Raw genomic sequence first — 72,089 nt, 5'->3', positions numbered from 1 at the left:
CTACAATGGATATATTTGTCTTCCATGCAACTTTATCAAAAGAAGGGAAAGTGTTATGCACATAAAAAAATATACATACAAGTATTGAACCAAACTTGCACTGTGCACTCTTGGTTTTCCTTATGGCTCCCAAGTTTTCTAATAACTGTTGTAACTGCAACTCGGCAAGGTCATAAGAATGGTCCTTCTTGACTATCGTGTGGCCTACGTCAACAGTAATGCAAGCTACACTTCAATCTATTGGATTGAAAGAATTAACGTGCAATTATCCTTACTGCAAAAGCAATTAGGGGATTTGTGATGGTGTCAATTGGCATTCCACTCTTATTCCACACTGCCCCTGTGTATTTCTCAATAACGTCTTTTGCTTCACTTCTCATGGTCTTAGGTTTGTCTAGGGTTGGATACCCTATTACCCTCTGCACAAACCTCTTGGTGATTTTTATAAGGCCATCCTCCAACCAAACAGAATTGTCATGAATTCTACTAAGAACAATCTTAATCCATTCTGTTTTGAACAAGTTTGGAAAATATACGGGACAAGTTAACCCTTTTCTCTCTATGACCTTGAATTTGTCTTTCAATACATCATTCTCACACAATTTTTCATAAGCATCTCTTATCTCCATGTCATCTTTGCTACCCACATTACATGTGTAACAACATCTTACATCTTGAATCATTAAAACTTGTGGTGGTATCATGGATAATGCATTAGACGAGTCTTGTTTGTATGATATGTAAGGAGCTTTAAAATCCGATTGTCTGATCTCATTGTTGATCAACTGAACATTCAAAACTTCCTTTCCCTCTTTAACCTTAGAAGCATAAGAACTAGATGCCATATTTGATACCTAGGGTTTGCAAAAATTCAAATAGCGTAGCTCGACATGCAATAAATACCTTCTCAAATCTGATGAATGGTGTCAAACTGTGGTTGAATTCAATCTGCAAACACTTGGAACAATCTCTCCAATTCGCCTTAAGCTCGTCGTGCTCTTGCCAATCTCTAATAATTGTAAATGAATCGAAAAAATTGACCATATAGCCCTCAAAACTTCACAATTTATGCTTAGTGCTTACATAGCTGTAAGCTCGCCTATAGTAGTAATTTTGACTCACTCGGCTTCCATGTAGTTTTCTTCACACTCAGCATCCACTATGAACTCAACCAATGCTATCACTTACGATAGCTCGGCATCAACTACATTTCACTTAGCAACTTAGGTGAAACTTTTCATGCTCAGCAACAACATGAAAACTAACAATACTTAAAGATAGGCTCTAAACAATACTTTTCATCTTTCTCCATACATATATAATCTTTTCAAAACTAAATCCTTCAAATTGATGCATGATATATCATTTCAATATCAGTCCCACACATACCTCTTCATTGCCTAATTGGGGATAGTGTGATCACCTGATCTATTGGATGAAGTGATCTCATCTAAACTTGATGTACTGCAATCTTCCTTTTTCTTTCATATTTTGTTCATCTGTATTTTGACTTCTTCAACATCTGTCTTTCATTTGCCTTTATTGAATTCACTACTTGGTGCCTTTGACTTTGTTAGACAATGTCTGCTTATGTGACTAGTCTTTAAACAACTAAAACATGTAGTCTGACTTAACCATCTACTTTAATCACTTCTAAAACGTGTTCTAATGCAATTTTCAACAACATGTCCATACTTTTGACAATAATGACAACTATACATAGTATTATAATTTCAATTATAACACTTGCCATTGTGCTTTACATTTGTCTACTTGTTTGATGACCACTTGGGCTTGGCTCTACACTCATATGCTCTATGCCCATACTTCTAACACTTATAGCAATATCCTTCAAATCTTTGTGTGCTTATGGTCTTTGTTTTGCATTCATGTGCCCAATGTCCTTGCTTGTTGCACTTGTGGCAATGACCCATCAATTTCTACTTAGGATTCTGATTTGCAGTCTTGATTATGCAAGCATTAGCAGTATGTCCTAATTTTCCACAATTATGACAAGTAAGTTTGGAGTTCTTACTATTAACATTCATTTGTTCACCTCTTTTAGATGATTCTCCTTCTTCAATATTGGTGTAACCTAATCTAGTAGTATCAATGTTGGGTGTAGGAGATCTCGTTAATTGCTCAAAATACTTGATGGCTTCATTAGGTCTATTGAAACTTTCAGCAAATTGTTTTTCTCTTTTTAGACCATTTCTCAGTTGTTCATTCTGCAACTTCAATGTTGTGATTTCAATATCTTTTCTATTCAATTCATGAATTGTAATCATCATTTGATTCAATGTTTCCAGTTGCATGTGAGCAATCCTATTCACCTCTGGTGTCTTCTTCTCCAGTCTATTGTCAGTATCCTTTTGTCATCTTCAATCGTGACTTTGTCTTATTCAACTTTCTTTCTTTGTCGGTCACCTCACAGCAATATTGATTGGACTTCTTGTTCTATCTTGAGATTTCTGACCTCTTCAATTAGGGCTCCATTCTTTTCCATCAGACCTGCAACTACTGCATCAAATTCACTTGTGTTTCCATCTGCAAATAATCCAATAATGTCAATCTCTTGGTAATGTGTGTCATTCTCTTCAATAGCTATCTCTTTCCTTCTCGTCAATGATCGCTTCAACTCATCTCTTACTTCATTCAACTGATGTAAAGCAAGTTGTATTTCAATCTTCCGGTTCTCAATAGTCTTTCCCAACTTGTGCACTTCCATCTCCAAGATCTTACCTCAAAGCTACAAAACTTTCCTTTCCAAAGAACTACGCTCTAATACCAATTGTTGGAAATACAATAGGAACGTAAACTCTAAGGGGGGGTGTGAATCAATCCTTCAAAACTTTAACCATAAATTCATTCACCACATCCATCTCACAATTTTTATATAAACTGAAATAGCTAGCTAATCATATTCATCCATAGTATGAAAGCAAATAACATTCAACATATGTATGACACGAGATATTTGGTTACCCAAAAACCCTCAAAGAAGAAGGTAAAACTAGGGTGGGGATGAAACCCACAAATCTTCACTGCTGCAGTAATAAAGTGTATCCAATGAAGGTTACAATGTTTGATCATAAACTATGATCTACCCTAGGAAAGGTCTGTTATGTTAAAGGCTTACAAGATTGTTATATCTTACCCTATTAAGGATTTCAACACCCAATCAGAAGTGTGCCTAATAAAAGGACTTTAACTTACAATGAAGTAAGCACCTTGTTAAAGGATTTACAATAGCCTATTAAAACTACTCTATTAAGAGATTCAACCGATTCACATGTTAGAATGTCTCAACAATGATCTTGTGGTTAGCACTCTATTGCTAGATAACAAATCACCTCTTTATATATATCCTTGATCCTCCTTTGATCAAATGTATCTCTTTTGTCCTCTAACCTCTTTTCTCTGGTCTCTTCTAACCTCAACTTGAGCTCAACTTGCGCATTCGAGGTCTTTCACCCACTTCTGACCCTGTTGTTGTTGGGCATGCCTTTCTCTTTGAGCAACTTGGCATCTCGGACATCACCTTGGATAGATGTTGGTTTGGTACGGGGAACATCTTTTTTATCAAATTCTTCTCTTTTTCGGATAGGCTTTGTGCCCTTAGAGCGAAGAGAAAGTTGTTATCTCTCCCCTCTAAAATTTATCTGGATAAAGATCTTACTAAGGCACAAGTTGCAGAACTTAAACAGGCTCGGGGTATTGTGGCAGAGGCTAGACGTGTTGGAAAATGAGCTATTATTCGGAATCTTAAGGCAATGGTCTGTGATTCTCCTCCTACTGGTTGGGTAGAAAGGACAACCTCCAAATCGGCGTGACGATTCCGATAGCAGACTGACAAGAAGAGATCTTATTCTCTTCTTGTCAACTGCTAGAATAGTAATGGCTATTTATGGTCATTACCTGGTCTTTTTCAGGATGTGGTAGGGTCTTCAGATATTTTGGCCGTTATTGAGACTCACGAGAGCCCTATGCGTCCTCTTCCAAGTTATCATGGTTATCAGTGGTTGTCAGTGTGTAGGGATGAGGTTCGGACGTCTAGTGGGGTTCGTGGGTCTCGAGGTGTTGCTTGTTTGGTTCGAGATGATATTTTCAGGGTTACGTCTGTTGTTCACTCTGATGCCTTTGCTAGATTTATGTGGGTCCGAATTGTTCGGCGGAAATATAAATAGAGAGATTTTTATTGTTGTTTGTTATTTTCCTTCGACATCTTCTTCCTATGCTAGTCATGACCCGGAGGATGGCGATCCCTATTTCGACCTTCAGGAGAGTATTTCGCAGTTTGAGGCTTTAGGAGATATTGTTATTCTTAGTTATTTCAATGTTCATACCAAGGATCATCAGATCCCTTTACATGATCGTGGCTCTGATTCGAACTGCATTTCTGAGTTAGATCCGACTAATATGGGCTTGCAGCGCACTTCGAAGGATGTTCTTGGGTCGTTCTCTATTTATGGTCGCCACCTCCTCCAGCTTTGTGAGTCTTTTGGGTTGTTGATCCTGAATGGTTTATCCTTCCTTCCTGGATCGGACCTCTTTCCCTGTTGGTCGTACTGTGGTGGTGTGGGTGGTGCGAGTGATGTTGACTATGTCATTTCCTCTCCTTTCATTTCTTCCATTCGCAGTTTCACCATTTCGCATCTTCCACTAGTCGATCATGCTCTTTTTAGCATTTCTATTTGCGTTTCACCCCATCCTTCCCCGCCCTTGCTCTGCCTGACTAGTACCGTCTCCCTTCCTACTTGCTTCCATTAACCTAAGAGTGATGGTGAGCTCTTTACTTATCACCTTAGGCTTCTTTTGTCACCCGCTAGTTTTGATGAATTGCTGGCTGCCTCAAACATATTTGATTTGCTTGCCTCTGCCATATGGGATTCTGCTCCCCTTTCTATTCCCCACCGTTTCCCTCTCTCTTTCACAGCTAATCGTCAGAATACTTGTCCTATGAATAAATGGTTTGATGCCGATCGCAAAGCTTTCCATCGCTCTGTTCGTGTCACCTTTGAGGCTGAGTCTCCTACCTTTACCCATCTGCATGTTTCTTATCTGCATTTTTTTCGTCATAAGAAACGTTTGTTTGCTTCTTTTCAGTGTAGAACCCTTTGCTCCATGCTTATCCAGAATCCCCAGATCTTCTGGCATACCCTTTTCCCTCGTTGCTCCCCCCCATCCTCCACTCTCGACTATCGTTCTCTGACCTCCCATGTCAAGACGCTTTATGACATTCCTGGGTAGCCTCCTCTCTACTCCACTCCACCTCCCCATTGCTATTTGTTCACCTATTCTAGCATTATGGAGGCCATCAGATCTTTGAGATGCAGTAGAGCAGCTGATGAAGAGGGTTTTCAGGTAGAACTTTTCAAACTTGGTGCTTCAGTTCTTGGATCTTACCTTCCTACACTCTTTAATAGAGTGGTTTGCACTGAGTTTCCTGATTCCTGGTCTAGACATGTTGTTTACTCTATCCACAAGTCTAGGCCTATTTTTGATCCAGGAAATTACAGAACTATTATGATTGGTCATACTTTTGCTAAACTTTATGCCACTACTCTAAACACCATGTTATCCAGTGAGCTTGATAGACGGGGATGTAGGGCGAGAGGTCAGGCTAGCTTTCGGGCAAACTACCAAACTATGGATCATGTTTTTACACTGCGAGCTATCATTGAGGAGGCTAGACACCGCTCTCAGAAGGTCTACTGTTGTTTTGTGGACTTTCGTAAGGCTTTTGATTATGTTCCTAGGTTGGCTTTATTTCAGCAGCTTTAGAAGATTGGGATTTCAGATATGTTACAGACTGCTATTTTGAGACTTTATGAGAAGGTTACTGGTAGGCTCAGAACTCCGGAGGGCTTTTCTAATCCGATTCAGAGCACCATTGGCATGAAGCAAGGTTGTCCTCTTTCCCCTACACTGTTTGACTTGTATATTGATGAGTTGGAAGATTTCCTTATGAAATCCTCTCAACCAGGAGATGGGTGTTATTTACATCAGATTTTGATCTCTATTCTCCTCTTTGTTGATGATGTCGTTCTCTTGGCCTCTTCTCCCGATAGCTTACAGAGACTCCTTGATAGTCTTGCTGCTTGCTGTACTTAGCGACAGCTTGTGGTCAATTTATCCAAGACACAGGTTATGGTCTTTAACTGTTTAAAGACCTTCATCTCCATTTCTTCTTCCAGGGGAAGGAGGTTGAGATTACTCCCTCTTACATGTATCTTGGTGTGAAGTTCTCAGGACCGCCTCTCAGTTTGAGACCTGCTATTTAGTCCAGAGCCAGTAAGGGTATGGGTTCCCTAGCTTTGTTGGAGAGACAATGCTTCAAGCATCATTTTCAAGATATTTCGTCCAAATTGTTCCTTTTTGACTCCTTGGTTTGTCCAACAGTCCTCTATGGTTTTGTGGTTTTGGGACCTTCTCTTATTACTCCCGATTGGGCTTCTATTGAGCGGGTCCAGACGTTGTTGTGCCGTATCATTAGATGTCACAGATTCACCCCTCACAGCATTGTTTTAGCGGAGTTTGGTGCTCATCCTCTCAAACTTGCCATTATTTTTTACTTGATTTGGTTTCTTCATTAGCTTCATGGTTTTATGGAGACTGGTGTTGACCGACATAGATACTCTTTTTTGGCATATTGTTCTTCGGTGGAGATTATGAGATCTGACACTTCTGCTAGATCAAGATGTTGGTACGCTCAGGCCACCTCTTTGTTGGGTTCGATCGAGATTGAGATTGATCATCTTCCTCCCTATCAATTTTCGTTGGATGCCCCAGCTCATCTTCTTCCCTCTCGTCAGGAGTTGAATGAGCATGTCAGACAAGATATCTATAAGCAGTACATTACCACTACTTGGTGTCATCCCCTGGGTGGTTTGTGACCTAAGATGGCCTTCTATGCTGAACATTTTCTTGTTATTCAGGATGGTATTGTTGTTCGCCCTACATATCTTTACCAGCGTTAGAATCATGCATTGCGGTTCTCTTTGGGCTCTTTTAGGGTTGGTTCTCATCGTCTCGAGGCTTGGACTGATCACCATATGGATCAGGCTAATCAATTATGCCAATTATGCACTCTGATGGAGGTTGAGACCAAGACTCACTTCATATTTTGTTGTCCTCATTACTATGAGATCAGAGGGAGATTCTATTGCCTTTTCAGAGACTGTTCTTCTCTCTCGATGTTCTTCAATTATATTGATCAGCGATGTTTAGCACTTTATCTTCAGGAGGCCACCCATCTTTGAGAGAATACCCTGCAGTCCTTTCATCAGAGACGAACTTCTGATCAACTCATTACTACCTTTTTCTTTCCCTTGTCTCCTCTGCGAGGTTTGAAAAGGCCTTCCACTACTTCACATTCCAGATCTGTCAGACATTGTAGCAGCCTCTATATGCAACATCAGTCCTATAGGGGTTCTTCACGGCATCCGAAGACTATGGATTGTCCACGGATGTACCTCTCTATTACAGATTTCTTTGTGACAATGAAGGACCCTTAGTCATTGCCTTGTCTTTCTTTCTTCTTGTTGCTTTGTTCCTTTTCAATCACCGTTTGGTGCCTTTGCTTGGCTGGCTCTTCTGTTTGTATGCTCAGTCCCATAAACCATTTTGGTTTTTCGTGGACATCAATAATTTTATCTTATCTTAGCTTATCTAACTGATTTTGCTATGTATCTCAATTCACAACTCCTTGGTTTCCATGAATGCTTTGTTTGTGCATGCAAACTTCTCTATTCACTACTTCCACTCTCGTTAAATTTTAGGGTCTGTCCTGAAAGCCCTAAGTGACTTAGGGTTAGGTATAAATTAATGATTGTGATTCACCCATATTGCCACTTAATCCTTCCCTTTTTTTAGATTCGCTGCATGTTCTGCATAGGGATTCTCAATTAAAATTTGTTCTTATCATCTAGGATCACAAAATAATCCTCAAGTTAGCTCCAAAACGATTTACATAATAGTTTGTGCCATTACAAACAACTATGTCAAAACTATATTACTCGACATTTGAAGTTCCTAATGCTCAACATCAACTACAACTTCAATTTTGTAACTTGAAATCTGAACGACTCTGCATCTGAATCACCCAGCATCATCTGTCTATTCGACACTTCAGTAACTTGGCACTAACTGTTTACTCGACACATACGAAGTATCTCACTCGACATGCAATGTTATGTTTGGCATGCACTGAGTTCTAGCTTATACATGACTTAAGTGTAGACACTCATATGTCAAAACCAATCTGAGATTAACAGTGATATGCAAACCCTCCATATCCATAAAAGGTTCAGGCAAGAAAATGAATATGCAACTAAATTTAAGCCTCACTCGCGACCATGAATGAGTTGGATCCCAAATCCTTCAACTACACATGCAACTATGATATTTACATATACCTAATTTGATTAATGCAATTGATTAACATCCACACATGCAACTACGATATTTACATATACATGATTTGATTAATGCAATTGATTAACATTCACACTTGTCATTTTGGGGCAAAGCAATAATATAGCCTTGGTAGCTTAAACATTTCGACTTCCATCATCAACCAGCTTGGAACTTTCTTGGCTAACCTTATAGTTTTTTATAGCCCCTAAGAGAGTTGTGAGATCCTCTGCATCGAGTATATGTAGATTATCTGAGTGAACCATCCAAAAGTGGTGGTTTGCAGCTAGCCCTTCAATGGTGTTGGCCCAAGTTTGCAACTTCTCTAACACCTTTGCCAACATCCCATCTAGAGCAATCAACTTGTAAAGTTCAAAAATTTGAAAGTTGTCAGGCCACACTAATTCATCTATTAAATCTTAATACACAATCTTCATATGTTCAATGTCTACCACCTCACCATCTTTGCTCACATGATTGTGTGCAGCTCCTGGAGTTACCCAAAAATAGTTCCCTCTACCCTTTTCGCTGAATCAATTGCTTCTCAGCCTTGACCATACTCTCTTTTAAACTTGCAAGATCGCATCCAATGTGACAAGGGTTCATCAATGTTCTTCAGGATCCCTAGACTGATGGCAATTTCAATCTTCAAACTCATGACTTCATGCAACTCTGACATGGAATCATTGTACTTCTACACATCTTGAGGGATGTCATATTGCTTAACATAATCTTGTTTAATTTCACAACTCTTTTGCAAAGGGTGCCCAACTTCTCAATCAAGGGTAAGCCCCTGATTTTCATATCCTCAACCCATTCACGACCAATTTAGCCAAAATTCCTTTCTTCTTGTAATTTGGAAAGCAGTGCTTTGTTCTGCTCTACAATTGGATCGAAGGACTTGAGAGTAGAAGAATGTCCAAGGAGAAGAGCCAGTGGGGTGAGAAATTGCCTGATATATTCTAAAAGTTCTTTACTTGAAGCCTTCAAGCAAGCTTTAGATATCTTCAACTCCTCAAGCTCGTCATCTATATGTTGGTTAGTGAACCTCCACATTCCAACCATGGTCGCATGCCAGACAATGCCCCTATCATGGGCCTGTACATTTAAATCTATAGAAAAAAGAGATGCCATATGCCCTTCTCATAAGGTCCAAGCTATCTCCATGACGACATGGCTAGTGTTGGTATCTCTCTTGGGAGCAACTAAGGTACACAGCTTCTTTATTTTTTGGACCGAGGCGGAGGATTGTGTTGTTTGAGGAATTAGACATGAGGCAAACCTAGCCACAATTGAATGCTCCCCACTGCATGGATCAAAGATGTAGACATAAAGAATTGCCTTTGAACTTTGGCAATTTGCAACCATGGGCCTAATTGATTGCTCAGAATTCACAACCAATCTACTTATTCTTTGTCCACGCACACTACTTGCACCAAGTAGTAATAATTTTCAACAAATTTCAGGGCATCTTCATTGCCCTTTAGCCAGTGCAATAAAACTAAAATATCTATGATTTCCTACTCCAAGTTAGTACCATAAAAAGTCTTCAGCAGGTTGCTCTTGTTCGCCTTTGGCATCTGGTACCATGTTGTTAATAGGGTTCCCTTTGTTCATGGATGACTTCTCATTATAGCTAGATGCAGAATTCCAAAAAACCATTTTGTCAAACAATTGGTGGGTTGGTAGCTAGAAACAATTTTATGGTGGTCCTATCTATGGTGAGCAACAACTCATTGTTGGGCATTATGATCTAATATGTGGGCGAGTCATATTGAGCAATAGACTTGAATATCAACTTGAGAGCCTAGACAACCACTGGGAACCCTGCAGCTTCCACAATTCCATTCTCCTTCAACTTTTGGATAATTGGGTGCAAGGGTTCAGAGCTCAGCCTTTTGTTCATATCACCTAGGTCGTAAAACCACAACTAGGTGTCACAAATGTTCTTCAACTTGCCATCAATTCCATCCAAATTATCATACCCTAAGAGTTTGATCGCCATGGCTCAGAGTGTATAGCAAATTGTGAAAGTTCGACTCTGCTATGAAAATCGAAAATACCCGATTGAGAATAATGATGAGATTTCCTCAAAACCTTTATATAGACTTTTATAAGATTGTAGCTCGAATTTCCCGTGCTGCACGAATGAAGGGCATTTGCATTAAATGAGAAGTGACCTTTTTGTTTAATGATCGAATTTGTGTTTTATGTCCAGTGGTTAACGATTAACGATTAGAAAGTGACGTCATTATGTCACATCACTTATAATTCGTAACGTAGGGAACTAAATATTTCACTTTGCCTTTCTTCAACACAAGGAGTAGTGGCTTGTTCACTTTTCCAACTTCAACTTTAGCCTCTAAGTTGGTGGTTTTCATTAATCATGTAGGATCCGCATCTTGATCTTGATTATCCTTTTGGTGAAGTGGCGATGCTGCGGAAGTTTTTTGCTTACATTTCCGTAAGCCTTAACTTTAACACTCTCCACTCATTCACGACGTTGCATAACGGAAGCACTTCGCTGAAATTCCTTCTTTAAATCTTTGAGACCCACTTGCCTTGACTTCCCGCGAGGCCCATCTGGCCTTCAATACGCGGAGTCGCACATTGATAGCCATTTTCCCGGACTGTGTGGTGCTTCTATGGAATCTCCGCACATCTTAGTCTTCCACAATCCAAGTAAGAGTTTGCACTTGTAGGTTCGAAGCTACTCCAACTTCTCCCCGATCGCAGCAGAAGCTCAAACCGTGACAGTCCAACTTTCTGGAAGTGATGATAATAATATACCTAACTTGCTTCACTTCTCATTGGGGGCAATCCTAAAGACTTGTCCCACCCAGGCTAGACTTGAGAATCACGTAGGTGACTTGAACGCGAACTTTTGACCCAACCCACGTGATGCGTCCGAAGATGCAAAGGGTGAGGGGAAACCTCGAAATCCCAATGAGAAGAGACATCACTTAGACATCTGGGGCTCGGGTTAGACAAGTTATTTCATGTAAAATGATAGGGGGCTGAAATAAAGGCAACACATTTAAAGATTCCTTTAAAAGAAAAAATGAGACCAGCTATAAATGCTCTCATTCTGCTTCGAAGCCTCGTAAACAATATCCTCCACGCAAAAATCTCCCATTGTCATCCCTAAAACAACTCGCACCTACTAAACCCAAATTACCCCTAGTTTCAAAATTTGGGTTCACGACAATCTTCAAGACCGGCCACATTTTAATCCTTCTTGTTTTCAACCCTTTAAAAGGATCTCGTTTCTTCTTGTTAAGATTGGATTTACAATATGATATTATCTAATTTAAAAATGAAATATTTTAAGGCACAGCATGAGCATATTTCTCCTTTTTACATGGAAACATAAAAATTCCAAAAAAGCTATATTTATAAAAAGAAATTCTAACATAAAATCAACAACAATTACTCTTACCGATTTTCAAATAACTAAACTCAAATGGTAGATATGATGATTCAACACCCTTAAACAATCATTTGCTTCTCAAACTGTGTAAGCTAAAAACACGTAGTAGCAAGATATCCTCGAGCTTATTGCAAGCATAGTAACGATGTGAATGATTAAAGACCAAAGACCAGCTTCAACCATATTGCCTCTTTGCTAATGAATTAAAGCTTGCAAAAATCGACATGAATTGTACAAGCTAAAACAAATCCAAAGTCAATTAGAGGCCAAAAAAAAATTAACAAAAGAGAAAACCCGTTCTCTCCAGCCTCCACCACACCTGAAACCACCTTTCTCATTTTGCCATGAAAAGAGAGTAGACACACCCCCGAATATCAAATATTTTCCAGAGCTGCCCATCACCATTATCAATTATATAATGACTAGTGATAAACAGAACTGAGCATTCAAAAAGGCTAAACCTCAGATATTCAAAGCATAAATAATAAAATAGCTTTTAATGATTAATATATGAGAAATTTGCCTCATTGATCAAAGACCCAAAGCATTTAATACATTTTTTCTATCACAAGAAGCAACATTGAGGCTTATAAAAAGTATCTGCTTGTCATCACATTGTAAGTTATTAAAGCAATCAAGCTTCGATGGCTGTAATTTAATAAAAAATCTAACTCAAACTGAACAAGTATGCGGTATAACTTTTTCTCACATTGCAAGAGTTCCAAACTTCAAACTGATATAGATAAACCTGTAAACTTACAATATAGGGGAGAGGACCCAGTACTTGAACACCCTAACTTTGCACTTATCAAAACCCTACGTAAAAATTTCAAATCGCTCCCAGTTTTTTATAGCAGCTTACTTGGCGAGTCGTCTACTTATAACTGAGGTTTCAAGTCCACGTCACTCGTTATGATGCCACATCAGCATGCTTTTTGCCAAGTTGTCCAAAACAGCCCCAAAAAAAGTGAGACCAATGGTCGTGCATAAAGGGTACCCATAGTTGAACAGGTGATGTGGCATCACATAATTGGTTACTTTTTAGATCAAGGGGTACATTTTCATTCATTTTTTGGTAATCATCATTGTACTAACAACTTTGAAGTCACAAGTATTGGTGAAATGTTGTCAAAAAAATTGGACATTAAGTCAGCAAGTGTAGGTATAAAGTATACAATTTCTATCACAACCATTGGAACCCGTTCAAGTACTGGGTCCTCTCCCCTACGCCACAAAAAGTTGTTTTTTTCGGACTAACAATATCTTTTACTTATATGGAAAATGTAAATCAACAAATAAAGGTTATTAGTTTCTGTAGGCCACTAACATTCAAAATAAATCATCATTCTTTGCTCTGGTCGGACAAAAAATTAGAACTGATTAACTTGCAATGCCTATTTTGGAGCCATAAAAAATGGAAATACACCAGGCTTGAACAGTACAATCTTTCCAATACACTTACCAAAATTTCCAACAAGATGAACCATCTGGATGAACTTCTAAATGACCACAAAATTGACTTCGCAACAAGTCATTATACAGGTAAGCTAATGAAATGTAACAATGTGCCAAGATGCACTGACAATCTCTCTTGCAAGTAAAAATCATACTCTACCAAAAAACATACTACTAGCTTAAACACTATATAGCATTTTTTCTCTTGTGAAAAGTTATGGCAATTACAAATTCAAAATTATTATTTTCCTTTCTAATAACAAAAATTACATGTTATATAAAATGCTAAAAAAAAATCCCAAATTCTGAAACTGAAATCACCTACCTTTAGAAGTGCAAAAATATAGGTTTTTAGGTGAGACTATTCTGAAAAGGAATTCATACAAGAAAACATATTTTAAAACTAATAGATGCATAATCTGCTAACCTAAATTAAAAATCTTCACATTTGCAATTTTGACTATGTTTTGATTTCAGTGGAGCAAATCATATATCAGCAAAAAGATAAGTACTTTCAACTCTTGGAGTTCGTCTGAAGGCCTGATAAAGGAACCCAAAGATAGAAAAAAAGCAAGAGAGCAAAGAGCCCAACACCATGGAGACCTAATTTTAAAGAAGTCGCACTGCTGTATCAGGGACTAGACCATATGTCTCATCTACATTATATCCATCTGGACGTTTAAATTCATCCTCATTCATTCTATCACTAATAGCCTTTGAAAGTGGATGAATGCCAACCAATTTACTTTTATTCTTGATCTGGAACTCAGTTGCTTCAGCTGCAAGCTCTAATATTAACTGAAATTTGTTATCAGCTTCATTCAGTAATTTACCTATGTCTGCTAGCTCTACTAGATAGCTATTATCTCTTATCATCATGTCCTGCTCCTCTAGAAAAGGTATCCGTTTTCTCCGCGGCCATTTCTTGTTCGGAGACTGAAATCAGATGGAAAAGATATATAAAACAAAAAAGAATTGACAAATCATTGTCTTTGAAATAGCAAACTATAAGTTGAAATGCATAATATACAAGTATGAAAATTATTTGTCAAAAATCATAGCTTGAAACACAAAAGCTTACAAAAAATAAAGATGGTATAGTCTTTCGACTTTCATAAAGTATTATTCACAACTCGTCTCAAGTCTGACCTCAGATTGTGCCTAATTTCTTGTCCTTTCTTGTGAAAGTAAAGTTAGGAGACCTAAAAAAGAAAAAAATACATGTTGACAATCACTGTCGGACCTGTGGCTCCAGTCACATCATGATTCCAGCAATTTATAACTCTTGAAATCTGATAAAGATTCCCAAACAAGAAACACAAGTGCCCAATTTAACAATAGAAATTTAAAATGCCATGTCCCCTTCTTGAAATAGGATTAAATAATAAACAATATTAATTAAATTTAAAATATAAAAGAATAAAATTAAAAAATAATTAAAATTTGGTTAAGTTTAACAACTAGTCAAAAGGCATGAATGGAAAAGTTCTCTTGCTCAAACATGAGATATAAAAGGGAGAGAACAGAACTTCATTTGAAGGGGAAATGGAGAGAAGAAGAGAGAGGAAGGATTAAAGGAAAAGGAAGGGAACAGAAGTATAAGATGAAGGGTTGTGACTCTTTCAAAAGGTGGTGATTGTAATAGGTTGTCACCATTGAAAAGAGAAAACATGGTGACCCTTCCTCAAAAAAGATCAAATCGAATAGAGGAAAGAGTAGAGGAGACCTAGAGCAGATTTAGAGCAGCACCATAAGGAAAAGGAAAGAAGAAAATATGTACATATAAAAGAACAGGATATGCAGATTTCCAATGGGATATGTGCAGATTTGAAAAGCAGTAAAGATAGTTTTGAGATATGGGAGATAGGTGAAGATTAAATTAGAAGTGAAAGGGGTAGCAAGTGTTCTCAAACAGATGTATATTTTCACAACCAAAGGGTGTGACCCTTTTATAAGGGCATCAACAAATGAAAGGGTGTTACTCCCTAGACTGAAAGTAGATATAAAAGAGAACTTCTTCATTTGAGAAAAGCATCCAAGAAGAATACTGAGGATTATTTATTATTCTCAAAAAGGAACAATAAAAAGTGCTGACTCAAATCTTATGGCTGACTTTAATCTTAAGAAAGGTGGTAACCCTTTCACCAAGAAAGCATATAGGAGAACTCATTCCAAGCATTAAAGAACCACCTATCAATCATCACTTGTGAATTCATCAAGACAAATTCTTCAGTCATCCAGGCATCCAGCAATCATTAATCCCTCATGATATTCATCGATCAGCAAGATTAGGTATACAATCATCAAATGCATATCAATCATCACTTCTCCTTGGGATCAAAGAAGCAAACAATTAAGCAATCAAGCATCAATCTATTAAATAAACAATACCTCAAATCATCAAATTAAAAGAATTCATTCATTCAGTCTATCAATCATCAAATTGGAATATTATATTACCATATAATCTCTCATATATTAAATGTTGAGACCCCAACCAGATTTTGATTAGAAATTGTCTACCAATGTGAGACTTCACAATTTCTGATGTAACAAAACATGCCTTCATATCCCCATCAATAATCTGCTGAAAACCATTAAGTTAAAGCAAGCAATCATAGAGTAGTAATTATGTTAAGATTCTAAGAATTAATCAAGTATAACAATTAAGGGAACAATCTCTAAGACTTGAGAATTAATCAAGGACAACAATTAAATAAGATAAGGGGTACATGGAAGACATGCCATTGTTTGAAAAGAAGGGTAACCACCTAAGAGACGCAACCTTTCAGCAATATTGAATGATGTTTAAAAGATAAGAATGCATCATTCAAAATCATGGGAAGAGAGGAAAAACATTGATAAGAACCTACATTACCGGGTTTGGACCCTAGAGCTCGGGTCCGGATCCGGATTTGTCTAGGTGTGGTTTTGAGCCTCGGTCTGCTACGGGTCCGGGGAGGGTCCCTAATAGGGACTGTGGGTCCACATGAGTTCTTGCAGACCCACAGTCTCAATTAGGGACCCTACTTAGACCCAGGCGAATCCGGGCGGACCTGCAATGTGTGGGACCATAAAGTGGTCCAAAAACAATAATATATAAGTTTATTTACAATTTTTTTGTTTCTAACCCTAAAGGAAGGCAAATAAGATATTTTTCATTCATCTAATCCCTCGTTTGCTTTCTCATTTTGTTCTCTCATTTTCATGTGGCCATTTTGCAAGTTAGGTTGTAGATATTGTTTGTGGAGTCTCAAATCCTTCCAATAATCAGTGTTGGGTGTTACAAGTATGCATTTGATCCTTTCTTTTGCTTCTTTCATAGTTTGTTTTTAGATTGTTTATTGTTCTAAATTTTTATCAAGTTTTGTATAAGTTCTGAAATATTTTTTATTTTATTTTTTTATAGATTGCAAGAATCATTGAATGAGTAGTCAAAGTTCAATGGGTGGGGAGGGATCCCAAAGATTTAAAATTGATAGAAGTTCTCCTTTGTGGAAGTATACAACAAGAATTGAGCAATGCGTTGGAGGGGGAGGGTATATATGGAAATGCAATTTTTGCCAAACCCAATATAGAAGCTCATATTACTGGGTTAAACATCATTTCATAGGCCCACTACGTCAAGGGATTAGCATGTGTGAGGGGCCCATAGAGGGAGGTAAAAAGAGGTCGTTGGCTTCTCAAATAGCAAGCATGTTAAAAGAACAACAAGAGGCTGATAGGTTGGTGTCCAAGGGGAAAAAAGATAGATCAAAGCAAAAACCACCAACACCACCCTCTCAAACAAACACTAGACAACATCCCTTCTTACCTAGCCCATCTACGGATGAAGATGACATAGAAACACCCCCATCCCACAAGAGAGGCCCATTAGATAAGGCATTTCAAAATGAATTGAGAAAAATTGCTAACATAAAGGTTGGGTGTTGCCTCAATATGAATGGTGTTCCATTCAATCTAGTGAGATCACCTTATTGGAGAGAGATGGTGCAAGCAATAAATGAAGCACCTTGTGGTCACCAAGCCGCTGGATATGAAAAGTTGAGAACCACCATATTGCATGATGAGAGAAAGAATGTAGAGAACCTCCTCAAACCAATAAGAGATTCTTGGATCCAAACGAGGTTGAGCATTGTCTTTGATGGATGGAAAGATTGCAAAAACCGTCCATTAATACATGTGCTTGTTGTCTGCCCCGAGGGGGTAATGTTTTTGAGGGCGGTTGATTGTGAAGCGCATGTAAAGGATGCAAATTTTATTCCCCAGCTGAATCCATAAAGTCTGTGGGAGTTGACAATGTTGTCCAAGTAATAACAAACAATGCTAAAATTTGTAAGGCTGCGGGTGTTTTGGTAGAAGCACGATATGATCATATCTTTTGGACATCATTCACCGTCCACTCCTCGAACTTGGTGATGAAAGCAATTGGCACTCAAATTGAATGGGTGAAAAAATTGTATGAGGGTGAGGAGATCCAAATGTTTGTGACAAACCACCATATGTCACAAGCAATTTTTAGAACTTTCTTCCACTTGAAATTATTGAAGGTAAATTTGAAACTTTATTTAGTTTCATTTATCATTTTGTGTCATACTTTACATGATTGAAAAAAAATGTTTTTAACTTTTTACTTTTTTGCGTTGTTTACATATTTGATATTTGAAATGTGTTATTATATTAACTTACAATTTGAATTAACATGGTAATAGGTTGCTGAAACAAAGTTTGCTTCACACACAATTGTCCTTAGACGACTTGTGAGGGTGAAAAAACCATTGTCCCAAATGATTATTAGCAACAAATGGGGTGGATGAAAGCAAGCCGATACAGAAAGGGCTTAAATTGTAAAGGATATGATCTTAAGTGATGATTTTTGGAATAGGGTAGAATATGTATTAGAACTCACCGAGCCCATCATGTCTATGCTTTGGTCTGCCAACATTGATGAGCCTTGTTTGGGGGACATATACAATGCCATGGACTCCATGCTAGAAAGAATGAAATTGGAATACTTTATCCTTGTTTATTGAGAGATTTTGATTTTTAATTTTAATTAACATTACATCAAGATAACTTACATGTACATCATTTGACATCCCACGTCATTCAGAAAAGAGAGCGGGATCCTGAGGAAACCTCGTACAATAAGGTGAAAAAAATTATTCTAAGTCGCTGGAACAAGATGACGACACCTTTACACCTCCTAGCATATGCACTTTGCACCATACAAAGATCCCAAGGTTGCTTGTGGGTATAAGAGGGCATTTAGCAAGCACTTTAGCAATCCTGATGTGGCATCGAATGTTAGGAGAGAGTTTGTAGATTTTGTCTCAAGCAAAAATGTAGACCCTGATGCAATCAATGACCAAAGATAAATGGATGCCATTGGATGGTGGTACTTACATGAGCAAAGTTACATGTACCTCCAACCTCTTGCCATTAAGATCTTGTCACAAGTAAGTACTTTTTTTCCTTTTCTTATGGTCACTTAGCTTGTAGAATTAACACTCTTAAGTTCCTATTGTATTGTAAATTACAATTTCTAATTTTTTTAAATTTTGTTGGTTGTCTCTCTAGGTTGTGAGCTCTTTTGCTACTAAGTGGAATTGGAGTACATACTCTTATCCACTCAATGGAGCGTAATCGGTTGGGTTCGAAGAAAGCAGAGGACTTGGTATTTATTCACAACAACTGGCACCTCCTGTCATGCAAGGATCCAAGATCTAAGAAGGGCCCAGAGAAGTTGTGGAATGTATTACCCGAGACTTTTAACTTGGATATGACCATCTTGGATATATCTAAAATTGCCTTGCTAGATGTTGAGGAGGACAAGGAGGATGTGACTGCATCTGGGGCTAGTGGAACCGCTTTGGGTTCCAATGATGAGGAAAATGATATACATGAGAACAAAGTCATTGATCCTCATATTTTGATTACCCATTTGACCCTTTAAGGCCATTTGCATCTTTGATACTATGAGTCTATGAGCATTGATAAACTATTAAACATTTGTCATTGACTCATTTATCACCATGTTTCAAACTTTATTATCTGTCTATCTGATGAAGTAGTCTATGTTCTGAAATTTCATTTTGCATTTTAGTAATTCTAAGTACGATTTTATTTACAACATTAACATAGATTAATGAGTAAGTATTTAATGTTTATCTTTGACATTTGGCATTGATCAATAATCAAGTACCATTGACATATTCATACTATGAAATGAATTAGTAAGTTAGTTTTACAACCATGCAAGTTTCTCTTTTTTTTTTTTTTTTTGCACACACACACTCACAAACCCACCCACAAACCCAAATGCCGGAAAAAAATTTGCCCGAACAGTCTATGTTCTGAAATTTCATTTTGCATTTTAGTAATTCAAAGTACGATTTTATTTACAACATTAACATAGATTAATGAGTAAGTATTTAATGTTTATCTTTGACATTTGGCATTGATCAATAATCAAGTACCATTGACATATTCATACTATGAAATGAATTAGTAAGTTAGTTTTACAACCATGCAAGTTTCTCTTCTTTTCTTTTTTTTGCACACACACACTCACAAACCCACCCACAAACCCAAATGCCGGAAAAAAATTTGCCCGAACACATGAACTTGAATCCATCCCCAAACCCGAATCGGTAACTTAGATAAGAACAAATTTTAAAATAACTCAATTGGTGATTTCTTAGTACGAGTATTGCATGATATGTTTGCATGTGTGCATGTGTGTGTGTGTGCATCTTCCGATAAATTATAGCGATATATTGCTAACTATGAATTACTCATTATAAATAAATCATAACAATATTGCAAGGCCCCAATCAAAGTGAAAAGTATCTCTAAACCCTACTTGTTTTGATAAAAATTTGTAATCTCGAGCTAATTTGGATACTCATAATTTGGAGACATTACAAATGGTATCAAAGCATGTTCTTGCCAACTTGAGTAACATTATGATGAATCTGAACTTGGTTATTCATGCCTCTAGTGGGCTAAGTGGTGAACATAATCAGGACTCAACATATGTGATCTAAACAATTACTTATACTAAAAATAAAATCAATGATTTTATTAATGAGAGCTTTGATAAGTCTAGAATTTTCTGCCTTTCTCTAATAGTTACAGTGAGTAGGGAGTTTGTGAAGGGACAGAAGAGTAATTTGGTCAGTTGATAGGGAGATCCCAAAACACGTGAACACTATAAGGGAACCCACTTGTAGACTGTTTCCACAACTGAGCATGTAATTCTACCATCCACCATAGGCTATGTCACAAGGTTTGCCAAATTTTCGGCATCAGGTTTAAAATCGGCGATCCATTAAAAATTAAAATAAATTTGTATAAATTTGCTTCAAATTTGTATGGATAAAAACAGGTAAAAATTATCTCCGATTTAATGAACAATGGCTAGGGCAAATCGTTTATGACCAACGACTAGGACAAATCTAGGGGGCCATGTTCTGTTTTCGTGTAAGTCTGGACTCTGCATTGCACCATCACCCGCCATTGTTTTGCACTACGCCCACTATTGTTCAAAACAGCCACCATGCCATGGTGTTGTGAGTCTACTGTGAATCGTCATTGCAGCCAAATAATCTGTCAATCTTCCCTCTAAATCTCTGTTGTTTCCATGACCGCTTCAACTAGGCAAGCCTACTATGTTTAATAGTTGTATTTGTTTTATTTGTTTTTAGGTTTAGTTTAATAGTTGTGTTTGTTTTATTTGTTCTTAGGTATAGTTTGTCTGTGTTTTATTTATTTATTGTTAGATTATTTTAATTTTATAAGTTTTAGTTTGTTCAAAAGTTGAATTTGATGTATATATACTTTTATTGAGACATTAATATTTATGATTTTATTTTTTAGTTTTAGTTCTATTTAGAAATTAGTATAATTGTTAATAGGTTTATTATTACACTTTATTATAGAGAAAAATAAAATAATTATTATACTTTTATTTTTTATTTTAAACTATTACAATTTAGTAGTTTTGTTTTCCCTTTAACATTTAATATTGTATTTAAAATATTATTTTTTCTTTTTCAAAGTCTAATAAAAATATTCTTGTTTGTTGATAAATTAAAATAGAATTTGATATTTATTTATTTCGCATTATAGTGTCTAAAAGAATTATCTGATATATTTTGTTCAAAATTTAGTATTGTATTTAAAACAATTATTTTTTCCTTTGTAAAGTCTAATTAAATTATTTTTGTTTGTAGTTAATTAAAATAGAATTTAACATTTATTTATTTTGTATTATAGAGTTTTAGATGCTTATTTGATATATTATGTTTTAAATTTTAATGTATTTAAAATAAATATTGAATGATTTAAAAATAATTATTGGAGACTTGTTTTGTTTTGTAGGATTGAACTAAAAAGTTCCTTGCATGAAACTCATAAACATATAAAAATATTCAATACTATGCAAACTAATTTTCACTACTTAGCATAAATATTCACCAATACCATGGACAACAAGAAGAAATTCCATGTTTCGTCAATCTTCACAATGTTACAAACCCTCCTATAGCTAGGAGTCTAGGATTAAAAATTACATATTTATACTTGTTTTTAAATTTTAAGGCGAATTTGATGTCGAATTTTTTTCAATTTTTTTTCCTTGTCGAACTTCATCCAAACTTCATAGTTGTTGAACTCGAATTCGAACTCGAACCTTGCAACTTAGACCATAGGTATTAGTCAAGATAGGGAAGGCAGCCTTATCACAGAACCAAATAATAGTACTACATGTGTTGTTTCTTGATTCTTCATACTAAACTAAGATAATTATAAAATATAAATATTTGATTATCCGTGAATCAAATAATATGTCTAATATATATGAAGAAATTTAATTGCTTTAGTGTTATTTTCCCTAATACAAATCCTACCTTCTGCCCAATTCTATGTTTTCTAGTTCATTGCTATGATAGTTTCTAGAAAGGGGTCATCCATACATGAGGACGCATACCTTATTTTTAGCCCTTTAGGAAACGTCTCGGAAATACATCCCCTACCATACTCCCGTTCCAGTCCTTGAAATGCCACAGAACATTTTAAAAACCAACACAAGTCAATGTTTTTCTTAAGACATCAAAATTACAAATCTAAGCGGCCTTTGACATTAACTAATGGTTCTAATATGTTTTGTGTATGCACTAAAGTGTCAACTTTGCAGCCTTGCTTCGTGTTAGACAAAGAAAAATTTTGATTTCACCATAAACGTTGTTATTAAAAGTTATATAAAATAAAAGAACATTTATATATTAAATCTATTTAGAAAAAATCATATATATACTATCCTCCACTATTCTTGGCTCTCCAAGAAATGTCTTGGAAGCGCATCCCCTCCCATCCCTTGTGTGTTTGTGTGTGTCTATATATATATATATATATATACACACACTCGTCCCCTATATTTGGCCCTCTAAGAAACGTCTTGGAAGCTCATTCCCTCCCACCCCTCTGTCCCCGTCCTTGAAATAACCTTGAAATAAATCCTTACAAAAATAAAGTTCATTAACAATGACTGCCTCCTCATCTCTTGCTCCATGTTCTCCTTGTTATGCCTCTTTCACTGCTTCATTCTCTTGTGCTCCCTGTGTTGTCTCAAACTTGCCTTGTATGTTTTGTACTTGAAAATGATCAATGCTAGCAATTTGGTGTTCGAGTCGTTGGTAAGGGTGACCCTTTCTAATTTATCAATCTATTTTCATCAGCATCCGACACATTTCTTCAACATCCGTTTTGAAAGAATGAAGATAGAATACCGTGAAAGCTTCCAACAATATTGGTAGAGTATAGTTCTTCATCCAGCTTTGTTTTGAAGCCTTGTTTCAAATTAGCATTTTTTAGCAATTTTTTCCCATCTACAAAAGCATTTACCTACAAGCTTGATAAATTATTTTTCAAACCTTTCGAGTCAAAGTGAAAGGTCCCAAGCAGTGTAACGAGACTCGGACTCGGCTCGGACTCGGCAAGGGTAACTTGACTCATGACCTGGCTCTAACTCGTGACCCGGCTCGGCGGTGACTCGACGATGACTCGGCAAAGTGAAAACACCTCGAAATTTTGAGATTTTTTAGGATTTAAAGAACATTCCATGCACCCACTATTGAATAAAGCGTAAAGACACAATAACATCATTAAATAGAAGATAATTTGATCATAATGCACATGCCACATACTTAAAGTTAAAAACTTAAAACTTAAAAGTCAAACATCGATTACATAAGTACAATACTACAAAGTTATAAACTTACAAAGGTAAATTGCTAAAAGTAAATACTATATTACTAGTAATTAAAGTCAAACTAAGATAAATCCATGCAAACCATCAAAATGTATATGTATTATCATTTATGCATTATGAAATCCAACACATCAAGATTCAATAGTCATCATCAAATTCAAATGTTCCAAATGCTGATCATATATTAAGTTAAACTGTTAAACAAAAAGTTAAAACAAGACTATAAGTCTACAACTATGGCTCCTAGTCGGAGTCCTCGTCATCATCCTCATCCTCGGGCTCATCCTCATTGTCATCATCGTCATCCTCATCCTCATCCCCAACCTCAGCCTCAACCTCAGGGTCAGGCTCAATATAATCTATAAAATGCCTCTTAGTAAGGCATCTAAGGTAGGTCCTGGATCTCTCAGTAGCCATAGCATCAACTCGTGAGCTGCCTCTAGGATCAACTGTACTCTCTGCCTTTGGCTCTCCCAATGTCTGTGAGGTGCCACTAAGAACAACTGGAGCTCTCTGGTCCTCTGCTGCCATAGCCACAGCCTCAGTCTGGCCCTCTCTATCTGCCTGGTCAAGCCACTATAGGTCCTCATCATCAAAGACAAGATCAATAGCCTCAGTGATCCAATCAGACTCTGGATCAACCTCCTCTAGAGTAATCGGAAAGGTGTCACTATCCAAAATCTCCCTAATCCTAATGCGCAGGTTGTAGTGCACAAAGACTAGACTATTCATTTTCTGCACAAACAACCTGTTACTCCTCTTCAAGTGGATGTGCTCGAACATGCTCCAATTGTGCTCACATCCAGAAGCGCTACTTGGCTGGCTTAAAATGTGGATGGCGATTTGCTAAAGGTTTTTGGTTTAAGGCCCAAACATTTGCCACCATCTATCTGAATTTTGAAAAAAGGAAAACAAAAAAATATTAGTCTCATTTCAAAATTTGAACTTTAAGTTTAAAGCTAGAAATTTAGAAACTAGATTGTATAAGGCTTAAGCTGCAATCTTTACCTGGCTGCAATTTTGTACGACCTTCTTTGCAAATTTGACTTGAAAAAATGGGCCATGATGCATTATTATAGGCATCCATCTCAAGCAATATATTTGTGGGATTAGGGGACATCTTTGATATCACTGTGTATAGGCCACTAAGAACCTCCTCATCTGCCTTGAAATCATCACAAAAACAGTATGCCGGATTGAGGTAATAGGCTTATGAAGCTGATTTTGCCATCTCCTATCAATTATGTCCCAAATAGGACCATAGTTTTCCTCAACTCCTACATATTTGGCCTTAATAGTCTCCTTGACCCTATCCATGCCCTCATAAATGTAGCCCATAGAGGGCTTCTCCCCATCAGCAACTCGTAGGAGGGCTACAAGGGGCTCGGTGATCTACAAAACAATTAAACAAAAAACCAATTTAGTGAATGATGAAACTTTGCAAAGTTGCACAATGAAAATAAAACAAAAATATGTATGAGACAAATTAATTTATAAAATTTTAAGACTTAAGTTTTTAAAATTTAAAATTTAAATTTTAAATTACCTCCACAATCTTCGAACATGGCTCTCAAAAATCATCATCATCATAAATGCATTTTGTTAGAGGCAAATCTTGTGATACCAGGACGAGCCAACTCCTTTCCCTTCGTGTATTTCCTCATAGTGCTGAGGACCAAGGCATGATTATAAATGAACTTACAAAGATTTTTGGCCTTGGTAACACATGATTTCACCCATACAAGCTTGCCAATATCCTTTAACATGAGGTCGATGCAATGGGCCACACATGGAATCCAAAAGATTTTTGGGTGTCTCAATCAATAGTTTTCTTGTAGCAATTTTAAATTAGTTAGTAAACAATGAAAATTTTTGATGTATTAAAAAACTTTTAATTTTCAAAATTTAACGAAAAACTAAAACAATTTTTGTAGAAGTAGAACTTAGAAAGTTAGAAATTAAAATTTTACCTGCAGCAACATAATTAGCTGCATTATCTATCACCACTTGGACAACATTGTTTTCCCCCACTTCTCTTATGACCTCAATAGTCTCACATAAGAATTTTGCATTTTTCACACATGAGGCAGCATCTATGGACCTCAAAAACATGGTGGATCCTGAAAGTGAAAATTAAACAAAATAATTATCATTCAAGAATCAATACTGAATAAAACAAAATTTTCGTTATTCAATAATAGTATACATTAAATTTTAGACTTCAAGAAGTAGAGAATGATGAATTACCTCCGCTAGAAACAAGAAAATTTAGGAGGGTTCTGGACCTCCTCTCTGTCCATCCATCTGTCATGATGGTACACCCCTTTTGGCTCCAAATCTTTTTGTGGTCCTCCAACTCAAATTTCATCTCCTCAACCATATCTAGCAAGCGGGGGCCACTCAACTCATCTTCAGTGGGGGCTTTGAACCCCGCACCACAGAAGGAAACTGCATCAATCATCCCTTGCCAATAAGGAGTCCTATTACATTTATAAAAACATTTTAATTAACATATTTCAAATTTTCAACATCAAGTTAAAAGTATAAAATTGAATATAAATTTTAAAACTTAAAACGTAAAACAATCAAATATAAATGAAGTTGAAAACTTGAAGTACCTAGCTTCTATAAATGGAATGTCGCAAAAAAACCAAAACTTGCAAATTGCTCTTACTCCAGCTTTATGTATCTCCCTATTCCAGCCCATGCTCTCAAGTGAGGGTTGTGCACCAGGAGTGGTACGCGGTACAAAAAAGTTGTCCAACTTACTAGATTTTCTGACTCTAGGACGAAGAATAGCAGCACTACTAGAAGGGGCAACAACAGTAGCATCACTAGAAGTGCAAGGAATAGATGTAGAAGAAGCACGAGCAACAGAAGCACTAGGACGATAGGGGGGACGGGAAGAACCTTCTCCAACATAACCTACTGACTCAGAAACATTTGCAGATGAGCGTGGAAGGGAACTAGAACCAATCTGAGCTACTCTTCTAATTGTTTTTTTTTAATTCTTTTTCTTGTTCATATTTTTCCAAGGCTACATAACAAAAACGTTGAGCCTCAACAGTTGCAGCTCCACAAGGCTCAATATCATGACCACATAAGCCAGCAATATGGTATTTTAATCTATTTATCCCCCCACTATTAATGGTTTTGCAAAATAAGCATTTTGTTTGAGTTCTCTTTCTACCTAGAAATTCTATAATGAACTTCCAACACTCATCTTTTGTCATGTCCCCACTCTAGCTCAGTCTAACAGAGACATGTGAGTCAGCTTATTATGGGGTCTTGTAGGCTGACAGGGTTGGATAGAGACCCAGTATGGTTATTCAATGTTGGGGACTTGGTTTTCTGGTGGGTATTGATCAGTTGGGTGACGTTCCTTGTTTTTAGGAAGCAGTTCCTACATTTATGGGGTTCATTCCTACTTTTTAGGAGGTATGATCATGCCCAGGGCTGGGTTTCCATGAGATGACCCTTTGGGTTCAGTTTCAAAGGGATAGGGCTTGTTTTCTAAATTTTAGGAGCATCCCTAGATTTTAGGGATGAGACTGCCAGTGGATCATTGATTTCCGACTTCAGTCACAGACAAGTGACAGGATGATTTTATGGTTTGTGATGTCAGTTGGGCAGTTTGTGGCTATTTGGGTTATATTTTTAATATTTCCTAAGTTAGCGTTTAATATTTAAATAAGGCTAAGTTAATAGCCATTTTGGAGTAATAAGAGAATTTTGGCCTCATCTGGATGTGTATCCCATGTTATGATAGCTCGTTGGAAAGGTCTTGAAATTCTCTAAATCTTCCTCTTTGGTCTCAGGGCAATTCGGTGAGCGGATTTATTACTATGGTGGAAAAGGTCATTTTCTAGTGACATGGTCACTTTAAAATAAGATTTAATTCATTTTTATAGCCAACGCCAATTGGGGGTCACTTTAGGGTTCGAATTGCTTTGCAAGGGGTTATAAGGAGATGGGCACCATTTCTCATCATTATGCATATTTTTCAAACACTTCTTTTCAAATTTGCTCTGCTTGAGCGATTTGCATTCTGAGACGCAAACCCCAGGGTAATTGCTGGCTGGGACGTAACCCTCAGTAGCATTGGGTATTTACTGGCTGGGACGTAACCCTCAGTAGTATTTGGTCTTGGAATTTTCAGTGGTATCAGCTGTTATCAGGGAAGGAGGACGCCATTTCAGCTTGGGTCTGCAGTATTGTTTAGCTAGGCACAATTATTGGTACATGGGAAAGTGAGCCTTGCAGCAGTAGCCGCCATTTGCAGCACTTTGAAATATAGAGAGTCGAATAATCAGCAGCAGAAGTTTGCATGTTCACAGTCCTTTCCATCAGCCAGTTTGGCGTCATTGTTAGGGAAAATGTACTGGATCCTTTATTTGGCTCTATAATTCAGAGATCTGTCTGGTACGATTTGTATCAATTCTGATTTTGCTGCATATTGTTATTTATTTTCAAACTCTTTTCATATCATTTGCTCCTTCTCATTTCTATGTTGAATAATCATCAAAAATGCAAAAACAAACAAACTCTTCTGCATTTCCGTCTAGTTCTGCAAGAAAACTTTAATAAACAGGAAAAAGAAAATTAAAAAGAAAAAATATAATAAAGCTACAGCAGATTAGCAGCAGAGATTCATCAAGGATCTTTCAGTGGTATCAGAGCTTACATCCTGCCAGCCTGTAGGGTTTGTGAGAAATTGTCACAACAGATTTTGGTATCTGAGTATTGGATAAAAGTTTTTGATAAATCATTTCAGCATCTGGGTAGTCCCTAGTTGGTGGAATGAATACAAATCTATGCATCCTGGTGGAGAAATACACAGATTCTACGAGCGCAGGAGGAACCAGTGGCAAGCAGAGGCCGCCAAAGACGCACAGATACCAACTATGGGTGAGGCACAGGGTGCTGCTGGCGACGGCATGCCTACAGAGGCAGAAGAAAGAGAGATGGTGCGGACCCTATTCACTACTCAGCCCAGGATTGCTCAGGCTCTAGACAGGTTACAGGATACCTTGGAGCGTTTGGAGATGGGTGGACACAGAGGCAGGCAAAGTAGATCAGTTTCAGTGGCTGGTAGTCAGCGCAGCCATCAATCCCATTCTTCCGTTGGGAGCTCCCTTCATTCCAGTAGGAGGCATCGCCATTGTACACCTACTACGAATAGGCCATTGCTTCCCCAATTCATACCAGGTGAACGGCCAGCGCAAGTGGAACCACCAGAAGTGGGGTTTCAGGAGTCAGTTTTGACGGCCACAGCTGAGTGGAGAGCTCTACCTCCTGAGGTTAGGGACGTCTTCCCTCTTCCCCAGTATTGTGCACAGCGTAGAGATACAACCAGGTTCAGGGGAGATCGTGGTAATAGACTACCACAACAACAGCAAAATTATGACCTCAATAGAGCTACTGGGAAGATTACATTGACCCCATATAATGGCTCAGGAGACACTAGTGCACGAGCTTGGGTCCACAAGCTGGACATATACCTTTCATTGAGGCCCATGCCTGAGCGTGAGGCTATTCAGTTTGTTGTGTTGCATTTAGAGGGGATTGCCTATGATTGGTGGCACCATGGATTGGTCACCCAGGATCACGCCTTAGTTCACTCCTATGCTAAGTTCACCGAGTGACTCATTGCACGATTTGACCGTAAGGATACAGAACTTTATTACAGGAAGTTGGCTCACCTTAAACAAACTGGTCATGCAGAAGCCTATATTAATGAGTTCCAGTATATTGCAGTTATGGTACCGGATATGCCCCAGAAACGTAGTGTGATGTTGTTCATTGAGGGTTTGCAGGATAGACTAAAAGGATTGGTACGTGCTTTTCAACCAGCTACTCTTAAGGAGGCTATTGATGTGACATTGAGATTGGATACTGTTCCCACTTCTTATCAGGCAGATAAGAAACCATTTAGAGATTCACGGCCTGCACAGAAGGCCAATACGACACAGAACAAAGGAGGGACCTCATCTAAAACTCCTTGGATGAATCAGGAGACAAGGAATGAATTGAGGAGGAAAAAGTTGTGTTTTTCCTGCAAAGAACCATGGGAACCAGGACACCGTTGCATGGGTAAAGGAAAGGTTCATTTGATTGAGGTGACTTCTAAGTTAGGAGATGAGGAGGTTCCTGATACTGATATTGAGGATAATACAAAGGATGTTGAGCATTTTCCGACACAATTGGAGTTAGACACCGCTAAGCCTGTGGCATCAGCTAAAGTAGCTATGGCTACCCTCTCCAGTTATCCTAAGTTTCATGCCTTCCGGTTGAAAGGTACACTTAAGGGTAAGCGGATCACCAGTTTGGTAGACACGGGTGCTACACATAGCTTTATTGATCAAAAATTAGTTGAGAGGCGTGGCTTACAGTACGAGGAGTTTGGTGGTTTTGGAGTGAAGGTGGCTGATGGTGCCATTTTGGGTTGTACCAAGCGGATTCCACAGCTTAGTATTCAGATGGGAGATTATACTTTGACTGATGACTTCTATGTGCTTCCCATAGAAGATTATGATGTGGTTTTGGGCATGCAGTGGTTACAGGGTATTGGGCGTTACATTATTGATCACCACCGTATGCAGTTAGAGTTTCTTTCTAGCGGGCAAAAGGTGATTTTGAGGGCAGCGTCAGATGGTGGACCCAGGGAGGTACTTAGCATAATGGAGAGTCAGTCTCTATTTGCTAAGCTTTCCAAATGTGAGTTTGGATTGGGGGAGGTGTTATATTTGGGTCATGTGATCAATGTTGAAGGGGTGAAGGTGCATGAAGAGAAGATTCAGACGATTCAGAATTGGCCTGTCCCTCGGAACATTACTGAGTTACGAGGGTCCCTTGGATTGTGTGTTTATTATAGAAGATTTGTGAAGGGTTTCTCACAGCTAGCAGCACCTTTGACAGATCTCACAAAGAAAGGATCGTTCAGATGGACAGCACATGCACAGGGGGTCTTTGATAGACTCAAGGAGGTTATGAGTACTTGCCCCGTTTTGGCACTACCTGATTTCTCACAGCCATTTGTCCTGGAGTATGATGCGTCGAGCTTGGGTATAGGAGCGGTGTTGATGCAGAATAGACACCCCATTGCCTATGAGAGCAAGAAGTTGCAAAAAAATGAAAAGTTGTACTCTACCTATGATAAGGAAATGTTGGCTATTATGCATGCGTTAGCCAAGTTCAGACAGTATCTTGTTGGCAGTAAATTTGTGGTGAGAACAGACCATAACAATCTAAAGTATTTCCTAAATCAAACAGAGCTCAATGATCAACAACAAAAATGAGTTAGCAAAATTCAGGCTTAATGACTTTGATATCGAATTCATAAAGGGGAAGAATAATATTGTGGCTGATGCACTCTCTAAGAAACCTTCATTGGCTGCCCTATGTTCATTGAGCGAGATTTCAGCAGATTGGAAGGCTCAACTTTTAGTTGAATACTCCAAAGATCAGCATGCTTGTGAGATTATGGAGGGATTGATAGTGGATGACAGATACAGTGTGGTAGATGATATTATCTACTATAAAGACAGGGTTTACCTTGTTCCGGGTTCTTAGTTGAAGGAACAAATTTTGCATGCTCTCCATGATATTCCTACAGCCGGACACCTAGGATATGGTAAGACTTATAGGGCGGTACGTGAGAGATTCTCTTGGAAGGGTCTCAAAGATGATGTTTTACGCCATGTCCGTGAGTGTATGACTTGTCAGCAGAATAAGTCGGAGCATACCTACCCAGCGGGATTATTGCAGCCCTTGCCTATACCGGAACAGAAGTGGACAGGGATCTCCATGGATTTCATTACAGGTCTTCCTCGGGTTCAGGGGAAAGATTGCATCTATGTTGTTGTGGATAGGCTAACGAAGTATGCCCACTTCTTTCCATTTGCATTAGATTTTACAGCATCGTAGGTGGCTGAGTTGTTCTTCAGGGAGGTGTTTTTTAGACTTCATGGTCTTCCCAAGACCATTGTGAGTGATAAGGTCAGTAGATTCATGAGTTCCTTCTGGCAAGAACTTTTTACACTAACTGGTACTTTGTTAACACCTAGTACTAGTTACCACCCTCAAACCGATGGGCAAACAGAAATAGTTAACAAATGGGTTGAGGGATATTTGCGTAACTGTGTCAGGGCAGCAAAAAGTATGGGTGCGTTGGCTGCATTTGGGCAAGTAATGTTATAATACTACGCATCATATGTCCATTGGCATGATGCCTTTCAAAGCTCTCTATGGATATAAGGCATTATCTTTCACTGATTTGGCATTTGGTGACAGTAGAGTTCCCTTGGCTCAGGATTGGTTACAAGAGAACCAAGATGTCATGAGATCTCTTAGGGAGAATTTGCAGCAGGCCCAAAATCAGCAAAAGATGTACGTTGACAGGCACAGGATTGAGAGGGCATTTGAGGTGGATGATACGGTCTTTCTACGTTTACAACCATATCGGCAGAGCACCCTAAAAAGGGGGGGAGCTGAGAAGCTCAAACCACGTTTTTATGGTCCATACAAGATACTCAGGCGAGTGGGAGAGGTTGCATATGAGGTTGAGTTACCACATGGCAGCAAAATTCATAATGTATTTCATGTATCTTGCCTGAAAAAGGCCCTTGGACAGCATATTATAGTCTCACCCGAATTACCTCCTATGGATGAGGAAGGTAAATTGATTTTGGTCCCTGATGAGATTCTTGAGCTGAGGGAACGGCGGCTGAGAAGCCGGGTGATTTGAGAGTATTTGGTTCGATGGAGAGATCTTCCCATAGAGGATGCCACCTAGGAGGGTGAGAGCATTTTACAGCATCCTGCATTACAGTTGCTTGTGGGCAAGCATCTCCGAGAGGGGAGAACTGTCATGTCCCCACTCTAGCTCAATCTAACAGAGACATGTGATTCAGCTTATTATGGGGTCTTGTAGGCTGACAGGGTTGGATAGAGACCTAGTATGGTTATTCAGTGTTGGGGACTTGGTTTTCTGGTGGGTATTGATCAGTTGGGTGTCGTTCCTTGTTTTTAGGAGGCAGTTCCTACATTTATGGGGTTCATTCCTACTTTTTAGGAAGTATGATCATGCCCAGGGCTGGGTTTCCATGAGATGACCCTTTGGGTTCAGTTTCAAAGGGATAGGGCTTGTTTTCTAAATTTTAAGAGCATCCCTAGATTTTAGGGATGAGACTGCCAGTGGATCCTTGATTTCTGACTTCAGTCACAGACAAGTGACAGGATGATTTTATGGTTTGTGATGTCAGTTGGGCAGTTTGTGGCTATTTGGGTTATATTTTTAATATTTCCTAAGTTAGCGTTTAATATTTAAATAAGGCTAAGTTAATAGCCATTTTGGAGTAATAAGGGAATTTTGGCCTCATCTGGATGTGTATCCCATGTTATGATAGCTCATTGGAAAGGTCTTGAAATTCTCTAAATCTTCCTCTTTGGTCTCAGGGCAATTCGGTGAGCGGATTTATTACTATGGTGGAAAAGGTCATTTTCTAGTGACATGGTCACTTTAAAATAAGATTTAATTCATTTTTATAGCCAACGCCAATTGGGGGTCACTTTAGGGTTCGAATTGCTTTGCAAGGGGTTATAAGGAGATGGGCGCCATTTCTCATCATTATGCATATTTTTCAAACACTTCTTTTCAGATTTGCTCTGCTTGAGCGATTTGCATTCTGGGACGCAAACCCTAGGGTAATTGCTGGCTGGGACGTAACCCTCAGCAGCATTGGGTATATACTAGCTGGGACGTAACCCTCAACAGTATTTGGTCTTGGAATTTACAGTGGTATCAACTGTTATCAGGGAAGGAGGACGCCATTTCAGCTTGGGTCTGCAGTATTGTTTAGCTAGGCACGATTATTGGTACATGGGAAAGTGAGCACGATTATTGGTACATGGGAAAGTGAGCCTTGTAGCAGTAGCCGCCATTTGTAGCACTTCGAAATATAGAGTCAAATAATCAGCAGCAGACATTTGCATGTTCAAAGTCGTTTCCATCAGCCAGTTTGACGTCATTGTTAGGGAAAATGTACTGGATCCCTTTATTTGGCTCTATAATTCAGAGATCTGCCTAGTACAATTTGTATCAATTCTGATTTTGCTGCATATTGTTATTTATTTTCAAACTCTTTTCATATCATTTGCTCATTCTCATTTTTATGTTGAATAATCATCAAAAACGCAAAAACAAACAAACTCTTCTGCATTTCCGTCTAGTTCTACAAGAAAACTTTAATAAACAGGAAAAAGAAAATTAAAAAGAAAAAATATAATAAAGCTACAGCAGATTAGCGGCAGAGATTCATCAGGGATCTTTCATCTTTTTTGTTGCCTTTAGAGAGCTTGGGTTTTTAACCTCCAGAAGTCATTATGACTTAATTAAGGAAAAATGTAAAGGTTGCTGCAATAAGACATTTTAGACCAAATATTACCATTTCAGCATTGCATTTTATGAAGATCTAAAGTTATAAAAAAACTCATAAACAAACAAAAAAATTCATGCAAAAAACCCATAAGCATAGACAAAAAAAATCATCAAAATCTAAACAATCAAGTCTTACCTCTTTCAAATGCTTTGGGAAGTGTTGAGAAGAGCTCCTATAAACTCCTTGATGATCTAAATGCAAGCTCCAATGTCACAAATGCAAGCCTTTCTCCTCCTCCTTTCAGCTGGTTGCAAAACAAGAAAACTCTATTTCTCTTCTACCTCTCTCTCTCTTTCTTCTTTTCACTATAGACTATTATGTGAGCCCTTCTAGGGTTATATGAGTGAGAAAAGTTTAAAAAAACATTAAAAAAAGTTGCAAAAAAATTATATTTTAATGGTCAAATTTTTCCCTACCGCAGCCGGGTCAAGCTCAGCCGAGTCAGGCGAGTCACGCAAGTCACTCCTCATAACTCGCCGCTCGCGAGTCACGAGTCATTGTGACTCGGCGAGGTCAGCGCGGCTCACTGACTCGCGTGACTCACCGCGAGTCACATTACCCTGGTCCCAAGCTTGATCTTATCTCAGTGTCTAATTCTTCAAGCATAAAAAGTTTCCATTCTAATATATCCGCCCACACAACTAATTCATTTTCCTTGGGGTCATTGATAACTCCTTCAACAACTAAAACAAGTGAATGCATTTGTAATTTCCTGAACTCTCTACAGATCATGGCTAAGTTATTCTTTTTCTTTCTCGATATTTTTTAGATCAGTATTCAAAGCTTTCATCATTTCAATCATTTGAATGTAAACTTTCATGAATTCTTCAATATATAGTATATAGTCAAGTGTAAACTTATTTATCCATTTCTCAACTGCCTTTGTGATAAATAGACAATTCATGATTTGTTTCAGCTTACCACACAACTGATTCATTTTCCTTGGGGTCATTGATAACTCCTTCAACAACTAAAACAAGTGAATGCATTTGTAATTTCCTGAACTCTCTACAGATCATGGCTAAGTTATTCTTTTTCTTTCTCGATATTTTTTAGATCAGTATTCAAAGCTTTCATCATTTCAATCATTTGAATGTAAACTTTCATGAATTCTTCAATATATAGTATATAGTCAAGTGTAAACTTATTTATCCATTTCTCAACTGCCTTTGTGATAAATAGACAATTCATGATTTGTTTCAGCTTACCAGAGTCTTAACCCTTCTATTAGGATGCTAGAAGCTTTGCATTTTGGTTGGTCATTAGTTTGTAAGATAGACTGAATGAAGGAGACTAAGGGACTTATCTGTTTTCGTAAGCTTACATTCTTTAATTCTTGAGCCTTGGACTTTTTTGACAACATGCTCGTAAAAAAATTCACATTATAGAAATCACCTTCAAGAGTTGCAGGGCCCATATCAACTCCACTCAAATTGAAGTCTTGTTCTGTGATTTCATGTTCATCTTTATCTCCAAGTCTACGATTTCCAGAATTCTGTGACCAGAAGCAAGATTAGCAACCATTCTTGACATCATTTTGGCCTTCATGAGCTTAGGTATATCCTGTAACAACTTAGCCACTGTGTCAACTTTAGTATCCATCATTGGGATGTACCTTTTCTTTTTATCCACCACCTTTTAAACCCAATTCTATTATTTGGTGGCAGAAGGGCAGAATCAGATGGGACGAATCACCAAGTACAGAAAAATTAGAATTATCAAAGAGAGAATTGGAAATACTATCTTAACCAGTTTAGCTGAAGGGAATCACTATCAAGAGGAGCATAAAGAGTTGACAATTTTTTTGTTGATGGAAGAATGAGAACATCAATTATTTTGTCTGTTTTCTCCTATGAACTGTGTCTGTGCATCCTCTTCATAGATGGTCTTTAACCTCCTATTGTCTTTAGGTTGTTCCATATCTCCTCCAGACTGCAAATTGATTCTTTAAGTGACAGAGTCTGTGTTGATTGAAACCTTTGGATGTTAAGGTTTTGGGGTGTGCTCTGTTTTTTGTTTGGAGTCCCCTTTGTTGTAGAAGAATGAGCATAATCTTTTGTCTTCTTTTCAATCCATCTCCTTGTCCTTTCTATAACACAAGAGGTGCTCTCCTTAACATTTGTAAACTCTTTATCAGACAATTGGAACTGGGGAAGAAAGTTGAGGGCAACATTTTTATTATTACGATACATAGATAGCTTCTATTATTGTCTAATATTATTTAATGGTTATCTATTTGTAATCTATTGTAAATATTAGAATGTTTCTAATATTAAGTTAGTTGTTAGTTTACTATTAGCTAGAATAGAATGTTTCTATTCTTTACGATTGTTTCCTAAGGAAACATCATTTATTCTTTTGTATATATTGATCTATTGATCATTGTTAATAACAAGCAAATACTTTACCAATTACTTTGTACCATGGTATCAAAGCCATAGTACCTTTTTTGACAAATTTTTCAAATAAAATTCAAAATGAATTTTCAATGCTTTTTGAAAAATTTCAGTTTGTCGGAATTGGCTCGTTTCTTCTGAAATCTCCGTGGCACTTGCTTTTGCAAATTTGGGAGGTGTTTTTTGCTGCAATGGCAACTTTCTTGCTACAAATCGTGGGTCTCACAAAGGCTTTCTTTGTTAAACATCATAGGTTTTCTGCTTGTAACTTCTGGAGACCATTTTTTGTAGACGGAATTTGCTCACACAACCAAGATTTTTTTTTGCCCTTTTTTCTAGAAAAAAAAGAGGTCATTTTTCATTGTTTTGGCAGCATCTAGGTTTTCTAAATCCCTTAGCACCAGATCTATCCCTAGAATCAGTCCTCTTCTGAAATCTTACCTTTGAACGCCATAGTGGATGACCAGTTCAAAAGGTAAACTATAGTGTCAACTGCTTTTGCCCAAAACTTCTTCACAACATGTATGTGTTCGAGCATGGATCTAGCCATCTCGGTGATTGTTCTATTCCAACATTCAACTACACTATTTTGTTGTGGTGTGTAGGTTGTAGTTAACTAGCGCTTGATGCCATGAGTATCACAGAAGCTAGAGAATTCAATAGAACAAAATTCTCTCACCCCCCCCCCACCCCATTTATCTATCCTAAGAGCAATAATAGATTTCCCAGACTCTTTTCAACTAGAGGTTTGAACTTTTGAAATACAATAAAACACATCTAATTTCTTTTTTAGAAAATATACCCACATTTTTCTCCTACAATCATCAACAAACAATAGAAAATGCCTTGACCCAAGAACAGGAGTAGCCATAGGGTTGCAAATATTGGCATGAACAAGTTGAAGTACCTGAGAAGCGAGCCATGAATCGCCAATAGGAAAATGTGTGCGATGTTGCTTCCCAGCCTAACATGCATCACAAACTCCAAGATGAGTCTGAATCTCTAGAAAATCGAGAACAAGCTCTTTCCAAGCAATCTGAGAGAGATAATGCACATTTTAAGTGCCCATACCGCTGATGTCAAAGTGAGTTGATAGAAGACCACTGAGCAGCCATAGCTAAGTCTTGAGAATCATCAAAATCAACAAGTCTAAAAAGACCGTGATCCTCAAGGCCGACTACAACAACAAACTAAGTATCCCTATCAATGATAGTGCACTAATATGAATTGAAGGTGATATCCAACCAGGGTAATGTGACTCGCGGTGAGTCACGCGAGTCACACGAGTCAGCGAGCCGTGCTGACCTCACCAAGTCATAATGACTCGTGACTCGCGAGCGGCAAGTCACAAGGAGTGACTCGCCTGACTCGGTTGAGCTTGACCCAGCCGCGGCAGGCAAAAATTCAACCATTAAAATATTATTTTTTTGCAACTTTTTTTATTTTATTTTTTTTACATTTCTCACTCATAACCCTAAAAGGGCTCACATAACAGTCTATAGTGAAAAGAAGAGAAATAGAGTTTTCTTGTTTTGCAACCAGCTGAAAGGAGGAGGAGAAAAGCTTGCATTTGTGACATTGGAGCTTGCATTTAAATCATCAAGGAGTTTATAGGAGCTCTTCTCAACACTTCCCAAAGCATTTGAAAGAGGTGAGACTTGATTGTTTAGATTTTGATGATTTTTTTGTCTATGCTTATGGGTTTTTTGCATGAATTTTTTTTGTTTGTTTATGAGTATTTTTATAACTTTAGATCTTCATAAAATGCAATGCTGAAATGGTAATATTTGGTCTAAAATGTCTTATTGCAGCAACCTTTACATTTTTCCTTAATTAAGTCATAATGGCTTCTGGAGGTAAAAAACCCAAGCTCTCTAAAGGTAACAAAAAATATGAGTGTTGGAAGTTCACCATAGCATTTCCGGGTAGAAAGAGAACTCAAACAAAATGCCTATTTTGCAAAACCATTAATAGTGGGGGGATAAATAGATTAAAATACCATATTGCTAGCTTACGTGGTCATGATATTGAGCCTTGTGGAGCTGCAACTATTGAGGCTCAATGTTTTTGTTATGTAGCCTTGGAAAAATATGAACAAGAAAAAGAATTTTAAAAAACAAATTAGAAGAGTTAGCTCAGATTGGTTCTAGTTCCCTTCCACGCTCATCTGCAAATGTTTCTGAGTCAATAGGCTATGTTGGAGAAGGTTCTTCCCGTCCCCCCTATCGTCCTAGTGCTTCTGTTGCTCGTGCTTCTTCTACATCTATTCCTTGCACTTCTAGTGATGCTACTACTGCTGCCCCTTCTAGTAGTGCTGCTATTCTTCGTCCTAGAGTCAGAAAATCTAGTAAGTTGGACAACTTTTTTGTACCGCGTACCACTCCTGATGCACAACCCTCACTTGAGAGCATGGGCTGGAATAAGGAGATACATGAAGCTGGAGTAAGAGCAATTTGCAAGTTTTGGTTTTTCTGCGACATTCCATTTATAGCAGCCAGGTACTTCAAGTTTTCAACTTCATTTATATTTGATTGTTTTACGTTTTAAGTTTTAAAATTTATATTCAATTTTATACTTTTAACTTGATGTTGAAAATTTGAAATATGCTAATTAAAATGTTTTTATAAATGTAATAGGACTCCTTATTGGTAGGGGATGATTGATGCAGTTTCCATCTGTGGTGCAGGGTTCAAAGCCCCCACTGAAGATGAGTTGAGTGGCCCCCTCTTGCTAGATATGGTTGAGGAGATGAAACTTGAGTTGGAGGACCACAAAAAGATTTGGAGCCAAAAAGGGTGTACCATCATGACAGATGGATGGACAGATAGGAGGTCCAGAACCCTCCTAAATTTTCTTGTTTCTAGCGGAGGTAATTCATCATGCTCTACTTCTTGAAGTCTAAAATTTAATGTATGCTATTATTGAATAACGAAAATTTTGTTTTATTGAGTATTGATTCTTGAATGATAATTATTTTGTTTAATTTTCACTTTCAGGATCCACCATGTTTTTGAGGTCCATAGATGCTTCCTCATGTGTGAAAAATACAAAATTCTTATGTGAGACTATTGAGGAGGTCATAAGGGAGGTGGGGGAAGACAATGTTGTCCAAGTGGTGACAGATAATGCAGCTAATTATGTTGCTGCAAGTAAAATTTTAACTTCTAACTTTCTAAGTTCTACTTCTAAAAAATTTGTTCTAGTTTTTCATTAAATTTTGAAAATAATACATCAAAAATTTTCATTGTTTACTAACTAATTTAAAATTGCTGCAGGAAAACTATTGATGGAGAGACACCCAAAAATCTTTTGGACTCCATGTGCGGCCCATTGCATCGACCTCATGTTAAAGGATATTAGCAAGCTTTTATGGGTGAAATCATGTGTTACCAAGGCCAAAAATCTTTGTAAGTTCATCTATAATCATGCCTTGGTCTTCAGCACTATGAGGAAATACATGAAGGGAAAGGTGTTGGCTCGTCCTGGTATCACAAGATTTGCCTCTAACTTTATCACACTAAAATCCTTGCTTAGTTCAAGGTTAGAGTTGAGGTGCATGTTTGTTGGTCCAGAATGGAGTTCCTCCTCCTTTGCGAGCAACCCTGCAGGGATAGATGCAACAAAATGCATTTATGATGATGATGATGTTTGGGAGCCATGTTCGAAGATTGTGGAGGTAATTTTAAATTTTAAAAGCTTAAGTCTTAAAATTTTATAAATTAATTTGTCTCATACATATTTTTGTTTTATTTTCATTGTGCAACTTTGCAAAGTTTCATCATTCACTAAATTGTTTTTTTGTTTAATTGTTTTGTAGATCACCGAGCCCCTTGTAGCCCTCCTACGAGTTGCTGATGGCGAGAAGCCCTCTATGGGCTACATTTATGAGGGCATGGATAGGGTCAAGGAGACTATTAAGGCCAAATATGTAAGAGTTGAGGAAAACTATGGCCCTATTTGGGACATAATTGATAGGAGATGGCAAAATCAGCTTCATAAGCCCATCCAGGTAGCAGCCTATTACCTCAATCCGGCATACCGTTTCTGTGATGATTTCAAGGCAAATGAGGAGGTTCTTAGTGGCCTGTACACAGTGATATCGAAGATGTCCCCTAATCCCACAGATATATTGCTCGAGATGGATGCCTATAATAATGCATCAGGGCCCATTTTTTCAAGTCAAATTTGCAAAGAAGGTCGTACAAAATTGCAGCCAGGTAAAGATTGTTGCTTAAGCCTTATACAATCTAGTTTCTAAATTTCTAGCTTTAAACTTATAGTTCAAATTTTGAAATGAGACTAATATTTTTTTGTTTTCCTTTTTTCAAAATTCAGATAGATGGTGGCAAATGTTTGGGCCTTCAACCAAAAACCTTCAGCAAATCGTCATCCGCATTTTGGGCCAACCAAGTAGCGCTTCTGGATGTGAGCGCAACTGGAGCATGTTCGAGCACATCCACTCGAAGAGGCGTAATAGGTTGTCTGTGCAGAAAATGAATAGTCTAGTCTTTGTGCACTACAACCTGCGCATTTGGATCAAGGAGATTTTGGATAGTGACACCTCTCCGATTACTCTAGAGGAGGTTGATCCAAAGTCTAATTGGATCACTGAGGCTACTGATCTTGTCTTTGATGATGAGGACCTACAATGGCTTGACCGGGTAGATAGAGAGGGCCAGGCCGAGGCTGTGGCTATGGCAGCAAAGGGCCAGAGAGCTCCAGTTGTTCCTAGTGGCACCTCACAGACATTGGCAGAACCAGAGGCAGAGAGTACAGTTGATCCTAGAGGCACCTCATGAGCTGATGCTATGGCTACTGAGACATCCAGGACCTACCTTAGATGCCTTACTAAGAGGCATTTTATAGATTATACTGAGCCTGAGCCTGAGGTTGAGGCTAAGGTTGGGGATGAGGATGAGGATGACGATGATGATGACGATGAGCTTGAGGATGAGGATGAGGATGATGATGACTCCGACTAGGAGCCATAGTTGTAGACTTATAGTCTTGTTTTAACTTTTTGTTTAACAGTTTAACTTAATATATGATCAGCATTTGGAACATTTGAATTTGATGATAACTATTGAATCTTGATGTGTTGGATTTCATAATGCATAAATGATAATACATATACATTTTGATGGTTTGCATGGATTTATCTTAGTTTGACTTTAATTACTAGTAATATAGTATTTACTTTTAGCAATTTACCTTTGTAACTTTGTAACTTTGTAGTATTGTACTTATGTAATCGATGTTTGACTTTTAAGTTTTAAGTTTTTAACTTTAAGTATGTGGCATGTGCATTATGATCAAATTATCTTCTATTTAATGATGTTATTGTGTCTTTACGCTTTATTCAATAATGGGTGCATGGAATGTTCTTTAAATCCTAAAAAATCTCAAAATTTCGAGGTTTTTTCACTTTGCCGAGTCACCGCCGAGCTGGGTCATGAATCAGAGCCGAGTCACGAGTCAAGTTACCCTTGCCAAGTCCGAGCCAAGTCCGAATCTCATTACACTGTATCCAACAATGGAGAGTGTCACAGCATCTGATTGACTGAGAGTAGATTGAGTTTCATCCCTGGAACATAGTACTATTACTATATTAGATAGTTTCTATTTTCTCTCTTTCGTCTTTTTCTAATGGTCATTCTTTTTGTAATGTTTCCATAAACTCCTCCTGTTCATTATGGAAACTTTCTTTTTCACTATACAAGAATGTTTTTGTTTCCTCTCTCTTGTTCGTTATAGAAACATTCTCTTGTATCTTGTATATATAGATCATTCATGATCTTTGTTTAGTAACACATTCATTATTTTACCATAATATAGTATCAAAGCAAATTTTGGGCCTCTTCGATGATTTTTTATTTCATTTTGAAATTATTAGTTCAAAAATTTTGAAATATTTGCTAGTGTTCAAAATTTGCATCTTTGTTTCCTCCAAAACCGACTAGGGATTCGATGTCCAAATTTTTTTTGCAATTTTCTTTGTGCTGCATGGTTTAAAATCTGCCTTTTTTTCCAAATCTGCCCTCTGTTCAAGAATTTTGCAAAAAAAATTCAAGTTTTTTAATCCATGACTACGGTTATTTTGAAAACCCTCAATTCCTGTGTCGAATTAACTAAATTTTGCATATTCCTATTGGGTTTTTGCAGATCTCAACTGGGTTAGTCTCACTTTTTTATGGGTTCATGTTTTTTGTGCCTTGATTTTCGAGTCAGTGGATTCAAAATCTAGTTTCAAGTTCTTTGTGGATTTTTCAAGCTCTTATTCTAGTGTCTCTTCAAATTTTTTGGGTCTTTCGTCAATCTATCTCAAGTTCGTGCCATCACAAATTTTTCACACTTTTTCATTGAAAAACATACAATGGCATCTCTCACTAGTCTCATGCTAGAAGGTAATCAGCATTTCAATGGAAAGAACTACAACACCTGGATGCAGAGAATGATGACAATCTTTGAGTACTGTCGCCTTGAGGCGCTTGTTCTGGCCCCTGCGTACCAAGGCTCGTCCTACCACAGTTGGTGCCACTCAAGAGAAGTTTGATGAGCATAATCGTGAAGCGGTTATGCTTACTAAACTTTCAGTTACTAATGATCAACTACCTCAAGTGTCCCCTAGAAGGACAACTCTTGAGATCTGGACAACACTAAAGGATCTCCACAAGACATAAGATAAAAGCAGAGGCTTCTTTCTAAAGAATCAACTATTCTCTATTATTAGTGATAAACACATGTCCTTATAGGAAAATCTTCTTAAGATTAAGGATGTCAGAGATCAACTTGAGGCCATTGGTCGTACTATGGAGGAAGAGGATTCCATGAAGTTTTACGTCACCCGTTTTTATATTTCTTACACCATCTAGGTTGTTTGCAATTGTGGGTGACACTGGAGAAAATTGGAATTGGGATTTCAAACACAGTAACTAGCAAGGGCTTATGCAGTCCTAGTGGACAATGACTGAGTTTGCAAGAAACTCTAAGGGAGCTCACTACACAGACTAGTGAGACAAACCCACTAGCCAGCTTTTTAAAGAATCTTCAGTTCTAATTTTCTAAATGAAGAGAGATAGAGAGAAAGATATCACAAGTCTAGCTTGTCTACGAATGTCTCTATGAATTTTCCCTCGATTGTTGAAGCTCCAAGCCTTCTCCGGTAACTCTTCAGGATGAAAATGAATTTTCGAAGTGATACCACTATTTTGAAGAGAGGAGCATTATTTTCATTCAATTTTGGCCATGAAGGTAAAGTCATTATGATTCAAATCATGTCAAGACATTCCCATGTTTTTTGCCACTTAACTATTATTATTCAGTTGTACCTTTTGTTTGAAGTGGATACCCTAGTGAGTTGGGAAGTTACTCATTTTCTTAACAATTGAGCCATTAGTAATGAAAAATATGCGGGTTTAAATATCTCACGACCAGCTGACTACAAAGGATTTATTACTCTATATGAGTGACCAAAATTATATTGATGTGAATTCTGATTTTTCTTTAAAAGGATTTACTGATTCAGATCTAGGTGGAGATCCCAATGATGGGAAATCTACTTGTGGATATTGTTACGTTGGTTCAAGTGCAAGCTGTTGGAAAATTAAAGAAGAACGTTCCATTTCTCTTTGTTCTAAGCTGAATATAAAGGATGTATTAATGCCTCTAAAGAATCCTTATGGATTAAAAGATTGCTTCAAGATTTAGGTCTACCTCAACAAGAGCCTACACCATTGTATTGTGACAACCAAAGTGCCATTGTCTTGGCAAAGAATCCTATTTTTCATGCAAGGACAAAGCATATTGCTCTCCAACATCACTTCATTAGACGAGATGTCGAAGGAAAGCAAGTGTCACTTACCTGTTGCAAATGGGAAGATAAAGTTGTTGATATTTTGACAAAACCTCTTTCTAAAGAGAAGTTTCAATTTCATTGTAAAAATTTAGGATTGCAACTCATTGATGTAAACTCCCCAAGTAAAGATTAGGAGGGGAGGTTAGAAGATTAATCTTTCCTTGGTATAATTAAATAAGGGATATTTCAAGGAATCCCTACATGTATTTTGTCCTCTAGTAAATGTGTGAGGACATGTTATTTCTTTGTAGTTCCTTTATTGAGGAAATTAGTTTATCCTCCTTGAGGTGGATGTTGACACTTTGCATGCACTTATTATGAATGGTGGCATTTGTAGATGGTAATTACATAAAATAAAGTATTTTAACTAGTTGTTAGGAAAAGTCTTGTACCAAGGATTGCAACGGTTGGCTCTCATAACCAACCTGAGCCCTTTATAAGTATGGGAAAGATATGGTAATACTACTGATGATTGGTATTGGTATGTAAGCTCTCTTGGTACAATCAATAAAGATATATTTTATCATTTGTGCATATTGTTCCAGTCAAGTATAGGTATATGATGGTAAACTAGATTAAGTACATTAAGTACCTCATTTGGTTGTAAACTCTTCCATATTGGCAGAAACAGCATCTATAGATTTGTGAGTTACTTTGTAACTCTCCTCATCTCTATTTAAGAGATACTCCTCTCTCATTTCTACACACATTGATGTTATTGTAAAGAGCTCTCTCATTCTTTAGTCTTTGCCTCATTCATAATCCACAAGGGTTTTTTCATTGTTTTTCCCTTCCAAAAGTTAGTGTCTCCTTAGCTCTTAGGGTGATAGCTCCAAGTATTTGCATTTCTGATGGTAACATCTTTTGCATCAACAAACTCTCTTGGATTCTTGTTCATTTCCTTGCTCTTTGTTTTTCCTTTCAGATATATAAGAACCTAATTATAAACATAAATGTAGAAAAGAACCAAGAGAAACGATTAAAATACGGCCAAAAAACGCTAATAAAGGAAGCAGAAATATGTGGTATCAATCACATGACTTCAATTTATATAGCTTGTTTAATTGGCCCTATCAAGAAGAGGTTAAACTTAAGTACATAAGTTATAATAGCAAGGATTAATTTAGCTTGTTGAAAGACAGATCTGGTCAAGTGGTTGGTTTAAAAATTGTCTTAATGAAATATAAAGTAAGATTTCCACAGAAAGTGAGTCTATTGCCCAAGGAAAGATAAGGCACTGTTCATCAAATTTTATGATTTAAATTCAAACAGTTAAAAGAAGGTGAAGCATAGGTAGGAGAAACAGGAGTAGGAATAGAGATAGAGATTAACTTGGTTCAAGTCTATTGCCAAATTGGATCAGTTAAAAGAAGAATTCTAAAAATGTAAGTGTAATCTGCTATAAAATATCATCAAGCTCAGAGAGATAGCTGGTGATAAAGTATACCCACCTTGATCTAGCAGAACCAAAAGAGAAGGGAAGCTTGATTGTTTCAATCACTCCCGTTCATTGGCGAAGTCAGTTGTAAAGCCTGATCATAAACTTTGGCATAGTCATAGGGTTCTACAACATGTTGATTTGGGAACCAACAGGATTTATTCATTCTTAATTCATTATTGAGCAAAAATCAGTGGTCAAGTCATCTTGAAGAAGATTTAAGATTTAGATTCGGATCTGAGTTGTTTTGGGCTTATACATCTATCTTTAACAGAAACTCAGACCTGTTGTACGAACTAATCAGTGAAAAACAACCTACTACGGCTGAGCATTAGGGTTTGGAGCCATAATCTGACTGCAAATCAGTCATAAATAAGTCTAAATCTTAGACCAGAACTCTACCAATCTTAGGTGTGGCTGGAGCAGCAAGGAGAGTTCGTGTAACTTACCCCAATGGCTAGAAATTGCATATCAGACCTGTAGCAACCATCTGATGCTGTCCCAATACTCAAATCAGACTTGTGGAATTCATACTATTCATGTAATAATTCATTTAAAAGCCTTCTAATAAAATGGGTATGTTCATATTTTGCCCAAATCATGTTCTTTAAGAAATTTAAAGGAGTAGAACAGCAGCAGTTTCAATTTCCCTTGATTTCTAGCAATGTTTCATCATGTTCACTGCATAAACATCAAAAAAACCAAAAATTCAGAGTATTGCAAACTTTTTTAAAATTACAAAAAAACGTCAAAACTTGTAGTTATCAGATCAGAGGGGATCTTTCAAAAGGATAGATTAAAATTATGTCATTGGATTTGGATCTAAGTGAGAGAAGAGAAGAACGAAGATGACAAGAATCTTATTGGCTCCAATTATATCTTAGATGTGGCAGACGAGAAAATTTTTATCAACTAGTTGTCTGGTTAGAGAAGCTCAAGAGTGTGAAAGAGATATTCAGTAGAGGTAGTGGAGGAGCTTCAAGTAGCATTTGTGGCATCAAGAGATGCTCAAGCATTGAGCAAACTGAAGTGGATGATCCATGATCTAATTCTTCACAACTTGTAGTTATCAGATCAGAGGGGATCTTTCAAAAGGGTACATTAAAAACTATGTCAGCACTATCAGATTTGGATCTAAGTGAGAGAAAAGAGAAGAACAAAGATGACAAGGATGTTGGCTCCAATTATTTCTTAGATGTGGCAGAAGAAAACTTTTTATCAACTAGTTGTCTGGTTAGAGAAGCTCAAAAGTGTGAAAAAGACTAAGTTACCGATGCTGGTTCTGATGCTGATGCGGGTGCAGGGTGCTGATGCACAAATGCCCGGATTTTTTTTGGGGGATTTTGGATGCGTTTAGGTGCGTCCATATATATATATATACTATAATTTATGTATGTAAAGAAATGCAAGAAATATACAAAAATAAACCATTCCATAGCAATTAGCATATTCAAATTGAAATAACAGTAATGTCTAATTGGTAAATTACTCAAGTTCAAGATTCCAATGCAATTCGAATTACAAAATCAAAACATAGTTCATGGTTCAATGTTGATAAATCAAGAGTCGAGGTTCAAGATTCACAAATCAAATTCAGTCAATCAATATCATAAGGATTCTCAAAAAAATCCACATTCTCATCATCTCCTGCTGCAACACTTGCAAGTTCATTTGAACCAAATGAGAAGAGAGCCCAAATGCAAAGAAGATGAAAGGAATAAGCAATGAATAGCCTATGCTAGGGCCGTGTTAGGGTTTTGGGGCAAAAAGGAGACAAAATATAATTAAAAAAACAAAAAAAACACATGTTATATTGTGTCACTTAAGTGACTTGGTGCCTAAAAATGGCGGATGCTCCGTGGATCCACATGGATGCTTCATGGATGCTTCACGGATGCTTTCCCAAGCATCCTGCGAGAACCCGTAGGCAGAGAACCACAGGCAAACTCCACGCATCCTACCCACCTCCCCCGCGCATCCAAACACCTCCACGCATCCGCACTAGCATCCGAGCAAAACATGCACTCATCGGTATCTAACGAAAAAGATATTCAGTAGAGGTAGCAGAGGAGCTTCAGGTAGCATTTGTGGCATCAAGAGATGCTCAAGCATTGAGCAAACTAAAGTGGATGATCCATGATCTAGTTCTTCACAAGCCTCTAGATTGGCATCATCCATGATCTAGTTCTTAATAAGCCTCTAGCTTGACATCAAGCTTTGGAAAGCTTGTGGCCTCCATGGTGCCAACATGTCCCTTGAAGTTACTATAGGGTAATTGAAAAACCCACCACAATCTGTAATCGAAAAAAAAATTCAAGCCCAAAAATTAGGGCTTTAGAATTAAAAAACCCTACCCAACCAACAATGGTGGAGTTAGGCAAAAAAATTGCAGAACCTAAGCCCAAAAAAAGGGCAATTTGCAAAGATCTGAGGTTATGGCAGGAGCAGAAGGTTGTCCAGACATCCAGACATTTTGCAAACACGATTTGCAGACCAAAATATACCCGACGCGAGCTCCTTCAGACATGAGTTTTAGACACTTGATTTGCAGAAAAAATTGCGAACTTTCCCAAGGATATCAAACACCATTTTGCAAACCAGTAGGTTACGAGCAGCAGTTGAGATACAATCGCAATTTTCCCAAAAACTTAGCGAAAAAACCAATTGCAATTCTAGATATTCGTTTCTAAAACCCTTGCCTAAACTAGGTATTAGGAAGCAGGTAAATCAAGGAAAAGATTAATTTCAAAAATAAGGATCCAAAAATTTCAATAAGAAATTTTTATTTTCGAAAAAATTCAACCATGCTCTGATACCATATTACAAAGTTATTGGTCAAATACTTGCTTGATATTAACACAAATTGAGAGGTCAATATATACAAAAGAATGAAACGATGTTTCTTTAGGAAACAATCATAAAGAATAGAAACTTTCTATTCTAGCTATTAGAAAACTAACAATTATCTACAGCCTAACTAAAAATTAGAATCATTCTACTATTTACAATAGAGTACAAATAGATAACCATTAACCAATAATAGAAGCTATCTATTATTGTAATAGTTACAGCATTTGGAAAAATACTTAAGTGGAAGCTTGTGTTGATGATGGGCCTCATGTGAATGGACTAAAGAAAATTTTCCCACTCTCAACGAAAGTGCACTCTTCCAAGAAGAAATATCCCCTTGTACAAAGTTGCTGGAAGAATAGGATGAACAAGCATAAAGTGCCTTAGACCTAGATTCAGGGAAGAAATATGTGGCTTGTAAGAATGTCATTAATGATGTCTTTCATGCATGTAGGGAAGTCAACTTGTTTATGCTTGTTAAAGAGAAGGATAGTCCCCTTCCAATGCTTCAAAGTGACTTTGATAGGAAAAGAGCATAAGCATGGAAGAGTGAGAATGTGTGGTAGACTCATTGGGCCAGCCAAATTCAAGTGCACAGTCACCCCATCAAAAGGTAGATTCTAGAAGGGTGAAGATGTGTCAATAACCAATTTTATTCTTTTGGCACCTTTTGCTTGAGTTTGTCACTACTTCAAGAGATATTCATATGCTATTGCATTACCTAAAATTAATTTGGAGATGGTAACATTTTTACACCAGCACCCCATTGCAAATGAGGACCCCTCTTTTTGCTTGTAATCGTAAAGTTGGCAGTTCAGAGCTTAAAAGGGTTGAGGAGTGGTTAAGATATCAAGTTGTCAAGTTGAAATTTAACATGGGAGCTTTAAAAAAACAGTCCTAAGGAATTGAGTTATAGTGGGTTGAGCCAAAAATCCTAAGCACATTAATATTTTGGCTAGTCAAATAATCCAAAATACTTTTCAAAGGCATATTTTGTGCGCAAGGACCTTAAAATCCTTAAACGTTGATGTTTCATATTTAAAATGGTCAAAATCCTAATGAAATCAGTTTTTCTTTATAAACTATATAAAATCCAGATATGATATGAATTTCTCCACTTGAAATGTTCAAAATCCAGACAAGCATGAATTCCCTCACTTGAAATGGTCAAATCCGAACAAGGCATGAATTTCCCCACTTGAAATGGTTAAAATTCGGACATGGCATGAATTTTCCCACTTGAAATGGTCAAAATCCAGAAAAGGCATGAATTCCCCACTTAAAATGGTAAAGATCTGGACATAGCATGGATTTCCCTTCTTGATGAGACATTTTCAAAAAAAAAAAATCAAAGTGTTGGGAATAAATCCAAAGAATGGGTCGATTATCCCTACCTAGATATTAAGGATACAGAATATGGTGAAGAGTCTAGATGCAAGGTGATTTTCCCCTTAGATGAAATCTGAGTTTCAAAGTCAAGAATGTCACCATAAAGCATGAACTAATCCCTGCATGGTCAATTTTCGATTGGAGATATTTAGAATGAGTGGAAAAAATTCTAAGCATGAGTTGGATTTATCTCTATATGGGTCGAATTTCCCACTTGGATGAAAGGAAATAACTATCGATATTCCATGTAGAATTTAGATTTCCCCTTTTGGATAGGGTAAAAGTGGACTTAGTAATAATTTGCAATTCCCTTAGAGGCAAATAAAACTAAAATCAATTAAATTAAGGCAAAATAAAAAAGTTGCACAAATTTCAAAGTGGGAGCTTTAAACGACATTGCTTGTGTTGGTGAAAACTATTACGAAGTAATTAGTAAAATACCTATTATTAATAAAGATTGAGAGGTCTATATATACAAAAGAATAAAGAGATGTTTCCTTAGGAAACGGTTGTAAAGAATAGAAATATTCTATTCTAGCTAAAAGAAAGCTAGAGAAAGCTAACAGATAACTATAGCTAACTAAATATTAGAAACATTCTAATATTTACAATAGATTACAAACAGATAACCATTAATTAATAATAGAAGCTTATCCATTATCGTAATACCCTCCCTTAATGATTAATCTATCCACAACACCAAGCTATCCTCTAAATTTGACAAACTTATCAAGACCAAGAGGCTTGGTGAGAATGTCTACAATCTAATCCGTGGTAGGAACATACTACAAGTCTATTGTCCCGTCTTCAACCAGTTGTCGTATGTAGCAACAATGAACATCCACGTGCTTGGTTCGTTCATGCAAGACTGGATTTCGTGCAAACTTAATAACGCTTCCATTCTCAACAAACAAAGTGGTCGGTCCTGTTGGTGACATCTGCATATCCCAAGCATCTGACGAAGCCAAACAACTTCACAACCTACCTTGACTGTCACTCTGTGTTCAGCCTCTGTAGAGGAGAGAGAAACTGCCTACTACTTCTTACTGGTCAATGTGACAACACCTGATCCCAAACTGAACACATATCCAAATTTGAATTTTTATCGTCAACAAAGCCTGCCCAATCTGAATCTATGAATCCACTGAGTCTAGGATTAGAACTTCAAGAGTAAAGAAGTCCATAATCTGAAGTGCCCTTCACATAATGAAGCACACGCTTTGCTGCCATCTAAATCAGCCTTCGGAGCTTTCATAAAGCGTGAGATATAGCTGACTACGAAGCTAATATCAAGCCTAGCAACAAAGAGGTAGATGAGGTTGCCTACTAGTTGCTTGTCTGTAGTATCATCAACGGGAGGAAAATCAGACTTTGCTAATAGCTTGAGACCTTTCTACATGGGTGTAGATGCAAGCTTGCAATATTGCATACGGAATTTGTCTAACAGAGACCTGGCATATTTGGACTGAGAGATGAATATACCAGAAGATTGTTGCCAATCCTCAACACCTAGGCAATAATGCATGAGCCCAAGGTCAATCATATTAAAAGACTGGCATAAATTATGTTTGAATCCCTAAATCAAAGATGTCGAACTGCCAATGATGATCAAAAATCATCCACATAAATAATCAAAAGGATGAAGTCACTATCAATAGTCTTGATGTACAAATTTGAGTCTAAAGAACTCTTTTGGAAGCCTTGATCACTGAGGTATTTATCAATTTTTATGTACTATGCCCTACGGGCCTGCTTTAAGCCATAGAGAGCTTTCACCAATCTAAGAACCTAATGGTCTTTACCGACAACCTTGAAACCAAGAGGTTGTGTAATGTAGACCTCTTCATGGAGATCACCATAGGAAAGCACTCTTGATGTCCATCTGATGGACCTTCCAGCCAAACAGTGTTGCCATGGCTAGGACTAATCTAATTGTGCTCATCTTTGCAATGGGAGCAAAGATCTCCTCATAATCAATGCCCTAACGTTGAGAAAAGCCCTTCGTAACTAAACAAGCTTTGTTCTTATCCAAAGTATCATCAGATTTGTATTTGATTTTGTAAACCCATTTGCAATGAATGGATTTCTTCCCTGGTGGAAGATCATTATAGGAACCAGGAGTTATTCTTCAGCAAGCTTTGGTGTTTAGAGGTCATGGCTTGTTCCCACTCTGGAATTCCTTTAGCCTTGGAATATGTTTGAGGTTCAAACACACTATGAATGTTGGCCATGAGAGCAAAGTTAATAGACTATGTAGGTTTGCTCTTTATCCAAGCAGTTCTCCCATCAATGAGCTCATCATCACGAAAATCAGCAAGTGTCTTAGCCCAACACTTAGGACAGAGAGGAGAACGACCAACATTAGTATCAAGGAAAGCTTGGTGATAAGTTCCTCATCAGAAGAATCTGAATCAAACTCAGGTGAAGTATCTACAAATCGAGGTGATCCTGCAGGAGAAGTTGGAGGTGTCTATAGAGGAATCACAGGTATAACTGGAGCTACTGGAGCCCTCCCATCAGGTGGACCTATTGGAAGCCTAACTCCAAAATCATGAGCCTTCATAGGCTTGTTTGCTAGATCAGAAACAGGCATGAGTGGTCCTCGCTGCTCATCAAAGACTATATCACAACTATACAGTAGACGAGAGGTCCCAGTGTCAATCAAGTGATAGGCTTTGTAAAGACTATTGTATCCAGCAAACATGAGTTTCTGACTCTTGGCATCCAACTTGGTGCGTGATGCATCGAGGATCCAAACAAAAGCAAGGGAGCCAAAAACCTTCAAGTGACTGATTATAGGCTTGCAACCTGACCAGGGCTCTTCCGGAGTCTTACCTTTGACCGCCATGTTGGGTGACCGGTTCAAAAAATAAACTGTAATGTTAACTACTTATGCCCAAAACTTCTTCAAAACATGTTTGTGTTCCACCATAGATTGAGCCATCTCAATGATTGTTCTGTTCCGACGTTCAACAATGTAACAAACGAATTTTCATAACAAATTTTAAACTCCTAATAATCTGATTTAATAAGTAATTGATTCCATTTCACATGACAATGACTTCTACCAACTGATTATAACTGAAAAGAAACTCTTTCCAATCTAATTGTCTTTCATGTTTAGCTGATTTAACGAGAAACAAAAAGAAATATATATATATAGCTAACAATTTATCTACTTCTAACTAATAACATACTCAACTGAAAATAAAGTAACGACCAACTTTCCTTAACTAAATTATATCAATTGAAATACTTATTCAACATAAAAGTAAATGTTTACTCTATCTAGAAATTAAAATGTCTAATTATTCTTCTAAGGGTTAAAAGTATAAGTGTAAAAGAAACATACAATAATAACAAAAGAATCCCTTTATCTTGTTGTCCAAGCCTCAGCATTGGTGAGAGGAGAAGCATTGACATAGGCTTAACCTCCCAACCGCGGACCATTACTTACCCTCACACATCCTAACTTAATAGAACGGCCCTCCCTACCTCAGGATTGGGCTTGGGATGTTCATAAGCCCAGCCATCTGAGTAATCAGGTGGTTTGAGTGTCCCAACAGTTATTCTCCAAAATAACTGAAGCGTTTGGACAAAAAAAAAGATCTCATGTTCAGCACAACTGCCTTTAACTACCCTGGTCAAGAATTTCAAAGTTGGGTTCATAAACCCAATCTCCACCACTTGACTTGACAACATATTTCATTACCAAAACATGCATGAGCTATTAAAGAATTTGTCTATTATTTAGTTAATCTGATTTCATTCTTGTTTGTGCAGGCTATCTACACCTCACCATTTCAGGCTACCATGCGGGTGATTCCTAGGCATTAGCAAGTTTTATATCCACTATATTTGCTTTACACCTCTTCACCTTTAATGGCATCATTGTCGGTGAATTCCTCGATGTTTGGATTTCATGATACTACTCTCATCTCTGTATGGTGAAATAAAGGAAGTAAATTTGGGTAGGATCATTTATTCGTAATTAATATTATAGTTTCATTTCCCATTCCATGGTTGACACAAATTCATGGTTAAAGAACAACAGTGAAATGATAAACAAATTCTATGAACTACAAATCTATATAATGCCTACCCCGATTTAGACTGTAATAAGTTGGCATCAGTATTTGGTTTTCATGAAAAAAAAAGACACACGACTGGCATAGCAATACAAATCCACAACATGGTTTAGCGGTATTAGTATTTGGTTTTCTTGAAAAACATGACACGACTAGCATAGCAATATGAATAAAAATAATAACAAATCCACAACATGGTTTGGCGGTATCAATTTTTCTTACGTGACACCTTAGTCTGCTCCTAATACTCCGTGGCTAGAAGAATGGACACTGCTCCTCCTTGCTCAAAACCCGCAGATAAGAAAACGTGAAGGTGATATGGGAAAACGGAAGACCGGTGATTGAAGTCGGTAATAATAATCAGAGTCTCCTCCCTATGTGTAAACGTATAGGCAGAGATCAAAGAGCCACCGAAAGCAGAGAGCGAAAAATAGACTATGTCCAAATACGATCAAGAGTCTCTATTAACAAGATGGCTTGGCTCTTCAACTACCTTCAATTACAAAGAAGGCTATTCGAATGCCAATCAATTCAAAAAAAAAAAAAGCGGGAAAATAAAATAGAAGTTGAGGAGTTTGAAGTTACTATTTTATTATTATTGTTCATTCTTAAAAACGTTCATGTGTATGTATTGATAAAGTGGCATTATTAGATTATAACTCATAGTTTATTGGTGTCACCTTATTTTTATATACATATGTTCGTATTTGAGGGTAAATAATAATGATTAAATAATAAATTCAAATAATAAATCTTCAAAGGTATGAATTTCATATTTTAATTTAGATTATTAAGTTTTTATTTTATTGTTTTTCTAATAGTTTATGCTGTCCTATAATGCAACATGTTGTCAAGTCCCAATATCATTATCAAGGTAGTCTTAGGTCAAACCTGTCGATTCTGATGACTAGACCAATCGACCATCCCCTTCCGATGATCCCATCTAGCAATGCTTCCTCTCTCTTCAGTCTTCTTCCAGCAATCACGCAAACAAACATTCTCGCCAATACATTAATTCAAAGATATATTAATTGTTAATTCAAAACCATTGTCGATCATCTAGTGACAATTATAGATTTCATCAACGTCTATAATAACTAACTCATTTCACATGATCATGAATGAAATAACTCATTATTAGTTGATACAATGTATATAATTTAGTTATTTCATTAGTTGATACAACGTATATAATTTAACTAACTCACTTCACATGATTAGGAAATAAATTGATGCAACGTCTATAATTAACTCACTTCACATGAAAATAATTCGTTAACCAACGGCTATGATCAATTTTAAAACTTTGGGATGTAACAAACGAAATTTTGTTGTGGTGTGTGGGGTGTGGTTAACTGGCATTTGATGCCATGAGTATCCAAAAAGCTAGAGAATTCATAAAAACAAAATTCCCCCCCATTGTTTGTCCTAAGAGTAATAATAGATTTCCCAAACTCTTTTTCAACTAAAGGTTTGAAATTTAGAAATACAAGAAATGCATCTGATTTCTTTTTAAGAAAATACACCCACATTTTTCTACTAAAATCATCAAGAAACAACAGAAAATACTTAGACCCAAGAACAAAAGGAGTGACCATGGGGCCGCAGATATCGACATGAACAAGCTGAAGTACCTGAGAAGCTCAACATGAATCGCCACTAGTGAAAGGTGTGAGATGTTGCTTCCCAGCTTGCCATGCATCACAAACTCCAAGTTGTTGAGTCTGAATCTCTGGCAAACCGAGGACAAGCTCTTCTCGAGTAAGCTGAGAGAGATAATGCACATTTAAGTGCCCATATCGTTGATGCCAAAGTGTGCTAATAGAAGACCGTCGAGCAACCATAGCTAAGTCTCGAGAATCAGTAAGTCAGAAAAGACCATGATCCTCAAGACCCACTGCAATAATACATTGAGTCACCCTATTAGTGATGATACAATGTGAACTAAAGGTGGCATCCAACTGTGGAGAATGTCGCAGCAACTAACTGACTAAGAGTAGATTTAGTTCCATCCCTCGAATGTAGTACACATCGAGGAAAATGAGATTCCTCCCAATAAACTGAATCTAAATGTTGCCTCTACCGACAACGGTGTACTCTTCTCCGCCACCAAAATAACAAAATTTGAATAAGGCTGGTAGTTAGTGAACCAGTCTCTGCAATGGGTGAAATGATGAGAGGCACCTAAATCAATGTACCAAGCAGACGACTTCACATGATCTGCAGGTCTTTTAGCCATGAAGGCGTAAAAGGTAGATTTTGTCTGCTCAGTGTGCTCTACATCGTTCACTATGGGATGCGAACCCGATTGCTTAGATTGGGCAGTTAAGCCTTTCCGATATTCAACCTTCATGTGACCAAACTTGTGGCAGTAGTTGCATTGAATGTTCTTCCAGAGTCTTCTGAAGCTAGAGCAGAGGACTATCGCTAAGAAGACTGTTGAGACTTGCTTTTATCCTTCTGAAAGGATTTAGTAGCAAAGGCTTGCTCTATGGAGGTGGAGCTGGAACTATTACCGAACTATTGTTTCCACCAATCTTGTTGAAGCAAAAGTGTGCAGAGATCAGTGAACAACTTCAGATCAACACCAAAAGACGTGATGTTGAAAGTCTCGATAAAATGCTCATAGGACTTTGGTAGACTCTAAAGAGTGATAACCACAATGTCCTCTTCCTCCATCTTGCGACCGATGGTAAGCAACTGATCACAAATTTCCTGAATCCTACTCAGGTGAGTCTAAAGCGAGGTTTGTTGATCCATAATAATAGAAAATAGGCTGCTCTTCAAGAAGAAAGCTCTGCTTTTGTCAAAAGTCTTATGGAGACCTTTGAGATGTGCCCATATCTCGGGAGCTATCTTTCCAGATGAAATCTTAGGGAGTTGATCATTAGCTACGAAATAATTTGAGAAACATCACCCCCTCTCAATTATTCAAATCCCATGTATCCTAATCAGTAAAAATTGCTATGATATGCTACTTCCATGTGCTATAATTCCAACCATTGAATTTTGAATTGCTCCCGAGCAAAATATTGCTCAATGATGCCATTGCATGTTTCCCAATGAAAAACCATAACTGTGAAGGCACGTACTTCGAGGCAACACACAAAAGACCGAAAAAATTGAAGGATGACCCAAAAAAGAGCTCGAAAAACCCAAAAAGAATATGTTGTTAGCTTTTGGACCCAATGGCTTAAACATTGGGGAACAAAAATCGAGGCGCGCAAAAAAATCAAATGACAAACCAATTGAGCTCTCGAAAAACCCACCAAGAATCTGTAATCAGAAAAAAATTCCAAAAGTCCAAATTTAGGGTTTCAAGCAAAACCCTACCTGGTGGCCTTGAAGGTCGGATTTGCAGAAAAATGGCAATTTTCAAGAAAAAATCGTCTAATTTTACATAGAATCTGAGAATAGCGACTGACAGACTAAGAGGGTGCTGGAAATGGGGATTTCAACACCAAAAAATGGTATTGCAGGTGCGTTTTTGTTGCAAATACAAGGAAAAATGATTGCAAAAAATGACTAGTGATTTTTCCGTCAAAAACGAGCCAGAGAAAAATGGCACATGCAGTAATAGACTCGTGAAATATCAGAGGTCGCTAAAGGGATACAAAAAATAGCAGATTTTCTGGAAAAAAAATAACACAGGTTTGCAGAAAAATTGGTGAATTTTTGGAAAAAAATCATCCAATTTTTCACAAGAGGGGACTGACAGACTGAGAGGACGCTAGAAATGAGGATTTCAACACCAAAAAATGGTGTTACAAGCACATTTTTGTTGCAGATACAAGGAAAAATGACTACAAAAAATGGCTCGTGATTTTCCAATAAAAAACGAGCTAGAGAAAAATGACATAAGCAATAATAGATGAATGAAATATCAGAGGTCACTAAAGGGATGAAAATAATAACAGACACAAGCAAAGTTGAAGTCACGTTTTGCAGATTGATGCTTCGTTTCGCGAGTTGCAAATTTATCCAAAAAACCTTAGTGAAATACCAATCACAAACCCAAAAGATAATCTGCAATTTTACAGGTCCATGTCTCTAAAACCCTAGCTGAAACTAGGTATTAGGAAGCAAGTAAAAATATAGCAGAAAATAGTTTCGAAAATAATGTTCAGATAATTCCAACAAGAAATTATTATTTTCGAAAAAATTCAACCTTACTCTAATACCATATTACGAAGTAATTGGTAAAATACTTGCTTGTTATATTAACAAAGACTGAGAGGTCTATATATACAAAAGAATGGAACGATGTTTCCTTAGGAAATAATCATAAAGAATAGAAACTTTATATTCTAGCTAAAAGAAAACTAACAGTTATCTACAACTAACTAAATATTATAAACACTCTAATATTTACAATAGATTACAAATAGATTACCATTAACTAATGATAGACGTTTATCTATTATCGTAATAGGAGGAAGGTAGCCTCCATCTTAGGATCCTAATTTGGTACTTGAACGGTCCTCAAATAGACTGAAGCATGGTGAAAGTTTGTTGGACTTGGACCAAATATTGATGTCTTTAGTGGCTAGGCCCAAAGGAAATTAAAGCTGAACGGCCAAGTCAAGTTCTTGGCTATAGCAAATAACTTTTTCATAAATTCAATGTTCAAGTCAAGAGGATTGTGTTAGAAACCTACCAACGTCCTTTGTTTTAGGGCAAATTCCTTAGAATTTGGAAACAAGGTTTTAACATGAAGAATGAAATCATCAACATGGTCCATATCTAAGATAGGCTTCTAAGATTTCTTATATAATATTGGAAACAAATAATACAAATCGCAAATTTCTTCAAGCAACTTATTACAATTTGTGTTGTTACTAAAATTAGCAGAAGATTGGTATACTATAATGCGTGCTTGCTAGGGTAGATAGAAACTTCCTTTGTCTATCAAATTATTCTCTAAACATTGTGTCTAGGATATAATGTTCCTTTCCTAAGCACTCGGCATTGTGGATTGTTAGCCTATTTAGCAGGTTTCTATAGGCCAAAGAGTTAGGGTTAAAAGACTCATGATGACAGTTTGATCCGGCATTTTGCAGTGAGGGATGTTTCATTAAGCTGGTTGAGATTTGTATAATGCCTTTTCCCTAGAGTAGTCAACTAACCCTTCTTTACTATGACCAAATAGGGAACTTCTTCATCTAGAGCTTGGGTACAAAAGATGGACACTAATTTTCAGTTCAATCCCATGCTCAAAGACAAAGCAATTAAATATGCAGCTATTCGCTTAGATGTTATTGGGCATAAGTGCTGATCAAGATCAAATCACTTCTTATGCTAAGTTCACATAAAGGTAAAATAGGGTTGATAGGAGGTACCTAGAGTTGCAATTCAAGAGATTGGCTGAACTGAAGCAGTGGAGTTCTGAAGTGGCATATATTGCTGATTTTCAAAGGCTTTTGATGTTTGTCATGAAAAATTTAGAGAGAAGGCTCATTTTCTTTTCATGGATGGTGTTTCAAATCCTTTACGAGGTTGGATTTAGGAACTCAACCCACCTACATTGCAAGAAGCCATCACAAAGGTTGGAGACATGGAGACTTCCACTTCTAAAAGTAAATTTCAATCCAAGGGACTCACAGATAAGAAGGATAAGGATAAGAAACATTTTTATAGGGAATCAAATCTGTCATGGAATGAATCTAACAAGTTGGACATTGAACGAGCCTTGGGATCCATCTCACAAATGCATTATGAAGGCCAAGGCAAAGCAAATAGAGAACTTTTCGGCAGAAGAATCAGCATCATAAAGATCAGAACAGCAATCTGATTCAAAGAGTATTGAAAAAGAATGTTCATCAGAAGGAGAGGAAGGAAGTGATGTTACCATTGTCCAACTCTCTAGATTCCAAAATGCACTAGCATTCACAGTTAGAGGTGTACTATAGGGGCAGTGAACTATATTGATACAAATGCCACCCAATGACGGATTTGTGGTTAGGAGAGGACTCCAAACTAAAGAACATGAGGGCTTTAGGGTGATCTTGGCCGATGGATACAAGCTCAATTGTACTCATAGGATTTCTAATCTAAGCATACAATTAGAAGATTATGGGATAAAGGATGAATTCTACATGATGAATATGGGAGATGCAGATGTGATTTGAGGAATGCATTGGATGGAATCATTTGTGGCATTTACCTTCAATCTATAGAAGATGGTCATAATGAAGATCGAGTCAAATGAAAGGAAGATGGTGTTCAAAAGGTTATCCGATGGGGGTCCTAGAGTTCTATTCTTAAAAGGATGGAGCAATTAATCAGACATGATCAGGTGGAGTAGGCAATAGAGTGTCTCATCACAGCTACAGTTGTGGATCAGCAAAAGATCACTTACCATCCAGACATTCAGAAATCACTAATATATCAAGCAAGGTGTTCAGAAGTAAACCACCTAAGAAAGGGATAGAACATGTGATAGAGCTGAAGGAGGGTGACAAACCATTGATTACTATACCTTGTAGGCCCCCAAAGAGGCATAAGGACAAGTTAAAAAATAGATATTAAAAGCTATTAAAGAGTCGCTTGAGATGGGCCATATTATATCTAGCAAGAGCCCTTTTGCTTCAGCAATGGTTTTGATGCAGGAGGAGGATTACACAATGTTGATGTTCATTGACCACAAAGCTCAGAATAAAAGGACAATTAACAGAAGAAAACAAAAAGCTTCTTATTCTTAGGATTGATAAGTTGATTGATGAATTCTGTGGTGCTTGCCATTTTTCAAAGATTGATTTGAACTCAGGTTACAATCAGATTCAGATGAGGAAGGAAGATATAGAAAAGACAGCTTCCAGATGCCATTTTGGTCACTTCAAGCCACCTTTTAGTCTTGTATGAATCAGGTATTCAAGAAACAGTTAATGAAGTTTGTATTACTCCATTTTTATGATATCCAGATTTTCAGAAAGACTTGAGAAGAAGAACATATGAGGCATCTTGAGGAGGTTTTGAGCATATTGGAGAGTTGACTCCTTGTGTGTCAAAGAGTCTAAGTGTGACTTTAGGAGCTACTCTAGCTATTATGGTAAATTGATGTTGTTGTAATTGCATTAAACAAAGGAGATGAAAGCTCCTTATATGGATTTACAAAGACAATGTTTCTAAGAGAAACAATCATGAACTAAAGATGATAATAGGAACTACGTAATAAACTAAAGACTAACTAAGCTGACCATCAAAGAAACATTACAATCTCCAAATAGCCTCCATTATTGGTCATTATCTAGTTGTTGTCTTTTGGTCACAAAGTCTACAAAACATTCTTCTAATGTTGAGACCTTCCCTAGATCTGCAAAATGCTAATGACCAAGAAGCCAAAATCCGTCCAAAAAATAACAAAGAAGGGTGCCCCGTTCTTCAAAATGCCCTACAAAAAGACACAAGAGCCTACCACTCACTCTATCACTAAGATAAGTCTACCACTAACCCTCCCAGAATCAGCAAAACATCTAACTTCAAATCATCACAAAAATCCAACCTAATGTTGAGTAACGAAGCTACTCTTCCCTAGAGACAAAGACTAACATTGAAAAAAGCTAGCACAATTTTGAGGAAAAATCGGCAAACTCTCCAAACTTTGAAGACGAGCATGGTGCCCCAAAACAAACTACAATAAACCATATTTTTTAGGAGAAAAACCGGAAAAACCCGACGCTTTTTTGAGGTGAAAAATTGATCCAAAAAACAGAGAGCGGAATTTGCAACAAGAATTAGAGAGTACAAAAGTTTGTTTTTTAGGAAAAACGGTAAAGCCCGACAAATAATTTTTGAGGAAAAAATTATTAACCCGTTGGATAAATCTTGAGGAAAAAATATAAACCCACTAGATTTTTTTTATGAAAAAATTATAAACCCAAAAGGGAATTTTTTAACGGAAAAATTTATGAAAACCCATCAAAGACTTCACATGGTAAAGCAGCACATGCAAGAACATGCAATGCAATATTCAAAAATCACTCTTATTGAAACCAAGAAATCACGCGATCAAAGCCTTCAACCAAGCTAGCAATTTTCAGCAAAACTGTTCAAAGACAAACTACAAAATTCATAAAATGGTAAATACCTCTTACGATTTTTATTTCAAAAAATCGAAAAATTTCTGCGTTAGAAGAGGCTCGAAATTTTTTTAAAAAATTTGCCAAATTTTATGAAATCCCATCGATCTGCTCCAATACCAATGTATGATAAATCGATGTTGCTGTAGTTGTATTGCACCAAGGAGATGAAAGCTCCTTATATGGATTTACAAAGACAATGTTTCTAAAAGAAACAATCATGTAATAAAGATGAAAATAAAAAGTACTTAATAAACTAAATAAAGACTAACTAAGATGACCATTAAAGAAACATTACAATTTTCTAATACTATCTAGGTCATATCATCAGTTCTAGGGGAGCGAGAGTTGATCATAAAAATATTAATGCTATAGTTGAATGGCCTGCACCTACGAATCTCTCACAACTTAAGGGATTCTTTGGTCTATGCGGTTTTTATAAGAGGTTTGTTACAGGTTTTTCACGGAGTACAGCTCCACTTGCGGACTTGACAAGAAGGAAGCTTTCAAGTCATCCAATGCAACACAAAAGTGGCAGGTTCAAAACTAGAACTTAGGTTAATTCAGCTTATTCACTCTCCTTGTTAACATCTTATCATGCATAAGTTGTCGACTAACACACATTTGAGAGTAATGTTTTTCTTCCTTTTATAAGTTGCAAGAGAATAATATTTTGTAATTGCTATTACGGCACAAGACTAGGAAGCTATTATAGTTTACCTTTGTCTGGTGCCAATGGAGTAGAAGTGGATGCTAGTACATGTGATCGTATCTCTACACTTAGAATCCTTCATCAGGATGACTATTACAGACAGCAATTACACATGCCAATCCACTTGTTGGTCTCGATTGCTTCATTTTCTCTTCAATATTGTGCCTTTCCAAAACTCAAATGGTGATCCTGTTTCTCTTTACTTCAAGATTCCCGTAGTGGGACTTATGTGTGGTTTTGTCAAATGTCTTGGACTATCATCCTTGGACTTGCACTTTTCTTTTACTTCTGTTCCTAACTCTACACACCTTGAATAGAGGTGATTCAAATAAAATCCATCTCTGCTTGACTATATGGTCTCAAGGCAATCTATATTTCAAATTTGGATGCACTTAATAACTTCACTATTTAGCTTACTTGTAAGATGTTGAAGGGGTTGGCACATCCTTAGAATCGGGGCCTGCATAAATTTAATAAATTGAACTTCATAATTGGCAAAGAGGTAGCAGGATTCTTGAAGGCATGAAGAAAACCAGACCAATGACAGTTAGCATATTATCCAAAAAAATGAGTGGAAATCAGCCAAGATGGAGCTGAGATGAAAAGGTACATCCATATCTACAAATGACTTCATCATTGTGAATGGTGGAGATATAAATTGCTCTGAGAAAATTACTTTCTGGGGAGTCTTTATGTTCTTTCTCAATGTAGCATTCAGATTGAATCAATTTTATGATTTAAATAATACTAATTCTCATGTCAAGTCTATGTCACTTAAGATAAACTTCAACATTGAGATATACAGGATTCCAATCATCCTCCATATTTTAAGTGCAATGACAGCTTCCTACATAATCTCTTGTGTAATAAATGTGTATGGTAGATTTGGTTACCTCTTTCATTCTCTTCAGTGTCAAAATTCTTTTCCTTTTGGTTGACAAAAGTCAGTTGTAAATAATCAATAAGAGACCTGACTACAGAAATTTAAGATTTCTATAAACAATTGTTCTTGAAGACGAATCAAGTTCATCATTTATTTCTTCCATATCTCAAAGTCTCAGTTTATGTAAATTCAAAAGAAAACACTATATAGCACGGAGACGTGTCCTCTACTCTAGCCTTGCATCTAGATGTCAAGGATGTCCCAATGACACAGAGGCAGGGACTAAATATCCCCTTGCCATCCCACCTCAACAGAAAAAATATGGATCTCCCCATTATCAAACATCCTACCAAATGTTCCGCCATCTTAAAAACATGTCAAGAGACACACTGCTGTCCTCGGGACATTTGATGGCATCCAAAAGCCATCAGGACATTCACAGACCATCACACAGACTTCTTAGCATCAAAGAGTTCGTTTAATATTATAAAAAACACATTGGGGACCTTGATTCAACCTTATAACACTCCCTTTCATCTCCCACCGAGCGATATAGAACACTTAATTTTTCGGGTGAATATTGTGAAAGGAATAAAGTTTTAGTTGTCAGTATAAAGTTTGAGTTGATATGCTCCTTGTACCGTTAAGGATGTAGCATGCTACTATAAAAGTTAGCTTCTTACACTTTGTTTATAGTTTATTTTAATGAAAGATTATTTGCAAACTTTGCCCACTGCCGTCCCAAAAAGGCATGCCCCACTGTCTCTAAAAGCCCTTGCTCTCAAAACTTGGAGAAACGCTGGCAAAAACATATCTCCCTATTAAATGTCAGCAAATTCATGTAGGATTTAAGAATATCCTCAGACTTACCTCTGTCATTGTGTTTTTCTGGCTAGCAAACAGATAAGCTTCTCAACAAGGTGCTGACCCTGTGGTACTCCTGAGCACTATTTCGAGGTTTGTGATATCGCCAAATTATCCAATCATCTCAACCAAATGGACACCTACATACCAAACAATGAAGATCCAATCAGAACACATGGTACTGCCAAGTGCTAATATTTCGTTCTGGCCTTTACCCAATTTCAACCGTTATATTTCAATGCCGCTCAACTCAAGTAACCAAAGGTGAAGAGTCACATGGAACTGGAAGAGAACTTGTTTCATTTTCCAGGATGATTATTTGACCTTTACGGCTTCGTAGCTTTATAAGATTTAATTGCATAATCATTGGTTATTGCTTAGGCAAAGGCATTGGAAGAGTAGAGATGCAGCTCTCTTGAGAGTATGCCGTATGCTGATCGCACAGATGTATATCTTATTTTTTGCTTCGGTTCAAATGTATCTCCTAGGAATTATACGTCTCCAAGTATTATTGCTTCCAGTCTGTCCAAAAAGGAGTGCACTGGAAATCCTATCTGGTCTATTATTTCATACACCCATTGATTCTTCACTGTAAATAGAAAAATTTAGGGTGTTATTTTAGGACTGATTTGTTCGCTTAGTGACAATTTTTAAAATCCTTCTGCAACATAGCACGCAGATTATTGATTCCGGCGGTCTAATAGAGAAAATCTTACAACTTCGGCTATCTCTTTTTACATTACTATGTCGACTTTCACAAAGATATGCAATATTTCACAGGGTTTAAAAGAAAAACCAGCTTTCTTTGCCTCCAAGTCCTCTTGCTGCTATTATCACCTTTGCTAGGGTTTCGGCGCGCACTCTGAAAATTCAGTTGTAATCGCACTGCTCAGTACCAGCAGCAAAATTCACATTAAATTAATAAAAGCAGCAGGGTTTCGAGAGCCTACCATAGCCTTTACGGTCAGCCCTGAAAGCTGGTAATTCACGTTGCACTTTTGACATGGATATCTCGCTGTAGTATCCTGCATTTTGAAAATAGCAAAACGCTGAGAAACGCCAAACTCTTAACGAAAATCCCAAAGATGGAAAACAAATTAAAGAAAAATAGTTAAAGAGGGAGTAAGAACTCTTGCACGCAAGGGCCAGAATTGCAGCGACCCTGATATGATTGCCATCGTCTCTACCGTATTAGTGCGTCCGGCAAACACCCTGCATTTTATCACTTCCTACAAGCATTTGGGTTGCGAGATGGACACGTCAGCTTATTTGATGCGTCGGTCTATTTAAGGCGTGAAGTGAGTGCCTTAACGCGTTGATACTTGTGGCCTGCAGTACTGAATCTTAAAATTGACTGCGTTTGCCAAGAAAACACTCGCAGAATTTTTGCTGATCTCCTCCAACGTATCATCTAGAGGAAGGAATAGGGTATGTGATAATTTTATTGTTATTGTATTTGTGATATTTTAATTTAAGTCTATATCAATCACCTAGATTTAAGTATTTTTATTTTCAATTTTTATTTTTATTTTTATTTTTTTCTTAATGTTTATTTATGAGATTTTTAATTTTTAAATTGATTAAAACTATTTTACTTTAAATTGATTGGTTGGTATATTTTGATTCTTTAAATAATTGATTATTTTCAAACTGTATTAGAAAGTTATTTATGATAATAATTTATATAGAAAAAGTTAATTATTAATTAGTCATGAAAATTATTAATGGTACTAAATATATATCAAAACCTTTCCTAGAGTCATTATCTATTCTTCTATAAAAATTAAATAGTTATGAGGAAAATTATTATTTAAAAAGATTATATTGACAAATGTGTGTGAGTAGTAGTACTAATAGAAATTGTATTTAATATAAATATAAAGTATGTCTCAAAATGTAATAAAAAATATAACATTACAACAACTAACTTATAATACTAACATTATATGCATATCATAAATTAGAAATTATTTTTAATTATCAATATTTGTAATTAAAAGTATTATTTTTCTAATATATAAATATGTATGTTCTTTTTAAAAAATTAAATGATATTTTTTCTTAACTTTCTAACTTGAAAATTAATTTTTTAATGTAAACATTCTATATAATAATATCAAAATATTAATCAAATATTAATCGAATGACTCAATTATTTTCTTATAACTATTTAAAAAATTAGTCTTTATACTATACATTATAACATATTATAACATATGGCAAATACATGTCGTCATGTGGCACTTGTTGTAACTAAGATTTAGCGACCATGACACTTATGAATAAATGAGATAAGGAAAGTTTGTTCTAAATGTGTCTTCATTGGTGTGTTTTTTATACAAGAGATGTTTCATGAGCTGTATTTTTTATACAATAGATGATGTTGTGTCTAGATTCAAGGTTTTGATATGACATACTAATGACTTCAAAGTTGTATACTTTGAGGGAGGTCTAATTGAAAGTGTGTTTCATGATTGGGTTGTGAAAGTCTAGGCTCTTGGGAGATTTGGCTTGATAGCACCTAAAATCAGACTTAAGGCTTGTTTTTTGTCTTGGCTATGATGATTCTATCTATGTTCAAGTTATTTTGTGTCATGGCCACTAGTATGTTCAATCTTTTTTTCTTGTTTTTCAACTATGCTCTCAATACTTCTTTGTCTTTGACAACAAGCAACTTAAAGTCTTGATCTTGATTGAATTTCCTAAACTATCTTTACCTTGTTGGCCTTTTTTGCAAATCGATGTCCAATTCATTGGCAATGTTGTATGCATGGAACCATAGTTGGTTTTTATGCTCACCCTCAAAAGAGGGCATGTGTGGAAGTGGACTTGTTTGGAGACCTAAAAGAGATTATAGATACTTGGATAGGAGATTTGTGCTACTCTTAAAGAGTGCTTTATCAAAATTTTCACAATACTTATTATTGGTGTCTATCTCGAGAACATAAGATTAAGGATTGTCATTTGGTTACTACGAGGGTTAAAACTCCTCCCAAGGAGTTTGTTCCCTTACATTCTTTAAAGGGTCCTAAAACTTAATTTCTTTAGACTATATAATTTTTCACAAAAGAAAAGGTTTCTTATTTTGCTTCTCAAAAGCAGCCAAGTTTTGTTGTTGTGTAGCTATAATGTAAGCCTCAATTGTAGGTATAACCATTTATGTTGTTGCAATTGTATCCTATGTCAACCATGTGTCCCAGGGGAAGGATATGGTAGTTTGGTTGATTCTCACATAGTGGGGGCTTGCATCTGTCAATTGTCTTTGTCTTCACAACCTTGTCAAATTATCTATGTCATTCTTGCAACCCTTTTGGGTTGCAAAGAAGCATGGGGTGATTTTCATGGCTCCTTACATTGGTTTGGATTGCCAGTATCAAATTTCTTATGGAGTAGCTTCTCCTCTCTTGAGGGTGAGGATGGCATGGAAGAATCTAAATCATGAATTCTCTAGGAATGTCCAAGGTCTCACTAACCTTTCTAGGAAGTATTCTACTGTGAGATACTCAACACAAACATCCTAGTATAGATGTTTTTTACTTTGAGTAATCAAAATTATTTATTTCATGCTTGATGTTACATGTTATGTTATTTGCCTAGCTAGCCTATTTTTTGTCGCATGACACAAAGCTATTTAAGGAGGTGTCATCACCATTATTTCACCATGATGAAAATCTTCTATTAAGACCCATGGTTCAAATCCCACTTAGCATATGGTGTGGGTATTCATGTTAGTTGGTCATTATTCCTTTGGATCTGTAAGAATTTGGCTTAGGCCAAAATTCACCCAATAGCAAGGAACTCGAACACAAGCACAACAGTAGACCAAATAGAGAGAGTATGATTAGAATGATGATATATTCATTCAATATGTCATATCAGCCACATCAAGAGTACACTAAGAGTGCTTATATATAAAGGCCTCATGAGAGCTTCTAGAATGCATAGAAGTTAGCTGTCATGTCCCCTTTTCAAATAATTAAAAAAGAAAATCTTTGCTAAGGCAAGCAGGCCCAAGAAAGTGAAGTTTCGAAAAAAGGGGGTTAATCTTTGGAAACCGTTGGACTAATAAATGAAAATTATTATTAAAATAAGTTTCATTAACCTCTCTTGGACGTGAGTTACAGTTATGCCCTCTTTTAAGGGGTTTGGAGGCATTTTGGGCTCATTCCAGAACTTGATTTTTGCTCATTCTTTGTTATTCTTCAGAGGCTGCCAAACCTGTGGAGAAGGAGACCCAAGAACGGGAGTTTGCAGGTTTCCAGGGAGACCCAAAAATGGGAGTTTGCAGGTTTCCAAGAAGGCTAAGGACAGGAGTTTGAAGCCATTCCATGTGCATGCTCATACAGAGTTTGCCTTTGTGCTGAACAGTGCAGATTTGTGAGTTTTCGGGTGTGTTTTTGTATGAGTTTGGTGTTTACAGTTGAGTATTTCATATTAGTTTGGGTTGCTGCTGTATTTCAAACTTTAAGCTGTTAAAATAGAGCTGAATATATATATTGGGACGTGATTAAACTTCTGAGATAGATTATTAGCGTTTTTGTGGTGTTTCCGGGCATATTTTGTGCTATTTCGGGAGCCCGATGAGCATAGTTTTGGTCCTACATTTTCAAGCTGTTGTGTAAAGGCTATACGGATCTGGAAATGTCAATTTTTAGGCTGTTATGCTGCTGAAAGTTCTGTAAAAAATTCCATTTTCGGATTTATTAATAATTTGTGAAGTTGTGAAGCTTTTAGCACTATTTTCAGCATACCCGAGTTGGGGTTTCTTGAGGAATTTGGTGGATCTTTGGGATATTAGTTGTTTGATCTTAAAGATCTGATTAAAGGTTGGAAATATCATATAAAATCAGAGAAAGGGACATTTCAGTGGTATCAGAGCCATGATCTTGCCAGCCTGAGGGTTTGTAGAAGTTTGCAGGTCAGTTTTGACAACTACCCAGATCTTGCATTTCAGTTTTGAGAACTACCCAAATCTTGCATGTCATAATTTATGATTGCATGTTGCTTCTAATCAGCTGCATGTCAAAATTTATGGTTGCATGCTACTTCTAATCATTTTCATGTTAGTTCTTAGTGAATTTGGTGGTTGTAGAAGTTTGCATTTCAGTTTTGACAAGTACCCAGATCTTGCATGTTAGTTTTGACGACTACCCAGATCTTGCATGTCATAATTTGGTGGTTGCATGTTGCTTCTAATCAGTTGCATGTCCAAATCTATGATTTCATGCTACTTCTAATCATTTTCATGTTAGTTCTTGGTGAATTTGGTGGTTGTAGAAGTTTGCATGTCAGTTTTGACAACTACCCAGATCTTGCATGTCAGTTTTGACAACTACCCAAATCTTGCATGTCATAATTTGGTGGTTGCATGTTGCTTCTAATCAGTTGCATGTCCAAATCTATGGTTGCATGCTACTTCTAATCATTTGCATGTTAGTTCTTGGTGTTTGAAGAAGTTATATCCTATTGGGGTTACACTCTACTTTATCCAGAATGGACAGGTATAGTACAGAGTCTCAGAGGGAATGATCCTGGACAATTGATAGCCAGAGTCAAAATAGTAGAAAGGATGGTTATTTAGACATTCGAGATAAACTTATGAAAATAAGCCATGACATGTCTAAACAGTTGGTTGAGCACCACCGTATAAATGACATGTTATCTGACCCAGCTAAGGTGGATAAGTTGATTGGATTTCTATTTGGCAGATTTTCTCATAGGACATATGACACAATTCCCAAGAACTTGCATGAGGAGTTTGAGAAACTAGCTGATAGCCAGGTAGAGGTCTCAGATTCTACTCTACCACAGGAGGTGGTGAGAAAGGATATTACACAGATTGATAGTAACGGTCAACTTGATACTCAAATTGAGACAATTGTTTACAGGTTGTCAAAGGGTGATGCCACAGGTATTCAAGATGGTATAATTACAACAGGCAGTGACTATAGTGTAGTGGGTTCAGATGATGATTATGAGGATGGTGAGATACCTAGTAGAGATGAGCAGAAATTGAGCATTCATGACTTTGCTGAGAAAGAGTACCAGGCACAGTTAGATGCTTCATCACATGAGGTTGAGGCTGGTAGTACTTCACATGATTTGTCCAGCCAGCTGAAGGTGAACCAAGATAGTATTGTGACTTCATTATCTCATCATGACAGGTATGTGGAGTTAGTTGGTATTGGTCATATTACTCAGGTGAGGAGTTTGCTTGAGTTACCAGTTGATTCTAGTTTACGGATATGGACTCGAGATTGTTATATTGGCATTTGGGATTCAGTTGACTGGAGATCTTTAACACTTTTTGGTAGCAGTGTTTGTTTGGGTGCTATCATGGATTTGATTAGCAGATTACACGGTGTTGTCTTTTCTTGTGCCAGTATCTTGTTTGATGTTGGTATTAGTTTTTATACACCAATGTTGGGCTTTGTTCATATATCCAGTCGACCATACTTGCTGGAATGTGTTGATGATATTTCATATTTGGCAGTATGTATAGATGAGTCCCAGGATCATATTGGCATTGATGACATCCAGGAGGATGCAGTGGGCAGTTTTGAAGACTTAGTTTCCTTGGGTACAGAGGAGTTGGACAACAATGCTAATGTTTTTGATACTTCGTATGTTGATATGAGCTTTAGATTTGATTCACAGGATATGGATGGTAATACTCTAGAGACTAGTAACTTTGAGGACACTCCTTCAGACAGTGCATCAGAGGAGGTTTGTAGGAGACAGTCAAGCCAGTGCCATCATGTGTCTAATCAGTTGAGAGTTAGTGACCAAGACATTGCTATCACTTGCCAACATTTCGATGCTGCTCGTCAGTTGTTAGCAGTTTATGGATGGGGTTCTCCTACTAGTGATGAGCAGGGAGGAAGTTATCTTTCCTTGACAGAGATCCACTCTTTATGGGAGGCTATTCGGATTTTGAGACAAAATTATATGCAGTTGGTAGCCGACAGAGATTATCTTATGGAGTGGGGCAGTACAGCATATGATGCATTGTTGGCCAAGGAAGATGAGGTGAGTGAGCTTACTGAGCAGCTTGAGGTGACTTCTGAGATTCTTGAGAGTACACAGTTGGCTCTCAAGGAGTCACAGTTTCATTTGGCTAAGGTGACCATGGAGTTAGAGCGACTACAGTCTTTACCTAATTCTATACAGTCACAAGCTGTGGTGTTTGGTGATCCGAGGATGTCCATGGCCGAGATTGTTAGAGATAGTGGAGATGGGGATGCATCCATCCTTGATACTAACATTGGCATATCAGGTTCATTCCCACTAGAGTCAGGTTCAATTGAGTTGGGTGCTGTAGCAGATTTTTGTGGTGTGCCTGACATGGTGGTGACCTCTAGTACTAATGGCACGAAGACTAGAGATGTTGTATCAAAGACCATGTGTGACGTTGGTGAGCTGATAGTTGGCATGGTTCCTACTAGTAATACTACTCCCTTCACAATGTCTTCAGAGGTAGTAGTCAGTTCCAACTTGGTTAATGATCGATTGCAGTTAGTTACA

The 72,089-nt window shown here is 37.1% G+C and overlaps 3 protein-coding genes across 6 annotated transcripts; 1 reads left to right on the top strand and 2 right to left on the bottom strand.

Annotated features, from left to right (window-relative positions):
• Window positions 1–13,747: 13,747 nt before the first annotated feature.
• PTAC7 (plastid transcriptionally active7) lies at window positions 13,748–65,981 on the bottom strand. 2 transcript variants are annotated; one of them, XM_089822094.1, is made up of 4 exons: window positions 65,696–65,981; window positions 65,516–65,590; window positions 65,362–65,427; window positions 13,748–14,236 (listed from the first exon to the last, which is right to left on the bottom strand). In XM_089822094.1, exons 1-4 carry the CDS (start codon window positions 65,741–65,743, stop codon window positions 13,910–13,912), a joined length of 516 nt encoding a protein of 171 aa, XP_089678220.1. In that variant the 5' UTR covers window positions 65,744–65,981; the 3' UTR covers window positions 13,748–13,909. The 2 variants fall into 2 exon arrangements, with proteins under 2 accessions (XP_089678220.1, XP_089678222.1); XM_089822096.1 differs by having other exon boundaries at window positions 65,702–65,978.
• LOC149569373 (uncharacterized) lies at window positions 23,727–27,387 on the bottom strand. Of its 2 annotated transcripts, XM_089822098.1 has the most exons (6): window positions 26,192–27,387; window positions 25,821–26,053; window positions 25,544–25,693; window positions 25,120–25,404; window positions 24,582–24,965; window positions 23,727–24,463 (listed from the first exon to the last, which is right to left on the bottom strand). In XM_089822098.1, exons 1-4 carry the CDS (start codon window positions 26,278–26,280, stop codon window positions 25,394–25,396), a joined length of 483 nt encoding a protein of 160 aa, XP_089678224.1. In that variant the 5' UTR covers window positions 26,281–27,387; the 3' UTR covers window positions 23,727–24,463; window positions 24,582–24,965; window positions 25,120–25,393. The 2 variants fall into 2 exon arrangements, with proteins under 2 accessions (XP_089678224.1, XP_089678223.1); XM_089822097.1 differs by lacking the exon at window positions 26,192–27,387 and having other exon boundaries at window positions 25,120–25,405; window positions 25,821–26,169.
• Window positions 38,341–41,471, top strand: LOC149569372 (uncharacterized). 2 transcript variants are annotated; one of them, XM_089822092.1, is made up of 2 exons: window positions 38,341–38,906; window positions 39,045–41,471. In XM_089822092.1, exon 2 carries the CDS (start codon window positions 40,758–40,760, stop codon window positions 41,205–41,207), a length of 450 nt encoding a protein of 149 aa, XP_089678218.1. In that variant the 5' UTR covers window positions 38,341–38,906; window positions 39,045–40,757; the 3' UTR covers window positions 41,208–41,471. The 2 variants fall into 2 exon arrangements, with proteins under 2 accessions (XP_089678218.1, XP_089678219.1); XM_089822093.1 differs by having other exon boundaries at window positions 38,834–38,906; window positions 39,095–41,471.
• Window positions 65,982–72,089: the final 6,108 nt, after the last annotated feature.

Source organism: Cupressus sempervirens, chromosome 3 (genome assembly GCF_028749045.1).
Source record: "Cupressus sempervirens isolate cs-2001-9-10 chromosome 3, ASM2874904v1, whole genome shotgun sequence".
Classification (NCBI taxonomy): Eukaryota; Viridiplantae; Streptophyta; class Pinopsida; order Cupressales; family Cupressaceae; genus Cupressus; species Cupressus sempervirens.
Note: the sequence above shows the minus strand (reverse complement) of the source record. Positions and strands in the feature narration are given on the sequence as shown.

Excerpts from the sequence above, each read along its gene's own strand:
- LOC149569372 (XM_089822092.1), top strand. The coding sequence starts at position 40,758 with ATGTTTGGGCCTTCAACCAAAAACCTTCAGCAAATCGTCATCCGCATT.
- LOC149569373 (XM_089822097.1), bottom strand. The coding sequence starts at position 26,034 with ATGATTGATGCAGTTTCCTTCTGTGGTGCGGGGTTCAAAGCCCCCACT. Across the intron at positions 25,694-25,820 it reads TTTTCTTGTTTCTAGCGGAG|GATCCACCATGTTTTTGAGG; the intron begins GTAATTCATCAT and ends TTTCACTTTCAG. Across the intron at positions 25,406-25,543 it reads AGCTAATTATGTTGCTGCAG|GAAAACTATTGATTGAGACA; the intron begins GTAAAATTTTAA and ends AAATTGCTACAA.
- PTAC7 (XM_089822094.1), bottom strand. The coding sequence starts at position 65,743 with ATGGCAATCATATCAGGGTCGCTGCAATTCTGGCCCTTGCGTGCAAGA. Across the intron at positions 65,591-65,695 it reads TCTGGCCCTTGCGTGCAAGA|GATACTACAGCGAGATATCC; the intron begins GTTCTTACTCCC and ends TTCAAAATGCAG. Across the intron at positions 65,428-65,515 it reads GGCTGACCGTAAAGGCTATG|AGTGCGCGCCGAAACCCTAG; the intron begins GTAGGCTCTCGA and ends CTGAATTTTCAG.